General features: G+C 45.4%; 4 protein-coding genes, 1 non-coding gene and 1 pseudogene across 5 annotated transcripts; 3 read left to right on the top strand and 3 right to left on the bottom strand.

The window, feature by feature from the left end:
• The first annotated feature begins 19,213 nt into the window (after positions 1-19,213).
• Positions 19,214-26,890, top strand: LOC135536765 (transcription initiation factor TFIID subunit 5-like). The gene is made up of 12 exons (XM_064963008.1): positions 19,214-19,619; positions 20,896-21,136; positions 21,396-21,543; positions 21,667-21,834; positions 22,081-22,244; positions 22,561-22,696; positions 22,952-23,072; positions 23,276-23,405; positions 23,936-24,100; positions 24,306-24,483; positions 25,851-26,028; positions 26,242-26,890. The coding sequence occupies exons 1-12, from the start codon at positions 19,214-19,216 to the stop codon at positions 26,454-26,456; spliced, it is 2,250 nt and encodes a 749-aa protein (XP_064819080.1). The 3' UTR covers positions 26,457-26,890.
• Positions 26,891-26,899: 9 nt separating this feature from the next.
• LOC135536778 (ATP synthase membrane subunit K, mitochondrial-like) lies at positions 26,900-28,244 on the bottom strand. Its single transcript, XM_064963012.1, has 4 exons — positions 28,154-28,244; positions 27,405-27,503; positions 27,226-27,316; positions 26,900-27,025 (listed from the first exon to the last, which is right to left on the bottom strand). The coding sequence occupies exons 2-3, from the start codon at positions 27,489-27,491 to the stop codon at positions 27,227-27,229; spliced, it is 177 nt and encodes a 58-aa protein (XP_064819084.1). The 5' UTR covers positions 27,492-27,503; positions 28,154-28,244; the 3' UTR covers positions 26,900-27,025; position 27,226.
• Positions 28,245-28,419: 175 nt separating this feature from the next.
• On the top strand, positions 28,420-54,291 carry LOC135536752 (protein RRP5 homolog). The gene is made up of 35 exons (XM_064963001.1): positions 28,420-28,499; positions 29,478-29,607; positions 30,183-30,320; positions 30,497-30,661; positions 31,458-31,619; positions 32,333-32,453; positions 32,773-32,948; positions 33,241-33,348; positions 33,533-33,739; positions 34,173-34,297; positions 34,532-34,595; positions 34,852-34,998; positions 41,377-41,628; positions 42,082-42,207; positions 42,414-42,608; positions 42,865-43,038; positions 43,351-43,564; positions 43,766-43,918; positions 44,156-44,265; positions 44,568-45,061; positions 45,213-45,275; positions 45,367-45,463; positions 45,562-45,651; positions 45,830-45,935; positions 46,222-46,399; positions 46,721-46,777; positions 46,955-47,077; positions 47,396-47,518; positions 47,787-47,955; positions 48,403-48,669; positions 48,961-49,211; positions 50,830-50,998; positions 51,245-51,398; positions 51,729-51,894; positions 53,724-54,291. Exons 2-35 carry the CDS (start codon positions 29,500-29,502, stop codon positions 53,893-53,895), a joined length of 5,424 nt encoding a protein of 1,807 aa, XP_064819073.1. The 5' UTR covers positions 28,420-28,499; positions 29,478-29,499; the 3' UTR covers positions 53,896-54,291.
• On the top strand, positions 49,260-49,501 carry LOC135540555 (small nucleolar RNA SNORA53). The gene has a single exon (XR_010455844.1). It is a non-coding gene; the product is annotated as a small nucleolar RNA SNORA53 (small nucleolar RNA).
• A 46-nt stretch (positions 54,292-54,337) lies between the features above and the next one.
• Positions 54,338-60,715, bottom strand: LOC135536742 (RING finger protein 122-like). The gene is made up of 7 exons (XM_064962996.1): positions 60,516-60,715; positions 59,476-59,890; positions 57,604-57,761; positions 56,782-56,824; positions 56,509-56,550; positions 56,181-56,263; positions 54,338-55,887 (listed from the first exon to the last, which is right to left on the bottom strand). The coding sequence occupies exons 3-7, from the start codon at positions 57,705-57,707 to the stop codon at positions 55,767-55,769; spliced, it is 393 nt and encodes a 130-aa protein (XP_064819068.1). The 5' UTR covers positions 57,708-57,761; positions 59,476-59,890; positions 60,516-60,715; the 3' UTR covers positions 54,338-55,766.
• Positions 60,716-67,532: 6,817 nt separating this feature from the next.
• On the bottom strand, positions 67,533-68,887 carry LOC135526372 (calcium homeostasis modulator protein 1-like; annotated as a pseudogene).
• Between the last annotated feature and the right edge of the window lie 1,284 nt (positions 68,888-70,171).

Raw genomic sequence — 70,171 nt, 5'->3', positions numbered from 1 at the left:
TCTTACTATTCTCCATGGTTGGCCCTCTTGCCTATTCTTTGAAGGTGGAAGGAGCCACAATTATACACCTGAGCCTGCTTATTGCACAACACAATCCATCAATCAGATTGATACATGAGTGTGTAGGTGTGGGTTATAGGGTGTCTAATTGTTCTACATTTTTCAATATGAGTGATTTAAATAGCCTGTTTGGTTTTTGAACGGACATCACACCCTTACCTAAACAGCACCCTCACCTGAGAAGTAGAAATCAAAGGGAGAGAAACTAGGAATTGAATAACTGCCGTTGCTAAGTAAATGGAAGAATACTCATATTGCAATGTGAATGGCTCTAAAAAGAGCCTCTGGTGGTGCATAGTGTAGTCTATGGTGTTGCCAGGGAACAGCGCCCTCTTCCAAGAAGTAGGAGGTGAAGATCTCCTGCACACTGACAAGCTCTACTGCTGCGTTGTTGGACCCCATCCTTGAAACGTCCTGCAGAGTAACAGACTTCTCCTCGTGGCGGCGAGATGCAGATCCCCTCCTGGTCCTACTGTCCACCCTCATGAAGTTATGCAGGACAGAGGTAGCCTCCACACACCTGAATACCTCCAGGATGCAGTCCCACATGGCCATGGTCACCCAACCTTGCAGTGCCCTACAAGTTAACTGTAGGCAATTGTTTTGAAGGAGTCTCCAGTTACAAGGTATCTGTAGGAATATGGAAGACAATGTAAATATTAGACATACACATCACCAGGTCATTGTGGATTACTAAAGTATAATATCCCTGATAACAAATCATGATAACATTGGATTGATAGATGCACGGGCACACATACAGTTGAAGTCAGAAGTTTACATACACTTAGGTTGGAGTCATTAACCTCTCTGGTACAAGTGGGACGCCTCGACAACAGCCAGTGAAATTGCAGGGCGCCAAATTTAAAACAACAGAAATCCCATAATTAAAATTCCTCAAACATACAAGTATCATACACCATTTTTAAGATAAACTTCTTGTAAATCCAACCACAGTATCCGATTTCAAAAAGGCTTTACTGTGAAAGCACACCATGTGATTATGTTAGGTCAGCACCTAGTCACAGAAAACCATACAGGCATTTTCCAGCCAAGGAGAGGGCTCACAAAAGTCAGAAATAGCGATTCTGTTATGTACTTGAGTGAAGACCCAAAAGCGGTTTTAACAGAAAACAGAGTTCTTTAATGAAAAACAGGAATGGCATAAATCCTCTTCCAACGTAGTCAATGGAACAAAAAGAACGTTAGTATAATGCAGGATGCACCTGCCAGGCGGACTCCGACAGGATAGGACAAGGTGGAAGCAAACGGGACGACAGCTTGCTTCTGGCATCAAAAACACAAACAAGAATCAGACACTGAAAGTAGCAGGAACAGAGAGAGAAATAGAGACCTAATCAGAGGGGGAAGAGAGAACAGGTGGGAAGGAGTGAATGAGCTAGTTAGGGGAGATGTAGAACAGCTGAAGAATGAGAGACAGAGAAGGTAACCTAAAAAGACCAGCAGAGAGAGACAGAGTGAAGAGAAAGGACAGGAACAGACATAACAAGACATGACAGTACCCCCCCACTCACCGAGCGCCTCCTGGCGCACTCGAGGAGGAAACCTGGCGGCAACGGAGGAAATCATCGATCAGCGAACGGTCCAGCACGTCCCGAGAGGGAACCCAACTCCTCTCCTCAGGACCGTACCCCTCCCAATCCACTAGGTACTGATGACCACGACCCCGAGGGCGCATGTCCAAAATCTTACGAACCCTGTAGATGGGTGCGCCCTCGACAAGGATGGGGGGAGGGACGAGCGGGGCGCGAAGAACGGGCTTAACACAGGAGACATGGAAGACCGGGTGAACGCGACGAAGATAGCGCGGGAGAAGAAGTCGCACTGCGACAGGATTAATGACCTGAGAAATACGGAACGGACCAATGAACCGCGGGGCCAACTTGCGAGAAGCTGTCTTAAGGGGAAGGTTCTGAGTGGAGAGCCATACTCTCTGACCGCAACAATATCTAGGACTCTTGGTCCTACGCTTATTAGCGGCCCTCACAGTCTGCGCCCTATTACGGCAAAGTGCCGACCTGACCCCCTTCCAGGTGCGCTCGCAACGCTGGACAAAAGCCTGAGCGGAGGGGACGCAGGACTCGGCGAGCTGAGATGAGAACAGCGGAGGCTGGTACCCGAGGCTACTCTGAAAAGGGGATAGACCGGTAGCAGACGAGGGAAGCGAGTTGTGGGCGTACTCTGCCCAGGGGAGCTGTTCTGACCAAGACGCAGGGTTACGAAAAGAAAGACTGCGTAAAATGCGACCAACAGTCTGATTGGCCCGTTCGGCTTGACCGTTAGACTGGGGATGAAAGCCGGACGAGAGACTGACGGAAGCCCCAATCAAACGGCAAAACTCCCTCCAAAATTGAGACGTGAACTGCGGGCCTCTGTCGGAAACGACGTCAGACGGAAGGCCATGAATTCGGAAAACATTCTCGATAATGATCTGAGCCGTCTCCTTAGCAGAAGGGAGCTTATCGAGAGGAATGAAATGAGCCGCCTTAGAGAATCTATCGACAACCGTAAGAATAACTGTCTTCCCCGCTGATGAAGGCAGTCCGGTGATAAAATCTAAAGCGATGTGAGACCACGGTCGAGAGGGAATGGGAAGCGGTCTGAGACGGCCGGCAGGAGGAGAGTTCCCAGATTTAGTCTGCGCGCAGACCGAACAAGCGGCGACAAATCGACGCGCGTCACGTTCCCGAGTGGGCCACCAGAAACGCTGGCGAATGGAAGCGAGCGTACCCCGAACGCCGGGGTGGCCGGCTAACTTGGCAGAGTGGGCCCACTGAAGAACGGCCGGAGGAGTAGGAACGGGAACGAACAGAAGGTTCCTAGGACAAGCTCGCGGCGACGGAGTGTGAGCGAGTGCTTGCTTTACCTGCCTCTCAATTCCCCAGACAGTCAACCCGACAACACGCCCCTCAGGGAGAATCCCCTCGGGGTCGGTGGAGACCTCAGAAGAACTGAAGAGACGAGATAAAGCATCAGGCTTGGTGTTCTTTGAGCCCGGACGATAAGAAATAACAAACTCGAAACGAGCGAAAAACAGAGCCCAACGAGCCTGACGCGCATTAAGTCGTTTGGCTGAACGGATGTACTCAAGGTTCCTATGGTCAGTCCAAACGACAAAAGGAACGGTCGCCCCCTCCAACCACTGTCACCATTCGCCTAGGGCTAAGCGGATGGCGAGCAGTTCGCGATTACCAACATCATAGTTACGTTCTGACGGCGATAAGCGATGAGAGAAAAACGCGCAAGGATGGACCTTGCCGTCAGAGAGAGAGCGCTGAGAAAGAATGGCTCCCACGCCCACCTCTGACGCGTCAACCTCAACAACAAACTGACTAGAGATGTCAGGTGTAACAAGAATAGGTGCGGATGTAAAACGATTCTTAAGAAGATCAAAAGCTCCCTGGGCGGAAACGGACCACTTAAAGCACGTCTTAACAGAAGTAAGGGCTGTGAGGGGAGCTGCCACCTGACCGAAATTACGGATGAAACGACGATAGAAATTAGCGAAGCCCAGAAAGCGCTGCAGCTCGACGCGTGACTTAGGAACGGGCCAATCAATGACAGCCTGGACCTTAGCGGGATCCATCTTAATGCCCTCAGCGGAAATAACGGAACCGAGAAAAGGGACAGAGGCGGCATGAAAAGTGCACTTCTCAGCTTTCACATAAAGACAGTTCTCCAAAAGGCGCTGGAGGACGCGTCGCACGTGCTGAACATGAATCGAGAGAGACGGTGAAAAAATCAGGATATCGTCCATGTAAACGAAAACAAAAATGTTCAGCATGTCTCTCAGGACGTCGTTAACTAGTGCCTGAAAGACAGCTGGAGCGTTAACGAGGCCGAAAGGAAGAACCCGGTATTCAAAGTGCCCTAACGGAGTGTTAAACGCCGTCTTCCACTCGTCCCCCTCCCTGATGCGCACGAGATGGTAGGCGTTACGAAGGTCCAATTTGGTGAAAAACCTGGCTCCCTGCAGGATCTCGAAGGCTGAAGACATAAGAGGAAGCGGATAACGATTCTTAACTGTTATGTCATTCAGCCCTCGATAATCCACGCATGGGCGCAGGGACCCGTCCTTCTTCTGAACAAAAAAAACCCCGCTCCGGCGGGAGAGGAGGAGGAGACTATGGTACCGGCGTCGAGCGAAACCGACAAATAATCCTCGAGAGCCTTACGTTCGGGAGCCGACAGAGAGTATAATCTACCCCGGGGGAGTAGTTCCCGGAAGGAGATCAATACTACAGTCATACGACCGGTGTGGAGGGAGAGAAGTGGCCTTGGAACGACTGAACACCGTGCGCAGATCGTGATACTCCTCCGGCACCCCTGTCAAATCGCCAGGCTCCTCCTGTGAAGAAGAGACAGAGGAAACAGGAGGGATAGCAGACATTAAACAGGTCACATGACAAGAAACATTCCAGGATAGGATAGTATTACTAGACCAATTAATAGAAGGGTTATGGCGCACTAGCCAGGGATGACCCAAAACAACAGGTGTAAAAGGTGAACGAAAAATTAAAAAAGAAATGGTTTCGCTATGATTACCAGAGACAGTGAGGGTTAAAGGCAGCGTCTCACGCTGAATCTTGGGGAGAGAACTACCATCTAAAGCGAACAAGGCCGTGGGCTCCCCTAACTGTCTGAGAGGAATGTCATGTTCCCGAGCCCAGGTCTCGTCCATAAAACAGCCCTCCGCCCCAGAGTCTATCAAGGCACTGCAGGAAGCAGATGAACCGGGCCAGCGGAGATGGACCGGAAAGGTAGTGCGTGATCCAGAAGGAGAGGCCTGAGTAGTTGCGCTCACCAGTAGCCCTCCTCTTACTGATGAGCTCTGGCTTTTACTGGACATGAGGTGACAAAATGACCAGCGGAGCCGCAGTAGAGACAGAGGCGATTGGTGATTCTCCGTTCCTTCTCCTTGGCCGAGATGCGGATACCCCCCAGCTGCATAGGCTCAGCATCCGAGCCGGCGGAGGAGGGTGGCAGTGATGCGGCAGGTGGCAGTGATGTGGAGAGGGGAGCAACGGAGAACGCGAGCTCCTTTCCACGAGCTCGGCGACGAAGATCAAACCGTCGCTCTATGCGAATAGCGAGAGCTATTAAGGAGTCCAGACTGGAAGGAACCTCCCGGGAGAGGATCTCATCCTTAACCTCGACGAGGAGACCCTCCAGAAAACGAGCGAGCAAAGCCGGCTCGTTCCAGTCACTAGAGGCAGCGAGAGTGCGAAACTCAATAGAATAATCCGTTATGGATCGATTCCCCTGACATAGGGAAGACAGGGCCCTGGAAGCCTCCTCCCCAAAAACAGAACGGTCAAAAACCCGTATCATCTCCTCCTTAAAGTCCTGATACTGGTTAATACACTCAGCCCTCGCCTCCCAGATTGCCGTGCCCCACTCACGCGCCCGTCCGGTAAGGAGAGAAATGACGTAGGCGATGCGGGCTGCGCTCCTGGAGTAAGTGTTGGGCTGGAGAGAGAACACCACATCACACTGAGTGAGGAATGAGCGGCACTCAGTGGGCTCCCCAGAGTAACACGGCGGGTTGTTGATCCTGGGCTCCGGAGACTCGGAAACCCTGGAAGTGGGCGGTGGATCGAGGTGGAGTTGGTGAACCTGTCTTGTGAGGTCGGAGACTTGGACGGCCAGGGTTTCAACGGCATGTCGAGCAGCAGACAATTCCTCCTCGTGTCTGCCTAGCATCGCTCCCTGGATCTCGACGGCGGAGTGAAAAGGGTCCGGAGCCGCTGGGTCCATTCTTGGTCTGATTCTTCTGTTATGTACTTGAGTGAAGACCCAAAAGCGGTTTTAACAGAAAACAGAGTTCTTTAATGAAAAACAGGAATGGCATAAATCCTCTTCCAACGTAGTCAATGGAACAAAAAGAACGTTAGTATAATGCAGGATGCACCTGCCAGGCGGACTCCGACAGGATAGGACAAGGTGGAAGCAAACGGGACGACAGCTTGCTTCTGGCATCAAAAACACAAACAAGAATCAGACACTGAAAGTAGCAGGAACAGAGAGAGAAATAGAGACCTAATCAGAGGGGGAAGAGAGAACAGGTGGGAAGGAGTGAATGAGCTAGTTAGGGGAGATGTAGAACAGCTGAAGAATGAGAGACAGAGAAGGTAACCTAAAAAGACCAGCAGAGAGAGACAGAGTGAAGAGAAAGGACAGGAACAGACATAACAAGACATGACAGATTCAATTAATCACTAACCTTTGATGATCTTCATCAGATAGCACTCCCAGGACTCCATGTTAGACAATAAATGTGTGTTTTGTTCGATAAAGTTCATCTTTATGTCTAAAAACCTCATTTGAAATTGGCGCGTTATGATCAGAAATGCATTGTCTCAAAGAATGTTTTCTATTCAAATTTACTAATTATATGCAGTTTAATTTGGGCATGCTTTTCATCCAAATTTCCAAATCCTGCCCCCTACCCTAGCGAAGTTTTAAAACTCATTTTTCAACCAGTCCACACATTTCTTGTTAACATAACATAACTAGGATAGGAGAGGGGAGAGAGGAGAAGCAGAGGAGAAGAGAGAGAAGAGAGGAGAGAAGAGTGGGGGAGGTCAGACCGGAGCCACACAGAGAGATGAGGGAGTGTTTTTATCAGACCTGAATTCAACAGCATTTGTTTTCTTTCAGCATTCTTTGAGTGTTTGATTGAGACTGCCTGGTGTGCCAGGTGGGAGTGTTTTGCACTTTTGGGACTAATCCATTAACTCCATTGCGCCAGGCAAGCCCAATCAAGCCCAATCAAAACGGATACTATTTGAACCTAGGTATGGTGAGAGCCCAGGCTTTACAAGGGAGACGAGGGAGTGTCCTTGAACTTACCCTCTTCACCATCAGATCTGTCTTTGAGGTTGGCAATGAAACAACGTGGGGGTTGGATGGAACAGTAATTGGATGTGGGGGGATATGGAGTTGGTTGCCAGATTGACAGATGAAAAGGTTCATATGATGACTGGTCTGCTGGTGCCTCAGCTTGCCAGGTGGGGGATATGGAGTGGGTTGCCAGATTGACAGATGAAGGGAAAATAAAACTATCCCACTAGGTCACCTGTGTGACTCTGTGATGTGAGGCAGCTAGGTGGAAGCATCTGTTGGTGCATGCCCGTTAGGCATTCAGGGGTTGCCCTGGTAGCCATAGGCGAGGGATTATTTTCTCTCCATTAGGTTTTGATTAGGGAGGATGGGGGCTGAAAGAGGGAAGGTCTCCTGGATTCGCTCTCTCTACCTCCTTCCCTCTTTTCTACATCTCTCCCCCTCTCTCTTTTCTACTACATCCCCACGTGCCATATTCATCTCCACCTCCTCCCATTCTACCTCTCACTCTCTCCTCTCACCTCTCTCTCTCTACCTCCCTCTCTTCGACACATAGCCCATTTCCACTTTTCATCCCCATCACTCTTTCTACCTCTCACTCAATTTCTCTCTCTCTCCTGCACTCTCCTCTCTGCTACATCCTCCACCTCTCTACATTCTCCAGCCTCCAACTCTCTACGTCCTCCAACTCTACATCCTCCACCTCTACATCCTCCACCTCTCTACATCCTCCACCTCTCTACATCCTCCACCTCTCTACATCCTCCACCTCTCTACGTCCTCCACCTCTCTACATCCTCCACCTCTCTACATCCTCCACCTCTCTACGTCCTCCACCTCTCTACGTCCTCCACCTCTCTACATCCTCCACCTCTCTACATCCTCCACCTCTACGTCCTCCACCTCTCTACGTCCTCCACCTCTCTACGTCCTCCAACTCTCTACATCCTCCACCTCTCTACGTCCTCCACCTCTCTACGTCCTCCACCTCTCTACGTCCTCCACCTCTACATCCTCCACCTCTACATCCTCCACCTCTCTACGTCCTCCACCTCTCTACATCCTCCACCTCTACATCCTCCACCTCTCTACATCCTCCACCTCTACATCCTCCACCTCTCTACATCCTCCACTTCTCTACATCCTCCACCTCTCTACATCCTCCACCTCTCTATGTCCTCCACCTCTACATCTTCCACCTCTCTACATCCTCCACATCTTCCACCTCTCTACATCCCTCCCCTCTCTACATCCCTGACCTCCATTTCCCTTTACCCCTTTGTCCTCCCTCCTTCCTTCCTACCCACCCTCCCCCCCCCCCCTCTCTCTCTCTCTCTCTCTCTCACTCTCTCTGGGTGTTTTCTGCTTCATCTGTGAGCCACACCTCATGAATTATTCAATGTGCAACACCGTGGTAGGTGAGGAGCCGCACCCTCACCATTTGCACATACACATACACACACACGCACGCACACAGCTCAAATACACACACCTCAGCAGGGACCTTTCAAACAGCAGATGCATAGATGCTCGCTTGCTAAGGGTAAGCAATGCCTCGAATACTCACGACTTTGGCTAAAAGATGAAAACTTGTGTTCAGTGAGCAGTAAGGACCAATTTTATGATAAACTACAACCCAGCACTGAGGAAGGGCAGCGAACACAAGGCAACCAGCATTTTATCTTTCGAGAAACAGCTTGAGGAACTAGTTCACTGACCAGGGGCTTGAGCAATGACAGAACACAGCTATTACAGAGTCTGAAGGCAGTTAAAGACAGCAAAGCAAAGGCCTTCTCTCACAGACTGAACGGATAGGGAGGGGACCAACGACTGACAATATTGCATGGCTATTATTTTACACACACACACACGCAACAAAAATAATTTTGGCAGTGTGTATTATCCTCTAACAGAAGACCTAATAAATGATAAATGTTTTGTTAAAAAGTATAACATGCAACTTGTTATCAAGATTCACTGTATCTTTTTGCATTTCTTTGTCAGTTCCTTGTTCTCTGTGCCATGTGCTTTCACTGAAACACAGACACACACACCGAACAAGAGGGGTAGTGAAAAGGGGGAAGGGAAGTGTGGATGTACCACGCCCTATCTCAGTCCTCCTCTGTCATAGAATGGTGTTACATTGCTCTCCTCTGCCAAGTGGAAAACACACACACACACAGACACAGACACACACACACACACAAACAGACACACACACACACACACACACACCCACACACACACACACACACACACACACACACACACACACACACACACACACACACACACACACACACACACACACACACATTTCAATCTAATAAGAAAGAAGACTATTCACCAGACTGGGCATTGAAGGGAATTACATGATTTTTCAACTCAATGACTGCAGATTGATATCAGACTAATTTGAAAACCCCAGCAGGGAAGAGGGCTCTAGAGAGTTCTGCCATCAGAGTACCTAGCGAGCACCTGAGTGTGACAAACGAGATCTCTATGGCTACAGTCACCAATGCTGCAGACTGCAGTGCACTTCACAGACAGTCAATGGCTGTAAAACTACCAAACGATCTCATCATCAAGGCAGCATTTTACAAACAGGTTAAACAAGACAGCTTTAAAGGGTCATTCATCAGATCTTTTAATAATGTTCAGTTTGGCATGTGGTTTAGATTTACGCAGTGCTACTGCACTGTAGATAAAATAGTCCTTCTTGTTTCTTGGAGTGCTGGCGTGAGTGTATGCGTAGTTGCGTTTGTTTGTTGTGCATCGTTGGTAGTGTTTTTGTCATGCGGTGCGACGGTGGTAGTGCCACACCCTGTTGTGTTTCCACACAGTCAACGTAAGAGGATGTGTTGTAAATGCAGGAGGGAGGGAGTGAGGGAGGGAGGGGGAGAGAAAAGAGGAGAGAGAATGGGTTTGTTCTGACACCCAGCGTGTGACTAGGGGAGTTGTCACCCCCTCACACACAACCAGCGGGCAGACACACACAGACGCTGGTAAGAATATGATGGAGTGCACTGTACATGTATAATATGGAACAGCACGCAACCCGATGGTATTAAAGCACACCAGAATACACACACACACACACACAAATACACGCTCACAGCGCACCCCATGAATATTCAAAGGATACTAAATCCAACAGCACTGCAAGTATGGGCACAGAACACATAACCGTATAACATTACACATCAACATACATCCACTTCCTCTCAAAGTATCCCACAGAGAAAGAGTAGCAAACTGTAAAACAATAGTATCGGAAAAACAATAGGAAAAATACAGGAAAAAACACATTGGCATGGTTACCTCTTTAATCAGTTGGATGCTTTCACAAGATTTATTGGCGTCCAGGGTGTGTTCATTTCACAAATCAATCTGGCACTGAATGTCTTGACTAAAAATCAAATTACTACGTTTTATTTCAAATCACTGGCAACCGCAGTGCCAACTGCCAAGATACTTTCAAGCTCTTAGACACGCATCTGGGTCATTGCCATCCAGAACATCCTTCATTTGTTTCCACCAAGCAACATTTCTGTTTCATTTCCTACGACAAACAAACTACTACTACATCCATTCTGTCTGTTGAATTTTGTAAAGGCAGGAGCAGATGAAACAACTAAGGAGAAACAGACAGAATAGCAGCTGTGATCTACATATTGATAGCTAAAGGATGGGCACGTTTGAGACGGACGACCTTGTGCTGCACATGATCACTGATCTACAAATCACCTTGTGCACACACACATCACATCACACACACACACACATCACACACACGCACGCACACACACACATCACACGCACGCACGCACGCACACACACACATCACACACGCACGCACACACACACACGCAAGCACGCACACACACACGCACGCACACACACACCGCACACAACGTCATGGCGACACAAAGATCCAACGACCACATGGACACTGGGGAAGAGAGAAGCTGCTGTCTGTACGTTGATGCTACAGGAGGTCTGCAGCATGTCTATGTGGCATTTCAGGAGGCAGGGGGCAGAGTGCGCATTAATTAAGACGACACGCTGCAGGTCCAGTCTCTGGTAATTGCTTTTGGAGGGGAGGAGCCAAACAGCCATTGATCTTAAATCAATAACCTTAGGCCTTTTTACGTGTGCTTCAGCCCTGAGCCAGCATTAGTAGGGGGCAGATATACAGTTCTATAAATTATAGATCTATCTGGGGGGGGGGGGGGTTATTAGCAACAAACATTAAGATTTTGTTTTTAAGTGATGAAGAAAGCATTAATATTGCTATTAACAGACACAGTAACCCATCTAGGAAAGTTTTGCTTATTTCTAGGGAGTTGTCTGCGTGACAGGTTCCTCCTCATCTCCAGCAAACTACTGATGTTCAGATTCTCTGTAGACCGCTGCTTCCTCCTACCTACAGGGTGTCATTACACTGACATTCCAGCACCAGGTTTTACATGGACCAGGGTCCTTTTACAGGGGAGGAGGAGGTGTAGCTGGAGCACTGCGTTTGTTGCATAACAGCTGCAGCAGTCTAGGGCGGTGTGGGGGCGAGGAGGGGGGAACGCACAGACGTTAGCATTACCCAGCCCAGGGTGTTGTCCATCAGTGCTTGACTTGGCCAGGAGCTGAGTAGCGGCACCTCAAATGTTCTGCTGCTTGAGCTCCTGTTCCTCATATAGAATATTAGCTCAAAAGTACCGGCACCTATTTCAGTCCATGTCGAGCATTGGTGGCCATGCGTGTGGACTCACAGGGCTTTAGCACTGTAGACACATACACACATGCTGTTCCTCCTCCACATAACTTGTGATCTTTTTATGTGGTTTCTCACCTATCAAATACACTCATGCAGGAGCAGATGTGGGACTGAAAGTCCGTTCTAGTACTCTCATCTTCATCCCCCAGACAATCTCTCTGTTGTGTGATCCAGAAGCAGACAGTCTAAATGTTAAACGCTCGTGTTTCACTAACTGCTTATTCTAATAATAATAGATGCAGGGGTTAAGAGGTTGGTCCAGTACCCGAAAGGTTGCTGGTTCAAATCCCCAAGCTGACTAGGTGAATAATCTGCTGTTGTGTCCTTGAGCAAGGCACTCCACCCTACTTTCTCCAGTAAGTTGCTCTGGATAAGAGTGTCTGCTTAATGACTAAAATGTCAAATGGATGGACCGGTCCCCACAGAGTATAACTTTCAACAGAAACCTATTGAATTTCCAACTTTATGCTGACAAGACTTCCCGCTATGATATTGTATACGAAACATACTAGTTTGCCTTTCAACTGAAATTGTGCATAGTCTTTCTGTACTTTGTCTATGTAATTGATAATGAGGTCTGGTGTACAGCCCATACTGAGGTGTCTGGGGGATTATGTACGAAGAACTGCAGTGCAAGCTCAGCAGGTGTGCTGCAGAAGGGGATCTGATAACCCCCTCTTCTCTTCTCTCCTCCCTGTAACACCAATCACATTGAACAACAGAGGTCCCCCAACTCACAAGGTGCATCCAAAATCACATTTGAACAACAGAGGTCCACCAACTCACAAGGTGCATCCAAAATGGTATCGTATATTGTCACACCCTGACCTGTCTAGTGCTTCTCACCCCCCCCCCCCACACACACACACCAGGTGTCTCCCATTTGTCCCCATTATCTGTGTATTTATACCTGCGTTTTCTGTTTGTCTGTTGCCAGTTCATCCCAGCGGGTTCCAGTGTTTCCTGTGCGCTAGTTTTTGGTTTTCCTAGTTGTCACAGTCCTGACCTTTCTGCCTGTCCTGATCCTGCCTGCTGTCCTATACCTGCCTGACTCTGAATTGGATTACGAATCTTTGCCTGCCTTGACTTCCCTTTTGCTGAGCGGATGATCTCTGCATGTGTGGTTCCCACCGTGAAGCATGGAGGAGGTGTGATGGTGTGGGGGTGCTTTGCTGGTGACACTATGGGTGATTTATTTAGAATTCAAGGCACACTTAACCAGCATGGCTACCACAGCATTCTGCAGCGATACGCCATCCCATCTGGTTTGCACATAGTAGGACTATCATTTGTTTTTCAATAGGACAATGACTGAACACACCTCCAGGCTGTGTAAGGGCTATTTGACCAAGAAGGAGAGTGATGGAGTGCTGCATCAGATGACCTGGCCTCCACAATCACCCGACCTCAACCCAATTGAGATGGTTTGGGATGAGTTAGACTTCAGAGTGAAGGAAAAGCAGCCAACAAGTGCTCAGAATATGTGGGAACTTCTTCAAGACTGTTGGGAAAGCATACCAAGAGTGCAAAGCTATCATCAAGGCAAAGGGTGGCTACTTTGAAGAATCTAAAATATATTTTGATTTGTTTAACACTGTTTTGGTTACTACATGATTCCAAATGTGTTGTTTCATAGGTTTGATGTATTCACTATTATTCTACAATGTAGAAAATAGTCAAAATAAAGAAAAACAGTGAAATAAGTAGGTGTGTCCAAACTTTTGACTGGTACTGTATCGACATTAAAATACAAAAATAGTCATGGGAAGCGCAAATATAACATCACAAATCACTCAGAAAAAAAACATTCCTCAACTAAGTCCCCAATCAATGTTTTAAATTGACCGACTGGCATTAGAACATCAAGATGAAATGTACACTACCGTTCAAAGGTTTTGGGTAACTTAGAAATGTCCTTATTTTTGAAAGAAAAGCACATTTTGTGTCCATTAAAATAACATCAAATTGATCAGAAATACAGTGTAGACATTGTAAAAGAAGGGCCGCATCCCAGAGTCGCCGCTTCACTGTTAACGTTGTAAAAGAAGGGCCGCATCCCAGAGTGGCCACTTCACTGTTGACGTTGTAAAAGAAGGGCCGCATCCCAGAGTCGTCGCTTCACTGTTAACGTTGTAAAAGAAGGGCCGCATCCCAGAGTCGCCGCTTCACTGTTAACGTTGTAAAAGAAGGGCCGCATCCCAGAGTCATCGCTTCACTGTTAACGTTGTAAAAGAAGGGCCGCATCCCAGAGTGGCCGCTTCACTGTTAACGTTGTAAAAGAAGGGCCGCATCCCGGAGTGGCCGCTTCACTGTTAACGTTGTAAAAGAAGGGCCGCATCCCAGAGTCATCGCTTCACTGTTAACGTTGTAAAAGAAGGGCCGCATCCCAGAGTCATCGCTTCACTGTTAACGTTGTAAAAGAAGGGCCGCATCCCAGAGTCGTCGCTTCACTGTTAACGTTGTAAAAGAAGGGCCGCATCCCAGAGTCATCGCTTCACTGTTAACGTTGTAAAAGAAGGGCCGCATCCCAGAGTCATCGCTTCACTGTTAACGTTGTAAAAGAAGGGCCGCATCCCAGAGTCATCGCTTCACTGTTAACGTTGTAAAAGAAGGCCCGCATCCCAGAGTCGTCGTCGCTTCACTGTTGACGTTGTAAAAGAAGGGCCGCATCCCAGAGTCGCCAGCTTCACTGTTAACGTTGTAAAAGAAGGGCCGCATCCCAGAGTGGCCGCTTCACTGTTAACGTTGTAAAAGAAGGGCCGCATCCCAGAGTGGCCGCTTCACTGTTAACATTGTAAAAGAAGGGCCGCATCCCAGAGTGGCCGCTTCACTGTTGACGTTGTAAAAGAAGGGCCGCATCCCAGAGTCGCCGCTTCACTGTTAACGTTGTAAAAGAAGGGCCGCATCCCAGAGTGGCCGCTTCACTGTTAACGTTGTAAAAGAAGGGCCGCATCCCAGAGTGGCCGCTTCACTGTTAACATTGTAAAAGAAGGGCCGCATCCCAGAGTCATCGCTTCACTGTTAACGTTGTAAAAGAAGGGCCGCATCCCAGAGTCGCCGCTTCATTGTTAACGTTGTAAAAGAAGGGTCGCATCCCAGAGTCGTCGTTTCACTGTTAACGTTGTAAAAGAAGGGCCGCATCCCAGAGTCATCGCTTCACTGTTAACGTTGTAAAAGAAGGGTCGCATCCCAGAGTCGCCGCTTCACTGTTAACGTTGTAAAAGAAGGGTCGCATCCCAGAGTGGCCGCTTCACTGTTGACGTTGTAAAAGAAGGGCCGCATCCCAGAGTCGTCGCTTCACTGTTAACGTTGTAAAAGAAGGGCCGCATCCCAGAGTCGCCGCTTCACTGTTAACGTTGTAAAAGAAGGGCCGCATCCCAGAGTCACCGCTTCACTGTTAACGTTGTAAAAGAAGGGCCGCATCCCAGAGTCGTCGTCGCTTCACTGTTGACGTTGTAAAAGAAGGGCCGCATCCCAGAGTCGTCGCTTCACTGTTGACGTTGTAAAAGAAGGGCCGCATCCCAGAGTCGTCGTCGCTTCACTGTTGACGTTGTAAAAGAAGGGCCGCATCCCAGAGTCGTCGTCGCTTCACTGTTGACGTTGTAAAAGAAGGGCCGCATCCCAGAGTCGTCGCTTCACTGTTAACGTTGTAAAAGAAGGGCCGCATCCCAGAGTCGTCGCTTCACTGTTAACGTTGTAAAAGAAGGGCCACATCCCAGAGTCGCCGCTTCACTGTTAACGTTGTAAAAGAAGGGCCGCATCCCAGAGTCGCCGCTTCACTGTTAACGTTGTAAAAGAAGGGCCGCATCCCAGAGTCATCGCTTCACTGTTAACGTTGTAAAAGAAGGGCCGCATCCCAGAGTGGCCGCTTCACTGTTAACGTTGTAAAAGAAGGGCCGCATCCCAGAGTCATCGCTTCACTGTTAACGTTGTAAAAGAAGGGCCGCATCCCAGAGTCATCGCTTCACTGTTAACGTTGTAAAAGAAGGGCCGCATCCCAGAGTCGCCGCTTCACTGTTGACGTTGTAAAAGAAGGGCCGCATCCCAGAGTCGCCGCTTCACTGTTAACGTTGTAAAAGAAGGGCCGCATCCCAGAGTCGCCGCTTCACTGTTAACGTTGTAAAAGAAGGGCCGCATCCCAGAGTCATCGCTTCACTGTTAACGTTGTAAAAGAAGGGTCGCATCCCAGAGTGGCCGCTTCACTGTTAACGTTGTAAAAGAAGGGTCGCATCCCAGAGTCGTCGCTTCACTGTTAACGTTGTAAAAGAAGGGCCGCATCCCAGAGTCGCCGCTTCACTGTTGACGTTGTAAAAGAAGGGCCGCATCCCAGAGTCGCCGCTTCACTGTTAACGTTGTAAAAGAAGGGCCGCATCCCAGAGTCATCGCTTCACTGTTAACGTTGTAAAAGAAGGGCCGCATCCCAGAGTCATCGCTTCACTGTTAACGTTGTAAAAGAAGGGCCGCATCCCAGAGTCATCGCTTCACTGTTAACGTTGTAAAAGAAGGGCTGCATCCCAGAGTCGCCGCTTCACTGTTAACGTTGTAAAAGAAGGGCCGCATCCCAGAGTCGCCGCTTCACTGTTAACGTTGTAAAAGAAGGGCCGCATCCCAGAGTCATCACTTCACTGTTAACGTTGTAAAAGAAGGGTCGCATCCCAGAGTGGCCGCTTCACTGTTAACGTTGTAAAAGAAGGGCCGCATCCCAGAGTCGCCGCTTCACTGTTAACGTTGTAAAAGAAGGGCTGCATCCCAGAGTCGTCGTCGCTTCACTGTTGACATTGTAAAAGAAGGGCCGCATCCCAGAGTCGCCGCTTCACTGTTAACGTTGTAAAAGAAGGGCTGCATCCCAGAGTCGTCGTCGCTTCACTGTTGACATTGTAAAAGAGGGGCCGCATCCCAGAGTCGCCGCTTCACTGTTAACGTTGTAAAAGAAGGGCTGCATCCCAGAGTCGTCGTCGCTTCACTGTTGACATTGTAAAAGAAGGGCCGCATCCCAGAGTCATTGCTTCACTGTTAACGTTGTAAAAGAAGGCCCGCATCCCAGAGTCGTCGTCGCTTCACTGTTGACGTTGTAAAAGAAGGGCCGCATCCCAGAGTCGTCGCTTCACTGTTAACGTTGTAAAAGAAGGGCCGCATCCCAGAGTTGCCGCTTACATTTACATTTACATTTAAGTCATTTAGCAGACGCTCTTATCCAGAGCAACTTACAAATTGGTGAATTCACCTTCTGACATCAGTGGAACAGCCACTTTACAATAGTGCATCTAAATCATTTACGGGGGGGGGTGAGAAGGATTGCTTCATCCTATCCTAGGTATTCCTTGAAGAGGTGGGGTTTCAGGTGTCTCCGGAAGGTGGTGATTGACTCCGCTGTCCTGGCGTCGTGAGGGAGTTTGTTCCACCATTGGGGGGCCAGAGCAGCGAACAGTTTTGACTGGGCTGAGCGGGAACTGTACTTCCTCAGTGGTAGGGAGGCGAGCAGGCCAGAGGTGGATGAACGCAGTGCCCTTGTTTGGGTGTAGGGCCTGATCAGAGCCTGGAGGTACTGCGGTGCCGTTCCCCTCACAGCTCCGTAGGCAAGCACCATGGTCTTGTAGCGGATGCGAGCTTCAACTGGAAGCCAGTGGAGAGAGCGGAGGAGCGGGGTGACGTGAGAGAACTTGGGAAGGTTGAACACCAGACGGGCTGCGGCGTTCTGGATGAGTTGTAGGGGTTTAATGGCACAGGCAGGGAGCCCAGCCAACAGCGAGTTGCAGTAATCCAGACGGGAGATGACAAGTGCCTGGATTAGGACCTGCGCCGCTTCCTGTGTGAGGCAGGGTCGTACTCTGCGGATGTTGTAGAGCATGAACCTACAGGAACGGGCCACCGCCATGTTGTTAGTTGAGAACGACAGGGTGTTGTCCAGGATCACGCCAAGGTTCTTAGCGCTCTGGGAGGAGGACACAATGGAGTTGTCAACCGTGATGGCGAGATCATGGAACGGGCAGTCCTTCCCCGGGAGGAAGAGCAGCTCCGTCTTGCCGAGGTTCAGCTTGAGGTGGTGATCCGTCATCCACACTGATATGTCTGCCAGACATGCAGAGATGCGATTCGCCACCTGGTCATCAGAAGGGGGAAAGGAGAAGATTAATTGTGTGTCGTCTGCATAGCAATGATAGGAGAGACCATGTGAGGTTATGACAAAGCCAAGTGACTTGGTGTATAGCGAGAATAGGAGAGGGCCTAGAACAGAGCCCTGGGGGACACCAGTGGTGAGAGCGCGTGGCGAGTGTGAGAGCACTGTTGACGTTGTAAAAGAAGGGCCGCATCCCAGAGTCGTCGTCGCTTCACTGTTAACGTTGTAAAATATATATATATATTTTTTTTTTCATATATAGTGAATTCATGATTCAGAAATCTGTGAAATGTTGTTTTATTGAAAGCCTCTGGCAGAATTAGCTATTTTGGTCAAAAGTACTATAGGTTTGAGTCAGGAAATGTTTACTTATTCACCTAAATTTCTCCTTATTGTCCGATCAGGTAGCCTGATTTCAGATGTGTCCATGTCAACTGGATTATTAGGAAAATCGTTCTTCTTGCAAAGCATGTAAACAGTTTAAACAAACTATTATATTAATCTGACTATGCCCAGTAATAAAATCAAAATTGCATTATTGTATTATTGTGTGCATGTAACCGTACTCAACATGTCTTTCTCGTAGAATAGATTGACAGCACAGCATTGCTGAAGGAGCAGCAGGTAGCTTAGCGATTAAGAGCATTGGGCCAGTAACCGAAAGGTTGCTTGGTCGAATCCCCGAGCCAACTATGTGAAAAATTGGTCGATGTGCCCTTGAGCAAGGCACTTAGCCCTAATTGCTCCTGTAAGTCACTCTGGATAAGAGTGTCTGCTAAAATGACTAGAATATAAAAATGTATTGCTTTTCTGTCTTTTTTTACACAATTTAATTGAAAACATCAGCAATAACAAATATACTGGTATTGCCGAATCCCTTTAAGGAGATTTGATCTCTCAAACGTCAGGGAAAGTGAGTGGGCACAAAGCGCCACCTACTGGTACAACTGACACATGACTGGCACAAATAGATCACAGATCCCCAGTCAAGGATAATCATTTTTTGTATATTTTTGTCAGCAGGTGAAAAATATATACTAACTAAAACTAAAAGCAATACAAGTAATGCAAAAAATATTTACCTCTAAGCTATTAGCTGTACTCTTCAATAATGTTAAATTACAAATACAAGATTTTCATATAATACAAAAATGTAAACATCATAGCACAATATTTCTACATGCAAGAAATATGATTTGGCCATAATAAATCGTTTCTAAAATATAAACTCGAATTTTGATTGGCTGCTGTACAGGAATGACGGTCCTCTAAGAATTCGCCTACACCACTGAGAACCAACGAAACTACAATTTCTTCTTTGGGAGGACCAATCAGAATTTTAGATATTGAGCGGTCCACGTTTTTTTTTTTTACCCGTACATGCGCACTTCATTTCGAAAATGGCGGCTGTGCAAGATGGTCAGCTCAATATGGAGGTCGAAAAAGACATAAAAACAGAAATAACAAACGATGGGTCTGGAAACATCAATGCAAACTCTTCGTCACCCGGTTCTACGTCTTCAGGCGGTAAATCGAAATCTCCAGCGGGATCGGGTGAAGATCAACAGACACTACTCGCGGTGTTGCAATTTCTCAAGAGGAATAAATTGACCGAGTCGGTCGACATTTTGCGGCGAGAAGCGGGCTTATCTGCAGATGCAGATGATTCCCCTGTATCCGATTCGGCGGGAGCTGGATCGGGTGGCGTCCTAAATGTCAGTGCTGATGGGGGGGATGCCAACTCTCTCCTCAGCCGAGTGTCAATCGCCACCCCCGTCGCACCCCCGGCCACCGCACCCCCAAAAGGTCTCGTGCGATCACATTCAAAAGTCATGCGTATATTGTTTTGATTTGCCTTGTTAGCTAGCTACCCACCTAAGATACCAAAATGCATGATATTATGCATATTCACAAGAGCATGCAATGCAATTGATTTGTTATTGCCAGTTGGCTTACTGTTGAATGAATGAGACACGAGGGAGCCTGACAGCCAATCCTGAAACTGCTGTTTTTGTACCTCATACTGTTGCTGGTAGATGTATGAAAACAGTTCTTGCGATAAGACCATAGCCGCGTGAAGTATGGGTGCTGAGTTTGTGCAGCACCGCCTGAAAAAAAACATAATAAAACATTTAAAAAATAGTAATGCAAAATAGTAATATTTTTGGAAAAAATATTTTCCCAAAAGTAGTGCGCTCGGCCTTTATTAGTATAAGCGGACTGATATAGTGGTATGTTACCGCGAAGCACTTTTTTCCCTCCAGCTTCTCTGCTTTGGCAAAAAAAAAAAAAAGGTAGTTGTATTATTGCAGGATTCAATAGTTGGAGTTGTAAGAGTTGTTGCCCTGTCCCTTTCTCTGAGATTGTCATTCTAATGGAATCCACAAAGAACAAAACCCTGTCCTCAATCATTTACATCAAAAGGTAGAAAGTTATGGGCAAAGACAAAACATCCAGTTCAAATTAAATATTTTGACCAAATAAAATTGAAAAACCACAATTTACCATCCTTACAAACCACTTAATGTAAATGTACATTTACTGTATTGTACATAGGCTGGTCATCTAGGTTTGTACCTGTAGACTTTCCATCACCATGAAGAACAACATTGCACAATATAGTAATTGAGAGCATTGAGACATCAAGTGGTTTCTGATGTGGCTCAGTTGGTAGAGCATGTCGCTTGCAGTGCTAGGATTGTGGGTTGGATTCCCACGGGGGGCCAGTATGAAAATGTATGCACTCACTACTGTAAGTTGCTCTGGATAAAGAACGTCTACTAAAATGGAAAAGGAAATAACAGACTATTTCAGTTTTCACAAAGAAATATGTTGCATTTTTTTAGTATTTCAAGAAACTGGAAAACATATATCAAGCAAGTATTTTTATGTTCCACAAGTTAACGGTTTTGTATCAGACTCGGGTTACAAACGCAGGTAAACACTCAACATAGATTTAGCTTCTGTTTTCACAAAAGTAGTGCACTGGGCCTTTACTAGTTGCAGCACCCCAACCCCAAAACTATTAGTTAGCTACTCTAATATATTCATTTTTCTAACAACTAGTACTGTGCTTGTACAGTGGTGGCAGCATCAGGTGGTGAAGACCAACCAGATGTCAACGTTGTCTTGTCGGCCTATAGCCAGCAGGGGGACCCTGTCCTCTACCCACTCTACTATAACGGCCTGAAGAAGTTTATAGAGTCTGTCCTGGACTGCCACAGAGCTGAACTCTCCCAGGTCTTCTACCCACTGTTTGTCCACATGTACCTGGAGCTGGTCTACAACAACCACGAGAATGAGGCTAAGCAGTTTTTTGAAAAGTAAGTGTTGTGGACTGGTAGTGCTGTTGCTCCCTTGTAGCGTCTCCAAAGTTCCTGCCTGTCAAATACATGTCTTTTATTGATTTTAGGTCCAACTGGTGTATTGATTTGTCAGGGACTTTTAGGGAGTTCCACAATGAAATGGGTAACAACCTGTTCTATTTGTAGCTGCCTAACTCAGTGTAATGTGACACTATGCGTGCGTTATGTAGACGTTAGATCCACGGACTCTGCTCCCTGCTGTCTCTCCCTACCTCAGGTTCAGCGGTGACCAGGAGTGTTACTACGAGGAGGACCTCCGCATCCTCTCCAGCATGTCCAAGAAGGAACACATGAAGGGAAACGAGACCATGCTGGACTTCAGGACCAGCAAGTTTGTCCTCCGCATCTCCCGAGACTCCTACCAGGTAAGTAGCCTTGGTGGGCCAGCAACTTCAAATCCCAGCACTGACTGAGGGGGGGAGGAGAAACCAGAAATGTCAAGGTCTCTGTGGCAGTTGACAATAATGTATCGTATGTTATCTTACCAGCTACTGAAGAGGCACCTGCAGGAACGTCAGAACAACCAGATCTGGAATATTATACAAGAACATCTCTATATTGATATCTTTGACGGGATGCCTCGGAGTAAAAGTCAGATTGATGCCATGTCGGGCAGTCTGGCTGGGGAGGGCAAGAGAGATGCCAACAAAGCCAAGGTGGGTGTGTGTGTGTGTGTGTGCGTGTGTGTGGGGGGGGGGGAGGTTGTCGATGTGAGTGATGCAGAAGCAAAAATCTGTTATAGCTGGTTTGTTTTAAAGTGATAGTGTTATCAATGTATGTGTGAGCAAGCCAGTGAGCAATACTTTTTCATTTTAGATATGCATTACTGTATTTTCTGATTTGAGAGATTAAAACTATCTGTACTGCCTACGGTTATTGTACCACTCATGGCTGTTGTGCAGGTGTTCTATGGTCTTCTGAAGGAGCCAGAGATCGAGGTACCTCTGGACGATGAGGATGAGGAGGCAGAGAACGAGGAGGGCAAACCCAAGAAGAAGAAACCGAAGAAGGACAGCATGGGCTCCAAGAGCAAGAAACAGGACCCCAACGCACCCCAACAAACTAGGTACGTCACCACTGTGTTGTTTTCCTTAGTGCACACGCCCTAGCGAACCGTTTTGCTAGGGAAATGTTTTATTTTTTATTGGACCAGTCCAGGAAGTCCCTGTTTCAGTCCGTTTTCATTTGGTGCCTAATGAACACAGCCCAGATTTCCTTGCGTTTCAGAGACCACAAACAACATTTGTACTCTATTCTCGCACTAGAGTTAGCCACGAACCTTGTTAGCATTTGCAGTCCCTCCCCATTGAAACAACTGTTACTGCCTGACTATGACTTATGAATGATGTATAAATTGACCGTGTTAATTTTTAATATCCAAGAATCCCCCTCCCCGAGCTGAAGGACTCTGACAAGCTGGACAAGATCATGAACATGAAGGAGGCCACTAAGAAGATCCGTCTGGGCCCAGACAACCTACCCTCCATCTGTTTCTACTCCTTCCTCAACGCTTACCAGGTCAGCCATGCTTGGATATGGATTTTGAATATTTGAATGATAACTTTATTAGTATTTATTTATCAAGTATTAGTACTTGATTTCAATGTTGACAAAACCTTATTCATATTTTTGTGATGAGCTCAGTGTTATCAACATGAAGCTTCTAAAGCATCATTTTTTTAATATTGTGAATAAAACTTTTATTCACAGTATTACCACAAAACAATGCGGTAACATACAGTATTCTGTCTTGTCTTGACCTTTGACCTGTAGGGTCTGACAGCGGTGGACTTCACAGATGACTCCAGTCTGATCGCGGGGGGCTTCGCTGACTCCACCGTTAGGGTGTGGAGCGTCACACCCAAGAAACTACGCCGGGTCAAATCTGCAGCAGGTAAATGACAATGGTGACCACAGAGATAATATACAATACATCATGCACACATCCAAACACATGTTAGGACAAAGGCTGAAAGCAGCATTCCACAAGCCATCTATAACCATTGTTGAACTTGAGATCATAAGCTTGCACATAAATTGATAGTAACCATGACTTTAAATCTGCTCCCTCTCTCTCTCTCTCTCGTCTCCCTGTAGACCTGAGTAATATTGATAAAGAGTCTGATGACGTGTTGGAGAGGATCATGGATGAGAAGACGGCCAGTGAGTCTAAGATCCTGTACGGACACAGTGGACCAGTATACGGCATCAGCTTCAGCCCTGACAGGTAAGATGTTATAAAGTGATCATTGGGGTGGCACTTTTCCAAACTCAGATTAAACCTGGTCCTGGACTATGAAGAATGCCTAAGGTAGGGGTGTCGAATTGATTTTGCCCCGGGGCCGCATTCGATCTTCAATGAGGTCTGGAAGGCCGCACTGAAACTGTCTTATTTCCTTATCGTCAAATTTTTCTAAAAAGGAGTCCACTATACATCGTTAATGGAATTTTTTATGCTCCCTGACTGTCTAGTGGTTAATTAGCGAGCTGGACAGTCAAGAAACAGGTTTTATTTTTTATTTGACACCCCTGGTCTAAGGGCTTTTTAGTCCAGGACGATGTTTAATCTGTGTGTGGAGAACTGGTCCTGGGTGTATCATGTAGTGTGGCGTATTGGACTAATGTTAAAGAGGAGGCAAGGATGCATAGTTTGAATTAATGAACCTCATAGAGATTTGAAACACTAGAGTTACTGTCTTGTCTAGTGTTCTTATTTCTACGGTTAACTTCAATTCTCCTCGAATCATGTATTTTTAGGAACTACCTGTTGTCCAGTTCTGAGGACGGTACGGTCAGACTGTGGAGTCTGCAGACGTTCACCTGTCTGGTGGGGTATAAAGGACACAACTACCCTGTCTGGGACACTCAGTTCTCACCCTATGGTTACTACTTTATCTCTGGGGGACATGACCGAGTCGCTCGGTAAGAACCCTCATTAACACCTAATGTTCCATTTGTTTCAATGCAATTGATGAATGGCATTCTTTGGGCCTGTTTCCTGGACAGGACTTTCAAGGCTTAATTTATGTCTAGAGAAAAAGCCTGACTGTAATTTGGTTTTGTTTACCTGATGGGTCGCAAGAAAACAGCCACTGGTCTTGAGGTTTTGTGTCGTCTTCTTCCGCAGTCTGTGGGCGACTGACCACTACCAGCCCCTGCGTATGTTTGCTGGTCACCTGGCTGACATCACGTGCACCCTCTTCCACCCTAACTCCAACTACGTGGCCACGGGTTCAGCTGACCGTACCATCCGCCTCTGGGATGTCCTGACTGGAAACTGTGTCCGCATCCTCACGGGTCACAAGGTACGAAGAGTTCAAGGTCGTAGGGCACCTGGTGGTCTGTTCTCTCCCAATAGAATGTGTATGTGTATAGGATCATGTGTATAGGATCACTCTAGTGGTAGCATGAGACGGAGTCTACAACCCACACAAGTGGCTCAGGTAGTGCAGCTCATCCAGGATGGCACATCAATAAGAGCTGTGGCAAGAAGGTTTGCTGTGTCTGTCAGCGTAGTGTCCAGAGCATGGAGGCGCTACCAGGAGACAGGCCAGTACATCAGGAGACGTGGAGGAGGCCGTAGGAGGGCAACAACCCAGCAGCGGGACCGCTACCTCTGCCTTTGTGCAAGGAGGAGCACTGCCAGAGCCCTGCAAAATGAACCCCAGCAGGCCACAAATGTGCATGTGTCTGCTCTTACAGCCCAACAACGTGCAGGACGTTTGGCATTTGCCAGAGAATACCAAGATTGGCAAATTCGCCACTCGCACCCTGTGCTCTTCACAGATGAAAGCAGGTTCACACTGAGCACATGTGACAGACGTGACAGAGTCTGGAGACGCCATGGAGAACGTTCTGCTGCCTGCAACATCCTCCAGCATGACCGGTTTGGCAGTGGGTCAGTCATGGTGTGGGGTGGCATTTATTTGGGGAGCCGCCCAGCCCTCCATGTGCTCACCAGAGGTAGCCTGACTGCCATTAGGTACCGAGATGAGATCCTCAGACCCCTTGTGAGACCATATGCTGGTGCGGTTGGCCCTGGGTTCCTCCTAATGCAAGACAATGCTAGACCTCATGTGGCTGGAGTGTGTCAGCAGTTCCTGCAAGAGGAAGGCATTGATGCTATGGACTGGCCTGCCCGTTCCCCAGACCTGAATCCAATTGAGCACATCTGGGACATCATGTCTCGCTCCATCCACAGACTGTCCAGGAGTTGGCGGATGCTTTAGTCCAGGTCTGGGAGGAGATCCCTCAGGAGACCATCCGCCACCTCATCAGGAGCATGCCCAGGCGTTGTAGGGAGGTCATACACACTACTGAGCCTAGTTTTGACTTGTTTTAAGGACATTACATCAAAGTTGGATCAGCCTGTAGTGTGGTTTTCCACTTTCATTTTGAGTGACTCCAACTCCAAACCTCCATGGGTTGATACATTTGATTTCCATCGATAATTTGTGATTTTGTTGTCAGCACATTCAACTATGTAAAGAAAAGTATTCAATAAGAATATTTCATTCATTCAGATCTAGGATGTTATTTTAGTGTTCCCTTTATTTTTTTGAGCAGTGTATATTGTATGTATGATTTAAAGTAGCTTGTTGCATACTGTACACATCAATAGCGTGTGTGATGTTACTGAACCTCCATCTCAATAAACCGGTTTGGTTCCCAGGGTCCCATTCATTCCCTGGCCTTCTCCCCCAATGGGAAGTTCATGGCCTCGGGAGCAACTGACGGCAGGGTTCTACTGTGGGATGTTGGTCACGGCCTGATGGTCGGAGAGCTGAAGGGACATACTGACACCATCTACGCCCTCAAGTTCAGCAGGGACGGAGAGATACTAGCCTCAGGTTGGTGCCCCTTTAGTCTAACTGGCATGTAATAGCCTTTTCACACTACTGAGCCCTTTGTGCTGGCCTGGTCATGCACCCCCCATACTTGAAAGGACAATGCGAAAAGAAAATATCTGAGCAAGCACAGTATGGTTTAGGGGGATATTGGGTCTACAAGAAATGTATGCTTGTAGTTTTCCACCACTCCACTTATTATATAATATTTTCCAGGCTCAATGGATAACACTGTTAAACTGTGGGATACACTGAAGGCCTTTGATGACGTGGAGCTGGATGACTTCACCGCAGCAACAGGTCACATCCATCTACCAGAGAACTCCCAGGAGCTGTTGCTAGGCACCTACATGACCAAGTCCACCCCTGTCATTCACCTGCACTTCACCCGCAGGAACCTACTGCTGGCTGCAGGGGCCTACAACCCATGAGGACATTCAAAGAAGCCCCTGCTAAAAAAAAAGACTAGGGTTGTGTGAGATGAGAAATTACAAAAGTCTTATCCAACCACAGTTACACAGTGGATCAAAGCAAAATGCCCAACCAGTTGAATTGGCTAACTGAAGTTTATCAACTGTGATGCAGACCTAAGGACCTTGCTTGTTCCAAAAGCTGATCTAGGATCTGATTGAGCCCACCCAGCCTAAAATTAATCTGGGGTGAAATTGCCCCTAGATACAGATCCAGGATAAGCTTGTCCTCACAAAACTGACCCAGGACCAGTGTCAACTTGCTCACCTAAAGAGTGCCATTACTAGCCTATTAAAGAGACTTTTTTTTCACTGCCACAAACACAGTTTGTGGCTGTCATGCTATAGTCTTTTATAACGGTGCATATTGTGTAAATAAAACACTTTTTTATTGACTTGGTGGGTTAAAATTTACATTTGTTTTTATTGTTAATAACACGGCGATGCCAAGTAATATGGCCTTAATTCTTGCAAGCACATCCAGCTGCCGTCAAGCTTCCAACCACTATACTACAGAACAGTCAGGACACCTGTGGGGAAACGAGAACACATAGGATATATACAGTTAGCTTTCCACCAGAAACATGTATTGTCCATACAAAGACTCCTGATTATAGTCAAATACACATTTCTGAATAAAACAGTGCAGTCTTAACACAATTATAAAATGGTAAGTTTGCTAGACAAAATGGGTACGAGAAACTGACGGTATCCTATGCAATACACTCACATCACTTTGCCGTGACAGCCGCCTGTTTCTTGGGCTTCAACTTGAAGAAGAGGGCAATGGTGGCTATGCTTGCATATGTGAGCAAGACACACTGTGGACAGAATAACACACGTGTGACCTTTCTGAGAATGTGAACTGGTTGTACACCATCTTGCACAGTAATTCATGCATGAACTTACATTCCTCCTGCCTGTGATTGTGTATGCATTGAAGTACTTGGCAAAACCAGTAAACTGGTGACTGGTTCCTGCGTCGTGTCCGCCCATGTTGGATAGTAGCTGGTCCAGAGAGAAATAGATTACTCAGTCAATTACAATGCATTGAGGATGACAGAGGGCAAGTAAAAAGTAATGCCAACCACAAATGATGGATAGGCCTATTTCTAAACACCCACGAGCAAGTAGTTATCAGTACTCATTGTGTACTTATTGTATTGGGGGGAAAAATTATTACTCAAGACAACTTGCCTGTCAAACATTGACGCTCAGTAGCCCTAGTTGACGTAGCCCTAGCCCTGACGGCCTGCAAGCCAGACAGCTTCATCCCACAACAGTGGAAACAAATGGGCTAACAACGTTAGCTAGTTACAGTAATTGTATAATGTAATTGTGTGGTACCATTCAACCCAAAGCGGAATGCTATATTCGTGTGGGTATTGTTTGTTAGCTGGTTCACTTTCATTCAAAAACAGTAGCTGGCAAGGCAGTAGCTAGCTAGCTACCGCTAGAGGTTAACGTTAGAAAACAATCTGGCTTGTCTTGAGCTACCTCGCTAACGTTAGCAATATTGGCTAGCAAGATTAGTTGGTACTGACAAACTAAACGGGCATTTTAGAGACACCACAAGCAACAGCGTCCTGGACAAGGCTGTTATAAAACGTGGGAAAATTAATAAAGCTAGATGTTATATTGATTGTCACTATTCTTACCTTGTGCACGGAATTGTACAAGTGTCCTTCAACGAGAGAGGCCGAAATGCTAAAAGTATCAGGAAATCCCGCCTACTCTCTACAGCGCATGTTCAGTGGTTAGTATTTAGTGAACCAATGTTTGTGGACGAAGCTAACGTCAATCAATTAATAACCCCGCCTTTTTCAAGTAGAATTGAACAGTGACAGGTTTGTTGAAACGTCAATCACTTGAAAGATGGACGTGAATGGACACTTAGGGGAACACCTACTCAAGACCGTTTCCTGTTTGAAAACATTGTGTGCTTCTGATCCACACATGTGAGTTTGCATACCAACTTATGAACTGGATATTTAAAAGAAAAAGGTAGAGTTTGCTAGTGGATGTTACATTTTATAAACATGTACAATCGAGGAAAATGGTGGCACGTATTGATTGTTGTATTTTTGTGTTTTAACCGATTGTCTGGTACGTATAGCTTGCATGCTAATGGACTGTAGCTTACTAGCTAACGTTAGCAATGTTGCTGATGTGTTTGGGATGTGCTAGTGGGGATTTAGCTAGCTAACAAGCCATCGAGATTCTAGTTAAATATTTTGTGAAGCAGAAGGTAAATAATACACTCAATACGCATATAGCAATGCCAAAGTGTACACAATCAAAAGCTTTATTATAGTTGTATTAGAAATAGTAGATATATGAAACTGTGCAATCATACATTGCTTGACATGTGCAGTGGTGTAAAAATACTTTTAAGTAGTACTTTAAGTCGTTTTTTTGGGTATCTGTACTTTACGTTAGTATTCATATTTTTGACTACTTTTCTAACGAAAACAATGTACGTTTTACTCCATACATTTCCCTGACACCCAAAAGTACAAATTACATTTTGAATGCATAGCAAGACAGGACAATTGTCCAATTCGCGCAGTTATCAAGAGAACATTCCTGGTCACCCCTACTGCCTCAGATCTGGCAGACTCACTAAACACAAATGCTTCGTTTGTAAATTATGCCAGTGTTGAACTGTGCCCATGGCTATCCTAATAAAAACAAGAACACTGTCGTCTGATTTGCTTAATATAAGCTATTTTAAATGATTTATACTTCTAATTTTGATACCTAAGTACATTTAACACCCAATACTTTTAGACTTTTACTCAAGTCGTATTTTACAGGGTGACTAACTTTTACTTGAGTCAATGTCTTTAAAGGTATCTTTACTTTTACTCAAGTACGAAAATGGGGTGCTTTTTCCACCACTGGCATGTGTTCTAAAAGAGCCCTTATCACCCCCTTTTCTCTCTGATTGATAACATTCACTGTGTTTTTTTGTCTCTGTAGACCTTTAATTCAGTAAACAACCATGGCAGCAACGGAGGAGGACTTCCCTCGTGGAGGTAAAACCAAGCAGACCACTGAAAGTAAAGCAGAACCTGTGAGAAGGCATACAGAAGTGGACAATCTGTTCGAGGTAAAAACACGAGTCTTGTCAATCATCAAGGTGATATACGAACCTTATTGCTGTTTTAACTCAAATTAGCTCTGGTCCAGGGATTAGTTTGCGACAGTGCAGCCGACTGACACTCTGGCGGCAGTGCAGCCGACTGACACTCTGGCGACGGTGCAGCCGGCTGGCACTCTGGCGACGGTGCAGCCGGCTGGCACTCTGGCGGCGGTGCAGCCGGCTGGCACTCTGGCGACGGTGCAGCCGGCTGGCACTCTGGCGACGGTGCAGCCGGCTGGCACTCTGGCGGCGGTGCAGCCGGCTGGCACTCTGGCGGCGGTGCAGCCGGCTGGCACTCTGGCGGCGGTGCAGCCGGCTGGCACTCTGGCGGCGGTGCAGCCGGCTGGCACTCTGGCGGCGGTGCAGCCGGCTGGCACTCTGGCGGCGGTGCAGCCGGCTGGCACTCTGGCGGCGGTGCAGCCGGCTGGCACTCTGGCGGCGGTGCAGCCGGCTGGCACTCTGGACCAGAGCTAAGCTCAAAAGTGCATCTCAAACAGTATTCTGTCTGTCAGTAAAGATACTATTGTGGTTGACTCTTTCAGACACATACAGCAGAGGAATCCAAGAAAAGGAAGGGACAGAAAGAGGGTGCCTTGAAGAAAGCTAAGAGGCAAAGGATGAGCAAAGAGGAGGCTCTGAAGCTCAATACAACAACTTCTGTAGATATCCTACAGTTAAAAGTAAGTTCAATCAGCAACATACTTTATAACGTTGCAATTTTTTTTAGAGGTTGGGTAACAGGGAAAGGGGTAAAAAGGCGTTTCTTATTGGACAAGTCCAGGGAGTCCGTCAGTTTCAGTACATTTACTTCTGTTTGATTACTAATGAACACAATCCTGTTTTTTTTTACCCCCAGAGCCTGAAGGTGGGTACCCTACTGCTGGGCTGTGTGAAGGAGGTGGCCGATTTTGAGGTGACGATTAACCTGCCCAGCGGCCTTTTGGGATACCTGAACATTTCCAATATCTCGGACTCGTACACCAAGATACTGAGTGGCCACCTGGACTCTGCTTCTTCAGAGGTAACACATTTAATGTAACTCCTACCTAGGGGATTGTTCTGTCTTATCTAGGTAAAAGGCTATGCACTAGTTTCTGAGATGTCTAATAAGGCAGTTCTAAGGGCATGTCTACACTTGACACATAGATGCTACTTCTGCTATCCGAATACGATAATCACTGAAAAGACAGTTCTAGGCGCACAAAAGTCGCACTGGGTTCATATAAGGCTGATCACCTCAGGGACGCATTGTGAGGATCGTGTTTGCTGGCTTCATAAATGCAACCCAGCTGGCTAATATTTTGAAAAACACAACTGTTTTTGGCTAGAGTGCTAGAGATGGTTATGCTAACCCCTTTAGCGTTCCGAGCTTGCTGGCTAGCTACAGGGGCTAGTTGACTAGTTACAGTGTTTTGCTACTGCCATCAAGTTCTTGTGCTATTATCATCTTTTGCCTATGCCACCGTTTTGCAGAATGCTTACTGACATTTGAATATGGTGCGGGGAAGGGAATCCGGACACGGTAGACCATGTTTAAATGTGGCGTAGTTGCATGATCAAAACTCCTCGATCAGAATACAAAAACTTAATTAACTGTAGTCTATACACGGCCTGTGAGGTCTTATCCTCGTATTATACAATATTTAGAAGAACTTTGCTCTGAGTTCAAAAAACCGTATCCAGCTTTAATTATTTTTTTTTTGCTAGTGCACCGTGGGGCTCCTGACCTCACAGAGCTCAGGAGACAATTCCTGATACTGTACGAATGAGGTGTGAACAACACATCCTAACGGATCCACTTTGCTCTTTCTCTCCAGGAGATCTTCTCTCTCCACAGTCTCTTCTCCCCGGGCATGTTGGTCAGGTGTTTGGTAGCCAGGTTGGACACTGCCAAAGGAGGATCGGTCAGCATTCAGCTGTCAATCAACCCCAAAGAGGTCAACAAGGGCTTGAGTACTGGCTCTCTGAAGGCTGGCTTGGTGAGTCAACACCTACAGTATATGTGATTGTTGAATGAATTTAATTTCTCTGTTTTAAATCCCAATTAAAATTAAACACTCTGTCAATTCATAAGGATTTGTAAGACCCTTATTTTATAGGAATGGACAGAGCCCGGTCTTAAAGTCAAGTAACAGCCTTTATTCAAGAGAGTACTGCCACAATACAGGTTACCACAGGTTATAAACTGAAAATGACGTCATTAGTTCTAACACTATCCCGTGCCATCTCCGTTCCAGTACAAAGGCTGTGTCTCAAGCCTTCCCACATCAGTCTCCCTACCAATTTAATATAATTACGAGTCAAGGTTTTCTTGTGTAGATAAGCATTCTAGCCAGTCTGATTCATTTGTACCAAGGAACAGACAGTCATTGTTACGAAACTCTTGACCACATTCACACACATTATTTTCAGTACTGTGATCAGATAAGAAAATTCATACATAAAATATACAGTAACATTTAGTATTCTGATTAGTACATATACAGTAACATAATAGTATTCTGATTAGTACATATACAGAGTCATGTTTTGTGTCTCTGGGTTCAGTTCCCCAGAGCAGTGTCTCTTCAGTTGAAGACATAGAGGCATTTGTCTAAGAAGAGCTAGAAAAATAAAGAAAAGTTGTGATATCCTGTTTATGATTTGAGGTCATGTTTTAGGCTAAGACGGACGTGTCACGTTTTTGTTTCAGATCCTGAGTGGTTGTGTGGAGAGTATTGAGGATCACGGCTACCTGGTTGACCTCGGCATCAAGGGAACCAAGGCCTTCCTACCCAAGCAGGCAGCCAAAGACAAAACGAATAGTCCGAAAGGTATCTAAAGAGTCCCCTTTCACATCAAATATAGTACGCTTTCCATTCAATGTCACGCTGTTAGGTTCTCCAGAAGTCTGATACATTTCTTCAATGTACTCTGTAGACGTCAAAATGACTAATGTGTTATTAACTGTGTTGAATGTGACTTTTCTGGGTCATGTTCATTGTGGCTCGCAATTGAAAAAGTTTAAAATGTTTTGCAACGGAAAATATGAATGAGTATTTCTTGTGGGACAAGTCCCGGTAGCCCCTTCCCGTTTCAGTCTGTTTTCTTCCATTTGATGCCTAACGAACACAACCACCCTGGTGTTTGCAGAGCTGAAGGTGGGCCAGTATGTGACTTCTCTGTTGGAGGAGGTGAAGAACGATGGGCGTGTGGTCCGTCTGTCCATGAGCCCCACGGCGGTGGCCCAGGCCGTTGCAGACACAGCGCACGGCTGGACCCTTACCAGCCTGCTGCCTGGTCTACTGGTCAAGGCCCAGATCAAAAAGGTACATTGACTGAATACTCTTGTATTCTAATAACAATCTTCTACATATTAGTAGTCTAAGTCTAAGCACAGAGAAGTGTTGGCTTACACCTATGATTATAAATGAACAATTACACCGTTTTGTGGTTTAGTATTGTTGGCAAATGTCTCTTGTTGCTTGACGTATAAACTTTTTGTAATATTGATAGCAACGAGAGAACTTGCAATTTTGTATATCCTGAGAGGTCTCTTTTTTTATAAAGTCAATAATATGTTGATGTCCTGTTTCATTGTGGTTGACCCTGTGGTTCTAGGTGACCCCACGTGGTCTGATTCTGGAGTTCCTCTCCTCCTTCACCGGCCTGGTGGACTTTATGCACCTGGAACCAGAACAGGCCTCCACATTCAACGAGGGAGACAGCGTAAGAATTTACAGTCTATTGGGCTCGATGCAAGAGTTGTACTTATTTCTACCTCAAATAACAAAACAAAAAACAAGATATTCACGAGAATTTCAAATTGGCCAATTATGACTGTAATCTAGTTTAGACATTACATTCAGTTGACCTTCATTGACCTTTGACCTCTTACCCCTTTCTCTTCCAGGTGAAGGCCTGCATCCTTTATGTGGAGCCGTCCACCCGGCTGGTGGGCCTGTCCCTGCGCAGCCACCTGCTGCAGCCAGGGGGCGTCGTGGACCTGGTGGCCACTGAGAGGATAGGGGAGGTGGCGCATGGCTGCAAGATGACCGCTCTCCATCACCTGTCTGGAGCCATGCTGGAGCTGCCTGACCAGACTGTGGTGTTTGTACATGTAAGTCCGTGTTGTTAGACCATACTTGCGTTGCGTCTTGTGAGTACCAACTCGGGTCTTCGTACATGTTAGTTCCTATTGTTGGTAGACCATATTGTTGGTGTACCATACTAACTACAGCCAAGGCCCTCTTTGTAGACCTGGTGGAGCACCTTACTACTGCCAAAATGCTAAGGATCAGCCACTCTAGGACAAAGACAGTGTTGTAGAGAATATTGTGATGGGTTTTGAATGAGGAAGTTCTTCGGCTATGGTGAGAACATAATGGTGAGCCCATGCCCCTTGGATCATGTGACGAGCCAACATTAAAAACAATACAAAACCTCAAACCCATGGTTGTTTTGACCTGGCCCAGTGAAAGTGGACTAATGTGGTCTGTGACTGGCCTAGTGGCAGTGGTTTGATTTGATCTGTCCGTTTCTCCCGTCTCCAGAGGAACCACATGAAGGAGCCCATGGAGGCGTTCAACCTGAACCGTGTCATGGCCAAGCCTGAACACACCTGTAGGATCATGGACTTCATCCCCATGGAGCAGGTGCACCTGGTCAGCCTGCGTCAGTAAGTGTGGTGTGTGTGTGGATGGGGATCCTGTAGTGCAGTGGTATTCAAATGTTTTAATTTTCTTGGCCAGATTTCTCGGATGTATGTTTGTTCCAGCTTGGAAAGGACGTATGTTTGTTCCAGCTTGGAAAGGACGTATGTTTGTTCCAGCTTGGAAAGGACGTATGTTTGTTCCAGCTTGGAAAGGACGTATGTTTGTTCCAGCTTGTAACCTTGCTGTCTCTCCTATAGGAGCATTGTTGATGCCCCGTTCTTCAGAAGATACCATGACATCCAACCTGGACAGATTGTTCAGGTAAGATATTTTATATTTTTAGTTTGTCACTCTCTCGCACAGCACCTGAAAGGTCTTCAAAAAAAGATACCACATTAGCCCATTAAAGCGTCATTGTGATTGTGTGCGCAGGGTGGCAAAAATCCGCTAACGTTTTCTAGAAATCCAGGTTGGGGGATTCTGGATGATTTGCTCCTGATTCCAGGAACCTTCCAACAGGAAATTGTGCATTGCTAGTGGCATGTGTTTAACCCAGTTTGTCCTCCCTCTCTCCCAGGGCATGGTGACGTCCCTCCAGAGCCATGGCATGATGGTGAAGGTGACCGACTACATCAGAGGCCTGGTTCCATGGACACACCTCTCTGACATCATCCTCAAGAACCCAGAGAAGAAGTACACAGTGGGCATGCCCATCAAGTGCCGGGTCAGTAGTACTATGTAACCGCTCACCTTTAGAAAGGGTCAACTGTGGTGACCTTTAACCTTGGGGAACCAATCATTGATGAAACACCTACTCATAATTCTCTTTAGCAAATATTAGGTGTAGGTTAATCTACCTAATAAGTGTCTTGTAAGGATCTGACCCTTTTTTTTTTTTTTTTTGCCTAAAATGACATACCCAAATCTAACTACCTGTAGCTCAAGACCTGAAGCAAGAATATACATATTATTCATACCATTTGAAAGGGAACACGTTGAAGTTTGTGAAAATGTTAAATTAATGTAGGAGAGTATAATACATTAGATCTGGTAAAAGATAATACAAAGAAAAAAACATGCGTTTTGTACCGTCGTCTTTGAAGTGTGAGAGAGAGGTCATAATGTATTATTCCAGCCCAGGCGCAATTAAAATTTTGGCCACTAGGTAGCAGCAGTGAATGTGCAAAGTTTTAGATTGATCCAATGAAACATTGTATTTCTGTTCAAAATTGTCAATACTGCCCAAATGTGCCTAATTGGTTGATTAAAACCTCTTGAAACTCCCCATTCCGGATCCGGGATCGTGACTAAAGCCTCAGGCTCATTAGCATAACGCAATGTTAACGATTTCTGAAAATCGCAAATAAAATGAAAATAATGCGCCTGCTCTCAAGCTTAGCCTTTTCTTAACAACACTGTCATCTCAGATTTTCAAAATATGCTTTTGAACCATAGCAATTGACTAATTTGTGTAAGAGTATTTTGAGTAGCATTTAGCACGCAACATTTTCACAAAAACCAGATAACCAAATAAATAAAATCATTTACCTTTGAAGAGCTTCGGATGTTTTCAATGAGGAGACTCTCAGTTACATACCAAATGCGCAGTTTTTCCTGAAAGCGTCTGTGTGTAGGAGAAATCGCTCCGTTTTGTACATCACATTTGGCTACGGAAACGAACCGAAAATTCAGTCACCTACAACGTCAAACTTTTTCCGAATTAACTCCATAATATCGACCGAAACATGGCAAACGTTGTTTGGAATCAATCCTCAAGGTGTTTTTTCACATATCTCTTCATTGATATATCGTTCGTGGAAGCCTGCATTCTTCTCTGAATTCTGTGGAAAAATACTTGCAGCTGACTTTTGCGCACCAATTTCGGCGCAGGACACCGGGCGGACACCTGGTAAATGTGGTCTCTTATGGTCAATCTTCCAATGATATGCCTACAAATACGTCACAATGCTGCAGACACCTTGGGGAAACGACAGAAAGGGCAGACTTACTCCTCTCGCATTCACAGCCATATAACGAGACAATGGAAAACAGAGCCTCAAAAATCCTGCTCATTTCCTGGATGCCGTCTCATCTTGGTTTTGCCTGAAGCTCACGTTCTAGGGCACGCACAGAAAATATCTTTGCAGTTCTGGAAACGTCAGAGTGTTTTCTTTCCAAAGCTACCAATTATATGCATAGTCGAGCATCTTTTTGTGACAACATATCTTGTTTAAAACGGGAACGTTTTTCATCCAAAAATGAAATTGCGCCCCTAGAGTTTCAAGAGGTTAATAACTTTTCAAGTTCATAACTGTGCACGCTCCTCAAATGATAGTATGGTATCTTTCACTGTAACAGCTACTGTAAATTGGACAGTGCAGTTAGAGTAACAAGAATTTAAGCTTTCTGCCAATATCAGATATGTCTATGTTCTGGGAAATGGTCTTGTTACTTACAACCTCATGCTAATCGCATTAGCGCACATTAGCTCAACCGTCCCGCGGGTGGAACACCGATCTGTAGAGATCCTTAACTTCTCTGGGATATGTGGGACTGTAGCGTCCCACCTCGCCAACAGCCAGTGAAATTGCAGGACGCCAAATTCAAAACAAAAGAAATCCCAAATTAAAATTCCTCAAACATACAAGTATTTTAAACCATTTTAAAGATAAACGTCTTGTAAATCCAGCCACAGTGTCCGATTTCAAATAGGCTTTACGGCGAAAGCACACCAAACGATTATGTTAGGTCAGCGCTAGTCACAGAAAAACATCCAGCCATTTTCCAAAGAAGGCGAGGTGTCAGAAATAGAGCTATAAATATTAACTTACCTTTGATGATCTTGATCGGAATGCACTCCCAGGAATCCCAGTTCCACAATAAATGTTTTTTTTGTTCGATCAAGTCCATCATTTATGTCCAAATACTGTTTGCGTGTTTAGCCCAGTAATCCAAATGCACAATCACTTGTTCCGACGAAATGTTAAGAAAGTTATATTACAGTTCGTAGAAACATGTCAAAGAATGTATATAATCAATCTTTAGGATGTTTTTAACATAAATCTTCAATAATGTTCCAACCGGAGAATTCCTTTGTCTTTAGAAATGCTATGGAACGCAGCTACCTCTCACAGGTGCACGTGATCAGCTTGTGGCACTCTGACAGACACCTGGTTGAAATCGCTCTCTTTCTCTCCCCCTCACAGTAGAATCCTCAAACAAGGTTCTAAAGACTGTTGACATCTAGTGGAAGCCTAAGGAAGTGCAATATGACCCCATAGACACTGTATATTCGATTGGCTATGACTTGAAAAACTACAAACGTCAGATTTCCCACTCCCTGGTTGGATTTTTTTCTCTGGTTTTTGCCTGCAATATTAGTTCTGTTATACTCAGACATCAGTCGAACAGTTTTAGAAACTTCAGTGTTTTCTTTCCAAATCTACTAATTATATGCATATTCTAGCTTTTGGGCCTGAGTAGCAGGCAGTTTACTCTGGGCACCTTTTTAATCCAAGCTACTCAAATCAAATCAAATTTATTTGTCACATACACATGGTTAGCAGATGTTAATGCGAGTGTAGCGAAATGCTTGTGCTTCTAGTTCCGACAATGCAGTAATAACCAACAAGTAATCTAACTAACAATTCCTAAACTACTGTCTTATACACAGTCTAAGGGGATAAAGAATATGTACATAAGGATATATGAATGAGTGATGGTACAGAGCAGCATAGGCAAGATACAGTAGATGGTATCGAGTACAGTATATACATATGAGATGAGTATGTAAACAGAGTGGCATAGTTAAAGTGGCTAGTGATACATGTATTACATAAGGATGCAGTAGGTGATATAGAGTACAGTATATACGTATACATATGAGATGAATAATGTAGGGTAAGTAACATTATATAAGGTAGCATTGTTTAAAGAGGCTAGTGATATATTTACATCATTTCCCATCAATTCCCATTATTAAAGTGGCTGGAGTTGAGTCAGTGTCAGTGTGTTGGCAGCAGCCACTCAATGTTAGTGGTGGCTGTTTAACAGTCTGATGGCCTTGAGATTGAAAAACAGCTTCTGTCTCTCGGTCCCAGCTTTGATGCCCCTGTACTAACCTCGCCTTCTGGATGATAGCGGGGTGAACAGGCATTGGCTCGGGTGGTTGATGTCCTTGATGATCTTTATGGCCTTCCTGTAACATCGGGTGGTGTAGGTGTCCTGGAGGGCAGGTAGTTTGCCCCGGTGATGCGTTGTGCAGACCTCACTACCCTCTGGAGAGCCTTACGGTTGAGGGCGGAGCAGTTGCCGTACCAGGCGGTGATACAGCCCGCCAGGATGCTCTCGATTGTGCATCTGTAGAAGTTTGTGAGTGCTTTTGGTGACAAGCCGAATTTCTTCAGCCTCCTGAGGTTGAAGAGGCGCTGCTGCGCCTTCTTCACGATGCTGTCTGTGTGAGTGGACCAATTCAGTTTGTCTGTGATGTGTATGCCGAGGAACTTAAAACTTGCTACTCTCTCCACTACTGTTCCATCGATGTGGATAGGGGGGTGTTCCCTCTGCTGTTTCCTGAAGTCCACAATCATCACCTTAGTTTTGTTGACGTTGAGTGTGAGGTTATTTTCCTGACACCACACTCCGAGGGCCCTCACCTCCTCCCTGTAGGCCGTCTCGTCGTTGTTGGTAATCAAGCCTACCACTGTTATGTCGTCCGCAAACTTGATGATTGAGTTGGAGGCGTGCGTGGCCACGCAGTCGTGGGTGAACAGGGAGCACAGGAGAGGGCTCAGAAAGCACCCTTGTGGGGCCCCAGTGTTGAGGATCAGCGGGGAGGAGATGTTGTTACCTACCCTCACCACCTGGGGGCGGCCCGTCAGGAAGTCCAGTACCCAGTTGCACAGGGCGGGGTCGAGACCCAGGGTCTCGATCTTGATGACGAGCTTGGAGGGTACTATGGTGTTGAATGCCGAGTAGTCGATGAACAGCATTCTCACATAGGTATTCCTCTTGTCCAGATGGGTTAGGGCAGTGTGGTTGAGATTGCATCGTCTGTGGACCTATTTGGGCGGTAAGCAAATTGGAGTGGGTCTAGGGTGTCAGGTAGGGTGGAGGTGATATGGTCCTTGACTAGTCTCTCAAAGCACTTCATGATGACGGAAGTGAGTGCTACAGGGCGGTAGTCGTTTAGCTCAGTTACCTTAGCTTTCTTGGGAACAGGAACAATGGTGGCCCTCTTGAAGCATGTGGGAACAGCAGACTGGTATAGGGATTGATTGAATATGTCCGTAAACACACCAGCCAGCTGGTCTGCGCATGCTCTGAGGGCGCGGCTGGGGATGCTGTCTGGGCCTGCAGCCTTGCGAGGGTTAACACGTTTAAATGTTTTACTCACCTCGGCTACAGTGAAGGAGAGACCGCATGTTTCCGTTGCAGGCCGTGTCAGTGGCACTGTATTGTCCTCAAAGCGGGCAAAAAAGTTATTTAGTCTGCCTGGGAGCAAGACATCCTGGTCCGTGACTGGGCTGGATTTCTTCCTGTAGTCCGTGATTGACTGTAGACCCTGCCACATGCCTCTTGTGTCTGAGCCGTTGAATTGAGATTCTACTTTGTCTCTGTACTGACGCTTAGCTTGTTTGATAGCCTTGCGGAGGGAATAGCTGCACTGTTTGTACTCGGTCATGTTACCAGACACCTTGCCCTGATTAAAAGCAGTGGTTCGCGCTTTCAGTTTCACGCGAATGCTGCCATCAATCCACGGTTTCTGGTTAGGGAATGTTTTAATCGTTGCTATGGGAAGGACATCTTCAACGCACGTTCTAATGAACTCGCACACCGAATCAGCGTATTCGTCAATGTTGTTATCTGACGCAATACGAAACATGTCCCAGTCCACGTGATGGAAGCAGTCTTGGAGTGTGGAGTCAGCTTGGTCGGACCAGCGTTGGACAGACCTCAGCGTGGGAGCTTCTTGTTTTAGTTTTTGTCTGTAGGCAGGTATCAGCAAAATGGAGTCGTGGTCAGCTTTTCCGAAAGGGGGGCGGGGCAGGGCCTTATATGCGTCGCGGAAGTTAGAGTAACAGTGATCCAAGGTTTTTCCGCCCCTGGTTGCGCAATCGATATGCTGATAAAATTTAGGGAGTCTTGTTTTCAGATTAGCCTTGTTAAAATCCACAGCAACAATGAATGCAGCCTCCGGATAAATGGTTTCCAGTTTGCAAAGAGTTAAATAAAGTTCATTCAGAGCCATCGATGTGTCTGCTTGGGGGGGGATATATACGGCTGTGATTATAATCGAAGAGAATTCTCTTGGTAGATAATGCGGTCTACATTTGATTGTGAGGAATTCTAAATCAGGTGAATAGAAGGATTTGAGTTCCTGTATGTTTCTTTCATCGCACCATGTCTCGTTAGCCATAAGGCATACGCCCCCACCCCTCTTCTTACCAGAAAGTTGTTTGTTTCTGTCGGCGCGATGCGTGGAGAAACCCGTTGGCTGCACCGCTTCGGATAGCGTCTCTCCAGTGAGCCATGTTTCCGTGAAGCACAGAACGTTACAGTCTCTGATGTCCCTCTGGAATGCTACCCTTGCTCGGATTTCATCAACCTTGTTGTCAAGAGACTGGACATTGGCAAGAAGAATGCTAGGGATTGGTGCACGGTGTGCCCGTCTCCGGAGTCTGACCAGAAGACTGCCTCGTTTCCCTCTTTCGGAGTCGTTTTTTGGGTCGCTGCATGCGATCCCTTCCGTTGTCCTGTTTGTAAGGCAGAACACAGGATCCGCGTCGCGAAAAACATATTCTTGGTCGTACTGATGGTGAGTTGACGCTGATCTTAAATACAGTAGTTCTTCTCGACTGTATGTAATGAAACCTAAGATGACCTGGGGTACTAATGTAAGAAATAACACGTAAAAAAACAAAAAACTGCATAGTTTCCTAGGAACGCGAAGCGAGGCGGCCATCTCTGTCGGCGCCGGAAGTCAATACTGCCCCCCAGTCCCAAAGAAGTTAAGAGGTTTTAACATACTCTGTGCTTGCTTGTCTGGTTTGCTGTTTAATCTCTTAGTTTAAAACTGTTTCCCTCCATCCCTCTGTCTCAGGTGTTGTCAGTGGACCCACAGGAGAAGAAGCTGATCCTAACCAGGAAAAGGGCCCTGATAGATTCCTCCCTACCCCCATTCCTGACCTACGAAGATGCCCGCCGCGGTCGCGTCTCCCACGGGTTCATCGTCTGTGTCAAGGACTTTGGCTGCATCGTCCGTTTCTACGGCGAAGTCAAGGGGCTGGTGCCCCCCAACGAGCTCAGCACGGAGCCAGTGGTAGTTCCTGAGAACATGTTCTACGTTGGACAGGTGAGGGGAAACAAAATGGCTGCCTGGAACTTTTCTGTATCTTGATAATTCTTATGCGTTGTATTTTTCCGTTGTTTTTCTGTGTTCTTGCGATATAGGCTAATTGTCCTCTTGAATAACTTTGAAGTAGCCTACTGATAGTTATTGAACTTTGACACATAAGAGTCACTTTAACTGAAGTTCTTCCACCAGTTTGTCTTGCCGGTGTCAGAAAAGGTTATTTTTGTAAACTTCTGTATCAAAACAGGGAAGTCTTAGTTTAGACAGACAGCCCAATTTGGATTTATTTTTCATTAATTGGTCTTTTGACCAATCACATCTGGAAAAGATCTGATGTGAAAAGGTCTGATGTTAATTGTCAAAATACCAATTATTGTAAAATAAATATATCAGAATTGGGCTGCCTTTCTAACCGCAGTCTTAACGGCTACCTTGGTTCTCTGTTCTGTTCAGGTGGTGAAGGCTAAAGTGCTGAACTGTGACGTGGAGAAGGAGAAGCTCCTTCTTTCCTTCAAGGCAGTGGCAGGAGGAGACACTGAGGGACCGCCTAAACCCAAGTTTGACTTTGAGGTTGGGAAGGTAAGAAAATTGCAGCACATCCTTTCATATTGTTAACACATATAATAATTTCTGAATTTGTAAAAAAAAAAAAAAAAAAAAGATGGTGTCTCTTTTCTATAGTTGCATGTTCTATGCAGTTATTAAATGTGCTGGGTTAATCTCTGTTGTTGGCTTGGAGTCTAGACTGTTCTTTGCTTTCTGTTTTGTCTTTTTTATTGTTTTAGAAAGTGGAGGTTAAGGTGGTGAGTAAAGTCCTTACCGGTCTGGAGGTGTCCATTCTCCCAGAGGAGACCACGGCCTTTCTACCCGTGATGCACCTCTCCGACCACGTGTCCAACTGTCTACTGCTGTGGGAGGGGCTGGAAGAGGGTGACATCATCTCCAACATTGTCTGCCTCAGCGAGAAGAAACCGAATATTGTATCCTTTTCATACTTTTGAACTTCAGATGGCTCACTTACCTCCACACATCGATTTCAGACACATAACAGAACGCTCATCGGTGTGGCTGAATGCTGTGTTCGTCTCACCATTGCGGTTGGCTGTCGTGGTTGTGTTTTAGAATGTAGTGGCTATACCAAGGAAACGACTACCTCTTACTAAAGGACATCGTAACCACTTTTTACTGTAGTACGACTACACAGTACCTCTTTCCCTTAACCCTGCCTGTCTCAAGACCCTGACTAAAAAGCCCACTCTGAAGTCATTCCTGGAGGAGGGGGGCGTGGTGGCTAAGGAGTTCTCTGACATCACAGTTGGGGTGCAGCTGATTGGCTGGGTCAAGAACATTATGCCCTACGGAGTGTTTGTGGAGTTCCCCTATGGTCTGGTTGGCCTGGCCCCTAAAGCGGTGAGTTGGTAGGGAAGGAGTTACTAGTGACCCCTACTAACTCTTAGTAAATTCCAATTTACTCCCACTAACTCCAATTGAGTTAGTGGGAGTAAATTGGAATTTACTAAGAGTTAGTAGGGGTCAATGGGAGTTAGTAGGGGTCAATGGGAGTTAGTAGGGGTCAATGGGAGTAAGCTAAGAATATATTATGCAGTTTGTTGAAAAGGTGCAGCTCAGCTCACCTCTCCTTTCTCCTTCAAATCATCAATAACATTGTCTAAAAGCCATTACTATAGAATAATTTATATTGACATACTCTTTCCCCTCTAGGCCATGAGTGACAAGTTCGTCAGTGACACGACATCTCACTTCCAGCTGGGCCATACGGTGTTTGCCAAGGTGACCAACTTGGATGAGGAGAAGCGCAGGTTCCTGGTCAGTCTCAAGGTGTCAGAGGTCCCCTCCCCTGAGAGAGAAGGCCAGGCCAGGCTGATCCGAGGCCTGCAGGAGAGGAAGGAGGTGATGGAGATGATGGCCAGCAGAGGTACGTGGGTTGAGTTGTAACGTTGTTGTCCACTGTTCTAGGAAATATGAGTTTTCTTCCGTTTGCTAAGTTCCCTTTTCCTAGTAGGTTCAAAAGTGCTATTCCAATACATTTAAATTGATCAAAATGATTATGGTAAGAGTTACCTTTAACTCCCTCCTTTCTCTTGTTCCTCCTCTCTCCTCCCTCTGTCTCTGACAGGTGACTCTGACCTACTCAAGCAGCTGTCTGCGGTGACCATAGGCCAGAGGATGAAGATGAGCGTAGACGAGGTGAGGGAGGATGGAAGTGTCACCTTCAAGTCAGACGAACTCAGCGCAGCCACCGTACTGGCCACCAAGGACCATGCGCCGGGTGAATATTCACTATATGTCCAATCAGGGTTGTGCTCAATCCTCTTTCAATTCAGGAAGTGAATTGAAATTACAATTGTAACTCCTGCATTGACTGAATTTACATGGAATTGACTGTGTACCCAGTGGAACTTCTACCAGACACAACACACGGAATCTTTTGAGTGTGACACTTGGGGAATGTTTTGATTCGCTACGTCATAGTTATAATGTAAACTAAATGTGTGTAATGTTTCAGGTAAGTTGGCGACTGGACAGGAGTGCATGCCGGTAATCCTCCACGTTGACCTCGTGACCTCTGAAGTCTACGTGTCCCTCTTGGCTAAACTGACCGGCAAGAGGAAAGCGGTGAGTACAAGGCTGCATCTCAAGTGGCACCCTAGTTCCTATATAGTGTGTTTGGAACACTGCCCTACTATAGCTAGCATCGTTTGTGACTACGTGAAGCTTCTTTATGAGTGGTTGGGTGGCTGAGAAGTCAATAGTGGTTAATTTGGTTTAAAAATTTTAATTAAATGAGCAACTATTCAATGCAATAGATCTGTATTATCCCTCAAGTTGAAACTCCCTGCACCCTTATGGACGAAACCATTTTTTCCCACTTTGAAAAGCCTTCAAATCTTGATAGTTCATAACCTGTGTCCTTATAGGTAGAGGCAGGGTCCACACACACTGCCACTGTGCAACACGCCGACCGCGACTTTGCCGTCATCTCATTGGGCGACACGGCCCAACTGACGGTCATCCAAACCACCAATCACCTCAACGAAACGTTCCGCTTTGACTCTGAGAAACTGACCGCTGGTAAAACCCTGACGATCACCGTCACCAAATCCAGCTGCGAGGAACTAGAAGGGCTCCCCCTAGTGTCCTGGAAACTCGCACCGCCCATGAGCAAAAGATTAATCTCCGTCTCCAAGGGGTCAAAGGGCACGTATCGCTACGGCGACGTGGTAAAGGGGAAGGTGAAGACAGTGAAGCCTACGTGTGTGCTGGTGAAGCTAGAGGACGGGAGCACGGGGTGCGTGCACGTGTCCGAGATACAGGAAGTGGTGTGCGTGGGAACGTTCCCCACGTCCCTCCTCAAGATAGGAAGTGAGGTCACAGCCCGGGTCATCGGAGGACGGGAGGGCAACAGTCACAGGTAAGGATAACAATATAGTAACAGATTTAAGTAGCCACATTTTGTTATATAGTTTGATAATTTGAAGGATATTTCTGAATTACAGGTATTCTGTTTGTAATATCTGCGTTATTTTAGAGTTGCTAATATATATTGTCTTTTTTCTTTTTAGGTTCTTGCCGTTCTCCCATCCCAACTTCACGTACTCCATGCCTGAACTCTCACTTCTTCCCAGGTAAATGTTCTGAACATTTAGAAGAACGTATTCTGTTATTATAGTGCCTTTTTGGTTTCTTGTTAGATAATCTTTCCCTCTCTGGTCACAGGAACCTGAAAGAAGACGCAGATGTTAAGCCTGTCAAGACCAAAGAGAAGCTGAAGCGTTATCAGGTTGGCGACGACGTCATTTGCTTTGTGTCAAAGGTGAGTTTGAACAAATGTTAAGTGACTTGTTATACAGAATGTGTGAAACATGTTTAGTAGTAGTACTAAGTTGTGTTAAATGTGTATTTCTTCCTCAGTACTTTCCAAAGAGGAAGTGTCTAGAAGTGACTACTGGTCCCTCAGTAACTGGAACTGTTGAACAACTGGCCATGACGTCTGACCCTGAAGTATGTTTTATATACACTTAAATCAATGTTTTTCCCATTAATTCTATGGGGAATTCCCTCAAAGACCTCGACATTTTTGTAATACGGTCAAATGAAGATAGTGATATCCCTTATACTGTATGGATCTGTGTTCACCCTAATAGGTTCACGAAAATCATTTGTAATTGTACTTATTCAGGGTGCCAAACACCCAGAGAAGCTGTTCAAGCTGGGCCAGGCGGTCAGTGCTAAGGTGGTGACAGTCAACTCCTCCAAGCCCTCACGCCTCTCATTGTCCCTCAATGGTAAGGACACAAAATAAACACAAGAAACACAACCCTCTTCTGACCATCAATACAGTGAATATAAGACCCAACCATCAATAGTACATTGAATATTACATAGAACCTTCTAAACATCAGTACATTGAAAATAGGCCCTTCTAACCACCAGTACAGAACTATCAACGCATAACCAACTTTTAACCTTTGAACCATCATACAGACATGTCGACTCACCATATAATGGTCTGTCTCGCTATGTTGTGGTTGCATTTACTCACTCGTAGTGTTGGTTGTCAATCGCTGTCAGGTGTACACAAGTTGGAGAAGGGCCATGTAATCATGGGGTTGGTGCAGAAGCTCGATCCAAACCTGGGTCTGCTGGTGAAGCTGCCATTCAACGCCATGGGAACGGTTGCCATGGAGGACCTAGCCGACAAATATAAGCCAAAACCTCTGGAGCGGTACAGCAAGGACCAGCTGGTCAGGTCAGTGGCACACTTTAAACCTGGGTTAAAGGCTAACTGAACCAGCTGGTCAGGTCAGTGGCACACTTTAAACCTGGGTTAAAGGCTAACTGGACCAGCTGGTCAGGTCAGTGGCACACTTTAAACCTGGGTTAAAGGCTAACTGGACCAGCTGGTCAGGTCAGTGGCACACTTTAAACCTGGGTTAAAGGCTAACTGGACCAGTCTAAAAGTTAGTCAAGTTAAAATGGTTAACTCTCTAAAGCTGGTCTTATTTATGTAATTCAAGTTATTTCAAGATTATACTAAGTAATGTGTTAATGTTTTGTGCTCTCTTTCTAGGTGCTGCATTGTAGGAGAGGCGACGAGCAATTGGCAGTTGTCCCTCCGCTCTTCGAGGTACGATTCCCCAAAATGAATTAAAGAGTTCAAGAGTATTAGGAAATGACTCCCAAAGCAATAACGACACCCTATTCAACCCTATACATGTCACTCTCTCCGTTCTAACTGTCATATATCTATGTTAGGCACTGGAAAAGGGCATATTCTAAGTGAATCATTTGAATGATCTTTCAGGACGAACCCAGAGAAGGCCTTGGTAGTACAGGACCCAGAGATTGTGTCTCTCGAAGACCTGTCAGAGGGGCAGATCGTCAGAGGCTATGTGAGGACTGTCAATGCACATGGAGTCTTTGTTAGGTAACTCAGTCCATTATCCCTTTATAGAAACCAACCCTTTTATTTAAAAACAATGGCATACCTTTACAATGTCTTGGAAAGATATGAAACTATGAATCGAAAATACATGTACGGTATTCATTACTACTGTTTTATACTTAGACAATATATCTCAGATTCACCGTCCCTTTAGTATACATGTACAATGGTCTGGGAAGATATGGAATTATCATGCAGCTTTTTCCTGAAGAACGATTGTGATTTTGAAAACCCAATGTAGAAAAGCTGTTGCTATGGTAATATAGCTAATTGAAAATGTTGCCTTTTTGTTTTTGACAGTTTGTCTAGATCCATACAGGGCAGAGCCCAGTTCCAGAAGGCCACTAAGTACTTTGTGGCGAGCCACCAAGACTATGCCAAGAAAGTACCGCAGGCCAAACTGCTCACCACCAAGATCCTCAGGTAAGGCCCCCCCCTCCTACAATAATTTGGTACAACCCCACCATCACTGCTAGGGGAATAGGTCGGCCCTTCCTGACCATCTCATTCTAGAATAGGGGTGTTCCATAAAACAAGGAGGAAGTTAGTCATATTTTTGGGTAATAACCTAGATTTATTTGTTATATTGAACATGTCTGTGACCCACAGGGTTATTATGGAGCAAACCAATGTGTAGGAGTTTTTAGGTTTCTAAATTATTATTTTTTTATCACTGTGTTGTTCCTCGCAGCGTCGACAAAGAAAGCGGGCTGGTGGATCTGTCTCTGCTCCAAGAGGACACTGGGAGACCAGACGTGCTCCCAGAATCCCTGGGGCTGAACCTGCGCCTGACGGGAGAGGCCAAGGAGAAGCGTGACGCCACCAAGAAGAGGAAACGCACGGAGTCGGAGAGCAAGCAGGTGTCTATTTGTCCCCCTTTTGTTAATACAAGGTCATCTAACGTAGCAGGCGTCTGAGCGGGGTCATCACATCCAGTTTTCAGAGGTAAAGGAAGCTACGTTGGAGATGCTGTATCCCTGAAAACCAGATGTTTCTGGTGACCCCACTGAGGGTGAAATACAAGCTAATCGTTTTTAGTTTGAATAAACAAAGTGACAAGACACCTGCAACAATATAACTGAGATGTGAGTGCTTTTTATTAAGAAAAATGTATACATGTAATACAATTTCAAATAATTAGCTATTTTAAAAGAAAACCTGTCCTCTTCCATGATGTCACTGATACTAATACTACTACATAGAATAGAGGAAGCACTGATCACTGTATAACTTGGGTTGCCCTAGCAGTTTGACCGGGGACTGGAATGTCTAATCCATATAATCACTTATCTTCTGTCTTAACGCAGGGAACTGCAGAAAATATTTTGAGGAAGAAGACGAAGGGGAAAGGAGAGGACAGCGACAGCGGAGTGGAGGTGTACTTCAGAGAAGAAGAGGAGGAAAATAAGTGTGAGCCTGCGGAGGTAGAGAAGCCCGTCCCAGTGCAGCCGGCCAGACTGCAGGTGACAGGAGGGTTCCCCTGGGATGCAGCGCTGAGCGCCCTGAAACCAGCGCCCGCTGCCCTGGGGGGAGAGGACTCCAGCGACGGGGAGGACGGCGAGGTGAACACTAAGGTAACGAGTAATGCTGGGGTTGTACTATGAGTGGCACCTACTAAAGGAAATCACTTAGTAAAGGAATGTTTGCTTTGCATTTGCTATGAGGGTTAGAATGGCTGTACAGCCTCAAATGTTCATGGAGGTGTATGTTTGACCTCTCCCTTGGATTATTTATAGTACTGGTATTGTTTTCATGACCTTGCATGACCTTTATCTAGCTATCTTTCGCTGCCACTCTCCTAAATCCTTTCGTTCATTCCTTTTTTCTTTTCTTCTTTCCTTCTTTCATCCCCCTCGTCCACCCAGCCCCAGAAGAAGTCTCACCATGAGCAGGAGGTGGAGAAGCGGGAGGCTGAGAAGGCCCTGACCAAGCTGGAGACGGAGCTGATGGACCCAGGCCTGCGACCCCAGACGGCGGCTAGCTTTGAGCGCCTGCTACTCGGCTCGCCTGACAGCTCTCTGCTCTGGCTGCAATTCATGGCCTTCCACCTGCAGGCCACACAGATAGAACAGGCTCGAGGGGTGGCTGAGAGGGCTCTGAAGACCATCTCCTTCAGGTTAGTGGTGTGGTGGGGACAGGTGTGTGTGTGTGTGTGTGTGTTCATAACACGCTCCTTAGATCCACTTCTGGAGGGTTCTCCTGTGCTGGTGCTGTCGTCGCTCTCTGAGTGCTGCAACTCCAGCCTGGAGGCCCTCAGCAGCTTTCTGGCTGTACAGTTGGAGGTGCTTGAGTCATTGGTGTGTGAGAGCAGTCTACCTGCCCCGCCCAGCCCCACTGTTGCTCTGGCAACCCTCAGTCCTACTGGGGGGGATTCTACCAGCGCAGCTAGGCTGGGGGGCGGACAACACGAAGAGGAAAGCGGGTCCTGTGGGTAGGTTGGCGTGGGGGGATATGAATGTGTTGATTAGGGCTGGGCAGTGTACTGTATTTTATGATGTACCGGTATTGATGCACGGACCGTTTTTAATTTTTTTAACTTGACCTTCTAAAACGGTATTTGAATGTTTGGTTTGTTAAATGTGATACCCTGTATGTAACATCCATTTTTATAGTTTACTTCGCTACTTGGGTCATCTCTCTGCTCTCTCTCTCTCACTTCATGCCTGTTTCCACACACACCGAGCCCCGCCCCCCGTCACTCAAGGAGCGCATTTGTTGTTCCTCGACCGCGAGACACTTGAGTTCAGTCTGCATGGTTGAAATGCAACAATGTTGATGACAATGATGCCGTTTTCACTTTGCTTCTTAATATAAATCCACTAGTGTTCTACAATTACACTTAATTTTTGTTTCCTACATCTGCTAACAGCTAATTAGTATTTTCTTAGAAAAATTGGGCCTTAAACTTATTTGCCGCTAATCCCTAGTTAGCTGGCTAGCTAGCTAATAAATGTACTGAGTCAGAGCAAACGTAATCAGCTATACAGCCTGATAATACGTGTATCTTCTAAATCAGACGAATACGCAAAGCATGAATATGTTAGCTAAATGAAGTAGCTTAAAGAAAACATTCAACGTAGCCAAAGATTATAGGGTCCCCAAGGAAACACTTGTCAACCCTTTGGTTGCTACTCTGTCTCAATAACTCCTCCCTGGCATTTTCATTCATTGTCATGTCAAACAACACTATTCAAAGTGCCCACTATTACATTCCAACTATAGAATTAGAATAATCATTCTATTTCCATGGTTCCAACAGTTCACCCAAGTGTTTTGCTCTGAATTGCAAGTCAAATCGCAGTTGCAACATTTGGTTAAAAATAAGGCCTAGATTGTTTGCCTGTATCGTGCAGCCCAGTATGGAAATTATCTCAAATTTGAGCAGGAAATACAGAGATTTATAAAAAATGTAGAAAAATATTTTTGGTTGAATTGAACAGTATTAAACAATCAGAATGCAGAAAGACCCAGTTGAAATCACGTAGGATGTATGTGTTGCCACTCTAGGGTCACGCACTACTCATAAAGCACATTTACAACTTTTATTATTCAAATTTAAAAATTATTTTTATTTTTTAATATTTATTTATATCTATCAAAAATAATGTTGATTGTGTGTCATGTCTGTATCCTGTCTGTCATCAAATAATTCTTACAAAAATGTATCACAAAAAAAAAAGAGGGAAAGGGTGCATAACGTATGTATTCTATAACATGTGTGTATTCTCCCTCAGAGAAGAGCAGGAGAAGCTGAATGTGTGGGTGGCTCTGTTGAACCTGGAGAACCTGTATGGGACAGAGGAGAGTCTTCAGAAGGTGTTTGAGCGAGCCGTGCAGTATTGTGAACCCATGCCCGTCTACCAGCAGCTGGCTGACATCTACGCCAAGTGTCAGAAGACTAAGGTAGCTTACTGCCAGGGCTCACAAACATTCATTACAACGGCTAACATTCCTCAATGAACAAAAGGTGATATACTTCGCGTATTTATACTTTGTCGTATTAAAGCACGTTAGATGTTGTATTGGGAACTTTTTTTTTTTTTCTGAGCTTCTTGTACGTTTTCTTCTGTTGAATGGTCCTGCTAGCTCGCTGTTTTTACTGGTGCGGTTTGGAGTAGGTTCTCATCAATTGTGTGTGTGTGTGTGTAGGAGGCGGAAGGTCTGTACAAGACCATGGTGAAGCGGTTCCGTCAGGAGAAGGCTGTGTGGCTGAGCTACGGGACCTTCCTGCTTCAGCAGGGTCAGAGTGACGCGGCCAGCGCCCTGCTACAGAGGGCCATCAAGAGCCTGCCGAACAAAGACAGTAAGGCCCCTGTTATCGCCTTTAGGACTCGTACACACCTTTTGGGAGCCCCATACCTCAACACATTCCCTATTCGACCTCTAGCTCCTATTGGACACTGGGTTGGATTGATATAAACAAGATGGCAAATAGCACTATCTTGTGGAATTTTGGCTGTATTGCTTACGCCAATCTTTCCTGTCCTGATTCTACTCAGTCCGTTTATCTTTCAACAGATCTCCTCACCAAGTCATTTGTCCAGGTTGACGGCTCTTAGTTAGTACCTTTTTGTCATAGAGTCAAAAAGGTACTAACACCATAACCATCCACCTTCTCCGTTGTCCTCTTCAGATGTGGATCTGATAGCGAAGTTTGCCCAGCTGGAGTTCCGCTACGGAGACGTAGAGCGAGGAAAGGCCATGTTGGACAGGATCCTGACCAGCTACCCCAAACGCACCGATCTGTGGTCCGTCTTCATAGACCTCATGGTCAAACACGGCTCCCAGAAGGAAGTCCGGTGAGTGGGCCCGACGGCGCCTCGCTGGTTTGGTTTTGTTTTGTTTACGAAATGACGTTGGAATAGCCTGATCCCAGGTCTGTTTGGCATGACAATGACCATAGGAGTTGGCAATAAAGCACCAACACATCTGGGACCAGGCTGACCCAGTAATATTTCATTTATGAAAACATGTCATATTTGAATATGAAATATGATCAACTTTAGTCTAGGAAAGTATGTACATGTAAGTTCTTCACCACCTCAACTAACAAACTTGTATTCATTAATTTGGGGGCGGCAGGGTAGCCTAGCGGTTAGAGTGTTGGACTAGTAACCGAAAGGTTGCAATATCGAGTCCCCGACCTGACAAGGTACAAATCTGTCGTTCTGCCCCTGAACAAGGCCGTCCTAGGCCGTCATTAAAAATAAGAATTTGTTCTTAACTGACTTGCCTAGTTAAAAAAAGGTAAAATAAATTACAAATAAATTTGACTTTTGTAACTAGTCATGAATTTAGGTGTTATTAGGGGCATATGCTAACTACCATATACAGTGCATTTGGAAGGTATTCAGATCACTTGACTTTTCCCACATTTTGTTACAGCCTTATTCTAAAATGGATTTAAAAAATGTAAATCCTCGATCTGCACACAATACCCCATAATGACAAAGCGAAAACAGGGTTTTGGAATTTATTTTGCACATTTATTCAAACTAAAAAACAGATACCTTATTTACATAAGTATTCGGACCCTTTGCTATGTAACTTGAAATTGAGCTCAGGTGCATCCTGTTTCCATTGATCATCCGTGAGATGTTTCTACAACTTGATTGGAGTCCACCTGTGGTCAATTCAATTGATTGGACATGATTTGGAAAGGCACATACCTGTCTATATAAGGTCCCACACTTGGCAGTGTATGTCAGAGCAAAAACCAAGCCATTAGGTCAAAGGCATTGTCCGTAGAACTCCGATACAGGATTGTGTCGAGGCACAGATATGGAGAAGGGAACCAAAACATTTCTGCAGCATTGAAGGTAAAAGGCACAAGATTCCCTGGTCTGATGAAACCAAGACTGAACTCTTTGGCCTGAATGCCAAGCGGAATGTCTGGAGGAAACCTGGCACCATCCCTACGGTGAAACACGGTGGTGGCAGCATCATGCTGTGGGGATGTTTTTCAGCGGCAGGGACTGGGAGACTAGTCAGGATCGAGGGAAAGATGAAGGGAGCAAAGTACAGAGAAATCCTTGATGAAAACCTGCTCCAGAGCACTCAGGACCTTAGACTGGGGAGAAGGTTCACCTTCCAACAGGACAGCGACCCTAAGCTCAGGGCCAAGACAACGCAGGATTGGCTTTGGGACAAGTCTCTGAATGTCCTTGAGTGGCCCAGCCAGAGTCCGGACTTGGGCCTGATCGAACATCTCTGGAGAGACCTGAAAATAGCTTTGCCTTGACGCTCCACATCTAACCTGACAGAGCTTGAGAGGATCTTCAGAGAAGAATGGGAGAAACTCCCCAAATACAGGTGGGCCAAGCTTGTAGCGACATACCCAAGAAGATTCAAGGATGTTTCAACAAAGTACTGAGTAAAGAGTCTGAATACTTATGTAAATGTGATTTAAAAAAAAATAATAATAATTTTTAAATAAATTTGCAAACATTGTCATTATGGGGTATTGTGTGTAGATTGAGGGATTTTTATTTCACTTTAGAATGAGGCTGTAACGTAACAAAATGTGAAAATAGTCAAGGGGTCTGAATAATTTCCGAATGCACCGTCATTGGTAGCAAGGTGTTTCCTGTTATGTGACCTGGTCTAATATCCTGTTTGCTGTGTTCAGGGCTGTGTTTGACCGTGTGATCCACCTGAGTGTGGCGGTGAAGCGGATCAAGTTCTTCTTCAAGCGTTACCTGGAGTATGAGAAGAAGAGCGGCACGCCAGAGAGCATCCAGGCTGTCAAGGGCAAGGCTCTGGAGTACGTGGAGTCTAAAGGGACAGAGGCCGCCAGATAGAGACACACACACACGTCATGTTTTGGGTATTTTCCAACAGCTGTTGTGCAACTGTGGGAAAAGAAGCAAACTGGCAAAGAGCTCAGGGGGGAAGCCTGACCTGAGTGTCGTAACAGCCTCGACACACACAGATGTAGCCACACAGATACACACCCTGCTGTTGGATATTCAGAGGAGAGATTTTGTTAATTGCGTGAAAGCTTTCAAATGGTGACACATGATATGGACTTTGAAATGTGGGAGGTCATTCTACCTGGTCGTTTTAACCCATTTTGTATAAATAGCATAATTTAAAATGTACTTTTTGTGTGTATGTAAGGATGAAAAATCACACTGTCCTGACTGAGTAGAATGACAATCATTTTGTAATCAAATAAATTATACTAAATAACCTGATTGTCTTATATACCATCTACTAATCATCCACAGAAGATGCACCACAGAGAGGATACATATTTTATTTAAAAGCGACAAACGATACAAAATTACAAGATGGGGGGTCACAACGTTACTTACATACATACATACATACATACATACATACATACATACAGGCAAGACTAGCTGTCTATCAGTCTTCGAGGTTATGGACCTGGTTTGTGTCAGAAATGGCACCCTATTCCCCATATAGTACACTACTTTTGACCAGGGCCTGCATAGGGTTTTGGTCAAAGGTAGTGCACTGTGTAAGGAATAGGGTGCCATTTCAGACAATCCTGGATATATAGTTCTGTACATCAGAGAGCTGCTGTGATGTTGGTATTGGGACTGGTTTTGTGATTCCAGCATTTGGCTGCGTTCCAGACCGACATTGCAGTCGCTTGCCAGATCTCAATGGCTGCGTTCCAGACTGACGACATTGCAGTCGCTTGCCAGATCTCCACGCCTGGATAAGTGTTTCACATATCAGCTAACCGCATACGACTGCGCAGTCTATGATGTGGCGCAGAACCATTTGCTACGTGTGGCACGACTGCAATGTCGTCGGCCTGGAACGTGACAAATGTTTTGACGACCTCAGTATCGTGTTGACCTCGGTTGGAGTTGGCAGTATTGGACATGTTCTGTGTGTGGCACATGGTATTGAATGGCATGTTTGTGCTGGCTTGTATTGTAACACCCCTGAGGTATGAGAGGTATCCATTTACATCCATCCTGATACTCGACCAATGACCTTCTCAGAATGCCTGACGTGTCGTTTGTGATTGGCTGTTTCTGGCAGTGTTGTACCAGGCATCGTCCAATGATGGGGAGAACTCTATTCTAAAGTGGCTCCCGTTCCTATGTCACTTTCCTCTCATTCTCACTGGAGATACCATTAGTACCCTGCTAAAAAATGAATATTTGGGTCAGGAGTGTCCGTATAGCCTTTACTCATTCTCACTGATCTAAAGGGGGAGGCTAGACAGCAGCTTTATGAAGCTCCACTGCTAAGCTAGGAGGGCCCAATCCCAAACTGACCTGCTGCACCCGATCCCCCACCCTATACTTCATTTCTTGTGTGAAGCCCCATTGGCATGCTAGTATGGCCAAATTCCAAACGCCACATCCCTCAAGGTTAGAGTTATCATTTTGTTTTCAGGTTCCATTGCTAAACTAGTAGGGCCCGATCCTGAAACACACTCTTGCGCCCTGCCCCCTCGGTCATCGTTGACTTTCTTGATGATCTGAAAGGCCTGGACGGGTGTAATCAACATCCATATACAGTACCCAAACCCCAGCCATATTGATTAATGCTCAGTCAAAGACTAACACCATGGAAGCCACTTTAAGAATACAATCGACTCTGTGTGATGTCCATAAAATGACCATCAATTCCATGTAAATGCGTACAGGTGCGTATGGCGGTCGTGGTGGCCCCTGAGGGTCCTTCACACCTCCTCTGGGTCCTGGGGCCCCTCAGTTCCCTGTGTGGGGTCTGGGTGAAGCCTGAGGATGGGCTTATTACACATGGGGCACACGCTACGGATCTCCAGCCACTTCAGCAGGCACCTGGATGGGACACACAAAATAGACCGATTTTCCTCAAAGTGCATAACCTGTTCAAATATTATAGAGATGCATCCTTCATTTATTCTGTCTGTTCTTCATTTCTTTTTCTTTTCCTTTTTTCCAAGAGCTAATCATTGATCTGACAAGGATGTTAACTTCAAGGAAAGGGGGGACCAGAAGGATTTAGGATGTAATCATGTTAGTTTCAGCTGCCTCTTGAACGTCATTATGACCACAGACGTGTTGACATTTTGTAAGCTCTGTCTACAAGGTGAGCCTGACGGTTAACTCACTTCTTGTGAAATGCGTGTGAACACGGACACACGGCGAGCTCATCTCTGGTCCGAAACTCTTCCAAACATACTGCACACGTTTGCTTTAAGGGCAAGAAGAAAAAATTGTGTTAGTGTGTGTGTGGTCACATTTACAAGAACAATGATCGAGTCAACCCGCCCTTAGCACGAAGTTAAATACATCATCTGAGTTCAAACACTCAACACCAGGTTAAATGAAAGGCATCGCCAACACGAACCACACGGAAATGGGTCAGAAAATGTTACATTATTTTCCAAACGATCTGCATATTGAAATAAAAACGTCACACAGAATAACACGACTTACTCCTAGAAGGCTCAGCTTCTTGCCTGCCCCTTTAAGAACCACCTATTGAGAACAAAAGAGCAGTTTGTACATATGTTAGAGGGAGCTATAAGCTACTTGACACACACACAGGTATTGGTACAAATCCAAGGTTGACGTAATGGAAGGTTAACTATAAAGAGTAGTGGGCGTTGTTTCAACGCACGCTGACGACAACAGTGTGAAATACTGTAGTAGTAGTTGAACCCTGGTCAGACCCTTGTGCTACATGTGCTCGTGTAGAGATAGGCCTACCTCGTTGTAGCTGAACTGCTCCCTCGTCCCTTGCTGTTTCAACCTACAAAGAGACCAATACAAAAGGGCCGTGTTTAAAGATGGAGTCCGGGAAGCACTTAAGTTGACAAATAAACTTTGATTTGATTTACAAATTTGAAACATATTGTGTGAATTGGAATTCATAACATTTCTTATTTGGGTGGGGGATAACGTACATGAAATGGATGACGTAGTACACAATTTGGCATCACTTTAAAATGTCTGTCATCAACGCAAAGGGTGGCTACTTTGACGAATCTCACATATAAAATATATTTTGGTTTGTTTAACACTTTCTTGGTTACATGGAATCATGTAATGTGTTATTTCATAGTTTTGATGTCTTCACTATTATTCTACAATGTAGAAAATAGTAAAAATAAAGAAAAACCCTGGAACGAGTAGGTGTGTCCTAACTTTTGACTGATACTGTATATAAATAATATCATAGGCCTATGATATAATACATAATTCATAATAATTATGCTCTTGAAGCATAGTAAGTGAAGCCTCCATGTGGATAAGTCTACATGTTAATATCCTGATTGCAATGGCAACCAGCCAGCAGCCATCTTTGTTTGGGTCCTTCCCCCTATGGTTTCCAAGCCACAAAGTCAAAATTCACTATATCGTAAAAATTATTGAGCACAAAAAGGAGCTGTTCGGTCTTAATTTAAGGTTAGGGTTAGGCATAAGTTTAGCAGTATGGTTAATGTTAGGTTTAAATTCAGATGTTAAATTGTAGAAATAGGCAGGGTTCATCACTTTGTGGTTGTTCCAGCTAGTGATAACCCTACATACCTGAAGAGGTAGCAGCAGAAGATGAGGCTGAGCATGAAAACGAACAGGCCGATGCCCAGCACTATCACGTAGACATTGAGTGGCAGGTGGTAAGTGGTATCCATCTTGCTAAGTCCACAGTACTTCTCAAAGTGCTGGAGACCTAAACCACAGGCATCCTGAGAAGAAAAATATATATTTGCACACAGCTTGTTGTCATGAAAGAGGTTGTCAAAACAATAGAGGGACATGAACGAAAACATGTCCCAGCTTACCTCACTTACCACATAATGAAAGTGTTGTAAATACTAATATGTTTTCCCCTCTCAAAACAGAGGAGCCGGGGACATATCCCCCACATTCAAACGGCTCACAGCTTCTTGTTTACACACCTTTTAAAACAGGAGAGACACTAAAATGGAACGCAGAATCTCTCGCTGGTTCACTTCTCACGTAGGTGTTATAACTAGAGACATATTTAGATATGGACTAATATATTTCAGTCTAAATATAGGGCTCTCGTTATAACTGCGTTGCTTATTGTATGGTATTCCTCCCTTAGACATCTCCATTATACCCTCCATGTAGGACACAAGAGCCACCGACATGTGTTTTACTATCTAGGGCTTCATGTTAGAAAGCCTAGTAAACCTTGTATTGACAATCCAAATGACAAGGTCAATATTTGGTGGGGAGGGAGGGGGAAGTGACTGCCTGGTATTTGGCTCCCATCCCACCCGTACTGCTCTGTATTGCTCTGCTCTGACTGGAGCCGAGGCACGTAATTGGCAGTGAACTAAACCAACATGGAGTACGGTGGCTCCATTTCCGTCGGTGGGCCATCTGTTCCACAGACTCCCCTTCACAGACTAGGTGGCTGGCCTGTGGGTTGTGTGTGTGTGTCATGGGTGGGGGTTGGTTGGGGGCTTTAGCTAGCCTTTTCATGAACAGACACAAAACACTCTAGGGACTAAGGCACCATTTGGCAAGACAATGGTAACCAGGAAGCATCACTTCCACCCATATGCCCCATGTGTTCTGTTCTTGTGAATTTGCCTCACCACGGACGAGATGCCCCCTCACCCCCCTCTCTTTGCCAGTCTGTTTTAACGGCCATGACCGTGTCACTTAATTTGGAGTGATAGAACGGGTACAGCTTGAGCCCAGTGGGGGGGTGGGGTCATTCATTTGACATTGGGGTAAAGGGAATGGGAGTAGGGGGTCTTAGAATTGAAACATGGTTACATAGACAGTTTATTTTCTCAGATGTAGAATGGACCATATGCAGAGACCGGCTAGGTATTGAATAGCTAAACAACCTCGAGTCGTACCGTTAGTTACAGTTACATGATGGTTGCTATGTAGCCTATATACAGTGGGGCAAAAAAAGTATTTAGTCAGAAGTTACAGGTCTGTGAGAGCCAGAAATCTTGCTTGTTTGTAGTTGACCAAATACCTATTTTCCACCATAATTTGGAAATAAATTCATTAAAAATCCTACAATGTGATTTTCTGGATTTTTTTTCTCATTTTGTCTGTCATAGTTGAAGTGTACCTATGATGAAAATTACAGGCCTCTCATATTTTTGTGGGAGTGGGAGAACTTGCACAATTGGTGGCTGACTAAATACTTTTTTGCCCCACGGTATATATAACTAACTTAACATCACCCTGGAAAATTTAATTATTTTGAGTGCCGTTTCACCCTTTCGACAAAACCCAACTGAACCCACATTCAATTTCGTCATTTCTCAAGCATATCAATTACAGAAGCCCTGTTAGCAGTAAGTAAAGAGCTGAAGAGAGGGGGAGAGTTATAGTGGAACACACAGGCTGTGTAAGCTACAGACTGCGTTACATTGACTTGGCAGAAGGTTGGGGGAAAACACTCACCGTTACACCATTGGAATGGTTGCATGAAATCTGACTCCCAGGACTGCAGCAGTAAATCCAGGCCCTGTCAGGAGAAGGCTGGACCTGTGTGAGGGCCAAACTACCAGGTTACCCCGACGCCCGGAAGCCCAAAATCAGTCTCTAAACTGGGGCTAAAAGAAGACAAACGAGTCGATGGGGTAGTTTGAGGTCGTGGTGGATCGTCAAAAAACAAAACCATGAAGATGATCAGAATTCCGAGAAGAAGATTGTGCAGAATCTGGCTGTGCGGTTTTGTCCACTCAGCAATCCATGCGTGACATTCCCAAATCTGGATTAGCTCCCGAGGGTTAGGATTGGGAGATGTGGGATTGGGAGTGCTGCAGTCCTCGTGTGTGCTCCTTCTCCTCTCTCGACATTGACGTCCAAGTGATGACTGTCAGAGAGAGACGAAGAAATCAGTTTAGTCACATGGCTCTTACCTCATGTCAATGTCCACTGTTGAAGTGGTGAAATCTGCTCTCGACACTGAGCAAAACAACACACATTTCCTTTCCTCCCAATCAACACAACACACATTTCCTTTCCTCCCAATCAAAACAACTTGCATTCAGGAGAAAAACAGCCCCATAAATTGCAATCCGGTTAACAACTATCCAGTTCATCACAGTGACAGAAAACCATTCCAAACGACAGAGTCCCTGCTCTTATTCCAGTGTGGGAGGTATTAGTCCCTGCTTTGTCCCCCTCCAAATCTTTCTGAACAGAGGGATTTTCACAAGCCTTATCCCCTCTGTCTGCCCTCTCTTCTCCTCCTCTTCCTCTACTCCTTCAGGGCTCTGATCTACTAGGGGGGTAGAGCGTACTCTTCACAGCAGGAAAAACATGATTCCCCCAAAACACAAAGAACAGTCTTCTAGCTGGGGTATTTTGCTCGTGTGTACGTGTCTGTGTGTGTGTACGTGTCTGTGTGTGTATTTAGGAGGGGGAAGTTCCTACTCGCCCTCTAACCATCTGCTGCTTCGATAGGGGAAAATGTTGAGATAAAGACAGTCTCCCACCTCCAGCTGGCCTGGTCATGGTGGCAGGGTTCCCTCTTCGTCTCAATCCATAATGGTGGTCTAGAAATCTCCCTCGATCCTCCTCTGCTGCTTCTGCTATTGCTGCTGCTGTTCCTATATTTCTGCCTCTGCCTCTGCCTCTCTCAATTCAATACAAGGGTCTCTCTCTCTCTCGCTCTCTTTGGTTTGTAAACAGAGCTCTGGCTGTTGGTCATGTGACCAGTCCTTTGCCTCGCAACTCTCGTTTCCCTCCCCCCCTCCCTCTCCTTTGGACCCTCCCCCTCTCCCTCCGTCCTCCAATCCCTGTCTCTCTCTCTCTCCCTGGGAGAGATGAAAACAGGCATAGGCAGGAGGGTAGGCAGAGGGGTTTAGACATAGACGAATGAGACGACTGGATATGGTGTGAGGGTTGTGAGTTTCTCCCTCTGTGTGTGTTGGAGTCTTGCAGGAAAGACAGGGAGGGCCCAGTCAGTGACATGTGCACTGCTGCTGTTCAGACAACCAAACAACATCCCATATGTACGTTGCAACCCAGCAATGCAAAGCCAGGCAGGGTGAGGGAAAGGCCAGCAGCCAGCCCTTTTACTCAAAACAACAAAACTATCATTGGGCAACAAAACCAACATGGCTACCACAGCCAACCCATATAGGGGGATTGGGAAGCTAGCTCTATCAGTCAAAGCCCTGATTATTTTCCAGTTTTGTTTCTCTTGATCTATAGTCTATATATAAACATGTTGCTATCATGTTGGTAGAGAGACAGGAGCAGGGAGGGAGAGAGGGAAATACAGAGAAAGGGAGATCAAGAGAAAGCAGAAAGAAAGACAAATACTAGAGAGTGAAAGATGGCCAGAGACATCCATCCTTCCACCCCCACACGTCAGTCCTGCCAGACCAGCAGGCCAGCAGGCCTCGGAGACGACAGCTGCAGGTTTTGGGCTGTAGGGTCGGGAGCTAGGAAGGAGGATATATGCTTTCCTGGCACCCTGGTTCCCTGGGCCATGTTCATTAGGCACCAAACAGAAGAAAACAGACTAAAACAGCCCTTATGGGGGAAGAAAACAAATTAATTTCACATGTGAAGGTTCCTGGGCCATGTTCATTTGGCACCAAACGGAAGAAAATAGACTAAAACAGCCCTTATGGGGGAAAAAACAGATTCATTTCACATGTGAGGTATTCCAAAAACACGTTTTCATGTTATCATGTGATCTTATGTGAAGTTAATGTGTTAACATATGACAACATGAAACTACACGTGAAAACGTGATCACATGCAGTGTTCCAAAAACATGTGTTTTTCTGTCATATTTTTTTACTAGAAAACCATTCTTACATCAGCAGATGTCACAAAGTGATTTTACAGAAACTCAGCTTAAAACCCCAAAGAGCAAGCAATGCAGCTGTAGAAGCCCGGTGGCTAGGAAAAACTCACTAGAAAGGCAGGAACCTTGAGGGAAACCAGGTTCTGAGTGGTGACCACTCTTCTTCTGGCTGTGCCAGGTGGAGATTATAAGAGTACATGGCCATTATAGCCAGATTGTTCTTCAAGATGATGTAAAAGTTTAATAGATGACCAGCATCGTCAAATTATATTCACAATGGTTATAGAGGGTGCAACAGGTCAACATCTCAAGAGTAAATGTCAGTTGGCTCTTCATATCTGAGCATTCAGAGGTCGAGATAGCAGGTGCAGTATAGAGAGAGAGAGGGGGTCAAAACAGAAGATCCAAGATAAGGTATCATGTCCGCTGAACAGGTCAGAGTTCCATAGCCTCAGGCAGAACAGCAGAAAATGGATCAGCAACATGACCAGGTGGACTAGGGAGGGGACAGCCAAGATCCTCAGGCCAAGTAGTGCTGAGGCATGGTCTGGTCCTAGGGCTCAGGTCCTCTGGGAAGGGTGAGGAAGAGAGAGAGAGAGAGAGAGAGAGAGAGAGAGAGAGAGAGAGAAGGAGAGAGAGAGAAAGATGGGAGAATTCAAGGAAGCATACTTAAGATCACACAGGACACCAGATAAGACAGGAGAAATACACCAGATAGGACAGACTGACCCTAACTCCCCCGTACATCGGGGAACACTGTGGCCCTGTCTGACGATACCCTGCTCTCCCATAGCATACCAGGGAGGGAGTGACTCCCTGAACCTATCTAATGAGAAACTGTTGTTTTCTTACTAATGAAAATGACCAGTGTGTGGGAGGATACCCTGTTCCCAGATCTGCTCTATAGCTAAGCCCTATGGTCATACCAGTTGGCTATACAGCCCAAACTGATCTGGGACGAGCTGCTATCATGAGGAAGTAGAGGCTTCCGCGGGATCCGGGGGATTCATTACATTCTCATCATCCTATAATTATGACATCATCATTATCCAGCACAGCTGTATTGTCTGTCGGTCCAAGATGAATCTCTGCTCCCAGAACCAAATCAGCTACTCTGTTCAACGCTTCCACGAGAGTGTAGTACAAAACAAGATGAAGATGTTCAGTCGATATGGACATTTTTGATTTATAAGGATGTCCAAGGCTCCATTAACATCCTCAAATCAAATTTCATTGGTCAACTACACGTGTTTAGCAGATGTTATTGTAGGTGCAGCAAAATGCTTGTATCTGGTGTCCTGTGATTTAAAAATGAGCAGGGTGTTGACCATTCTTTTGTACCTCAATGGTGTTGACAAGCAGCTTTGGGTGGTTAGATTTGGTATTTGTAGTTTTTCTACCCTCTAGTGGTATGCTATAGGAGAGCAGTATTATGTCAAACCGTCAACAACTCACTGATATATGAGGATAAATGTCATCTATTGCCATGCATATGTAATTAAATAAATGGCATTTTAAGAAATGTTATTTTACAAGCTTTGTGACAGTTAAAGTGAAGTAAACATTGATTGACAAAAGTGTGTGTGTGTGTGTGTGTGTGTGTGTGTGTGTGTGTGTGTGTGTGTGTGTGTGTGTGTGTGTGTGTGTGTGTGTGTGTGTGTGTGTGTGTGTGTGTGTGTGTGTGTGTGTGTGTGTGTGTGTGTGTGTGTGTGTGTGTGTGTGTGTGTGTGTGTGTATGTGTGTGTGTATGTGTGTCCCGTTTACATGCAATGACTGAGTGAGATGGATAATCATGTCATGAGGACACTTGTCATGGTTGAGAGATGGATTGGAATTCTTAATTGAGTCACAACTGTAAATACCATATGGAATTACACACAGTATGCTGATGTTTTAGTATCTGGGTTACAGTTGACAGATGTTCTTCAATTTGTAAATTCTGTTTTTTACAGAATTGTGACAATCAATAAAAGTTAATTTTGAGTGTGTCAAAGAACATTCCAGAACAACAATCTAACACTATGGGTCAGCATTAGAGTATGAAAGGAAGTTTAAATCATTGATTGTTTGCAAAATGCCACTAATACAAACCGTACTACTCATGGTAGCTTTTAAGCCAGCATTCAGGGCATTCTGATCAAAATCAAATCAAATCAAATGTATTTATATAGCCCTTCTTACATCAGCTGATATCTCAAAGTGCTGTACAGAAACCCAGCCTAAAACCCCAAACAGCAAGCAATGCAGGTGCAGAAGCAGGGTGGCTAGGAAAAACTCCCTAGAAAAGCCAAAACCTAGGAAGAAACCTAGAGAGGAACCAGGCTATGAGGGGTGGCCAGTCCTCTTCTGGCTGTGTCGGGTGGAGATTATAACAGAACATGGCCAAGATGTTCAAATGTTCATAAATGACCAGCATGGTCAAATAATAATAATCACAGTAGTTGTCGAGGGTGCAGCAAGTCAGCACCTCAGGAGTAAATGTCAGTAGGCTTTTCATAGCCGATCATTAAGAGTATCTCTACCGCTCCTGCTGTCTCCAGAGAGTTGAAAACAGCAGGTCTGGGACAGGTAGCACGTCCGGTGAATAGGTCAGGGTTCCATAGCTGCAGGCAGAACAGTTGAAACTGGAGCAACAGCACGGCCAGGTGGACTGGTAGTCCTGAGGCATGGTCCTAGGGCTCAGGTCCTCCGAGAGAGAGAAAGAAAGAGAGAAAGAGAGAATTAGAGAGAGCATACTTAAATTCACACAGGACACCGGATAAGACAGGAGAAGTACTCCAGATATAACAAACTGACCCTATCCCCCCGACACATAAACTACTGCAGCATAAATACTGGAGGCTGAGACAGGAGGGGTCAGGAGACACTGTGGCCCCATCCGATGATACCCCCGGACAGGGCCAAACAGGAAGGATATAACCCCACCCACTTTTCCAAAGCACAGCCCCCACACCACTAGAGGGATATCTTCTACCACCAACTTGCCATTTTGAGACAAGGCCGAGTATAGCCCACAAAGATCTCCGCCACGGCACAACCCAACCCAGACAGGAAGATCACGTCAGTGACTCAACCCACTCAAGTGACGCACCCCTCCTAGGGACGGCATAAAAGAGCACCAGTAAGCCAGTGACTCAGCCCCTGTAATAGGGTTAGAGGCAGAGAATCCCAGTGGAGAGAGGGGAACCAGCCAGGTAGAGACAGCAAGGGCGGTTCGTTGCTCCAGAGCCTTTCCGTTCACCTTCACACTCTTTGTTTGGTATTCTACAAAGGGTTTAGCAAAGAAACAACAATGCTTTTAAGGAAGACAAAAGTTGATTCCACAAGCATGAGACGCACCCAACAGGATAATTCTGGCTCGACGTCTCATTGGATTTGGAATTACAATATCTTTGTCGTGGAACCTCTCATAGCCAAGTTGATCACACCAATGTTGCATTCATACAATTGAAGTCAGAAGTTAACATACACTTATGTTGGAGTCATTAAAACTCGTTTTTCAACCACTCCACAAATGTCTTGTTAGCAAACTATAGTTTTGTCAAGTCGGTTAGGACATCTACTTTGTGCATGACACAAGTCATTTTTCCAACTATTGTTACAGACAAACTATTTCACTTACAATTCACTGTATCACAATTCCAGTGGGTCATAAGTTTACATACACTAAGTTGACTGTGCCTTTAAACAGCTTGGAAAATTCCAGAAAATGATGTCATAGCTTTAGAAGCTTCTGATAGGCTAATTGTCATCATTTGAGTCAATTGGAGGTGTACCTGTGGATGTATTTCAAGGTCTACCTTCAAACTCAATGCATATTTGCTTGACATCATGGGAAAATCAAAAGAATTCAGCCAAGACCTCAGAAAAGAAATTCTGGACCACCACAAATCTGGTTCATCCTTGGGAGCAATTTCCAAACACCTGAAGGTACCACGTTCATCTGTACAAACAATAGTACGCAAGTATAAACACCATGGGACCACACAGCCGTCATAACGCTCAGGAAGGAGACGCGTTCTGTCTCCTAGAGATGAATGTACTTTGGTGCGAAAAGTGCAAATCAATCCCAGAACAACAGCAAAGGACCTTGTGACGATGCTGGAGGAAACAGGTACAAAAGTATCTATATCCACAGTAAAACGAGTCCTATACCAACATAACCTGAAAGGCCGGTCTGCAAGAAAGAAGCCACTGCTCCAAAACCGCCATCAAAAAGCCAGACTACGGTTTACAACTGCACATGGGGACGAAGATCGTACTTTTTGGAGAAATGTCCTCTGGTCTGATGAAACAAAAATGGAGCTGTTTGGCCATAATGACCATCGTTATGTTTGGAGGAAAAAGGGGAAGGCTTGCAAGCCGAAGAACACCATCCCAACAGTGGCAGCATCATGTTGTGGCGGTGCTTTGCTGCAGGAGGGACTGGTGTACTTCACAAAATGGATGGCATCATGAGGGGGAAAATTATGTGGATATATTGAGGCAACATCTCAAGACATCAGTCAGGGAGTTAAAGCTTGGTCGCAAATGGGTCTTCGAAATGGACATTGATCCGAAGCATACTTCCAAAGTTTTGGCAAAATGGCTTAAGGGTCCTGTGTGGCTCAGTCGGTAGAGCATGGCGCTTGCAGCGCTTGCAACGCCAAGCGTCGTGGGTTCGATTCCCGCTAGGGCCACCCATATGTAAAATTAGTGGCCCCAGCCGACTTGTAAGTCGCTTTGGACAAAAGCGTCTGCTAAATGGGATATATTATTATTATTAACAAAGTCAAGGTATTGGAGTGGCCATCACAAAGCCCTGACCTCAATCCTATAGAAAATTTGTGGGCAGAACTGAAAAAGTGTGTTCGAGCAAGGAGACCTACAAACCTGACTCAGTTACACCAGCTCTGTCAGGAGGAATGGGACAAAATTCACCCAACTTATTGTGGGAAGCTTGTAGAAGGCTACCCAAAACGTTTGACCCAAGTTAAACAATTTAAAGGCAATGCTATCAAATACTAATTGAGTGTATGTAAACTTCTGACCCACTAGGAATGTGATGAAATAAATAAAAGCTGAAATAAATCATTCTCTCTACTATTATTCTGACATGTCACATTCTTAAAATAAAGTGGTGATCATAACTGACCTAAGACAAGGAATCTTTACTCAGATTAAATGTCAGGAATTGTGAAAAACTGAGTTTAAATGTATTTGGCTAAGGTATATGTAAACTTCTGACTTCTACTGTATTTCCTGGTAGGAAAACTAAATTAAATCTTAAACACATTTTTTTTGGGGGGGTTGATCTCAGAATTATGCTTTTTATGTAAGCTAGGATGAATAAAAAAGTTATGAATGTATGTTGATTCTACAAGGAGCCATTTGATGTTTGGTTTAATTGATAAAGATTTTTTCAAAAGTCTACACATAGCAGTAATAACAACACACAGACTGTACATCCTCATGACATATCTGACACATCATGTACAACAACTCAAGTAAGGTTCCCCCTTTGGGTACTCTAACAAATAATACAGTTAACCATCCTGAAACCAAGGAACAACAAAAGTGCCAATGTGGGAGTGTTTGATGATGGATGCCAGGAAACATTTCCAACTAAGCCCTCCATCAAAATATGAATTACGATAAATAATCACACCACAAAAAGGACTTCAATTCTATCTTTAAACCACAGTCTTATCAGTCTAAATAGTCAATCAGTGCTTAATATCCCATGCTACAGTGAATGGTGCTTTTTCCTCTTTTGAAATGTTCAAACTTTGCTGTAGTATACCGCCCATTCCTTCTTAGGCAAATCAGGACCGTGACTTTTAGCATATTTATTTGGTCCTCCACTGACTCCATGGACGTCTCCATTTGGTATGAGCCCTTCATGTGATTCTCCATCCGGATGTTCTTTCCTCAGTGCCAGAGGCGGCTTACACGTGTGCCAATTCCACAGAACTTTATTCATATCGTCCTGGTCGTGGATCCCGAGAAGCTTGTCCTCGTCGTTCTTCTTCTTGTCATCATCATCATCGTCATCGCTCTGGTCTTTGCTTGACCGGTGCTTGTAGAAGCTGCGCATGTCGCCGCTGATGCTCTCGAAGTACTGCTGGATGCAGACCTTAGCGAAGGTCTTGGCGTGCTCCTTGCACGTCTCGTCGAAGAGCTTGCGTTCGATGCCGACGTAGTGAGACCAGTATTTGGTCTTGAGGAAGGGAGCTTGGGTGAAGCAGGGTCGGATGGCTCGTATCATGAAGGCTGCTAAGGTCATCAGCAGCAGGAATACCCAGCCAAACGCCTACAGGGAAACACGTGATGATGATACGTAAACAAAGACCTTGCTTTACCACTACAACTAACTTACTTTGAACCAATGGCCCGGTTTACACTTAGGTTGGACAACTGATGTACAATGGATTTAACACAACAGTTATTTTGAAAGAGATTGTCTGCACCTAAATGTGAACTAGGTGAATATGGAAACTACCAACGACAACTTACCTGGGATATACACTTGACATATCTCGATGCCGCTTCTCTCGATATCACCTCGGGCTGATCGAAGATATTCTTGCATGGAATCTTCGCTAACAATTTAACAATTTCCACTTCCGTCATTCCCTCAATGAGGGTAGAATTCCCAAACTGACGAATGTCCAAGTTGATGCTGAACGCACACAGGAAGCTCTTCCTGTCCATAAGAGTCACAGATATCCACACCATGGGCGCGATCAAGGACCGCTGCGTGATCGAAACAAACATGTAACGAAGGATCGTCGGATCCTTCACCCTCTTCCCTGTCGGTCTTTTCCACTCCTCAGTTAACATCGAAACATTGTTATTCAACACGAACCCTAGTAGGAAGAACCATATCGGTGGGATAACCAGTAGTCCAATCCCGTAGGCATAGTTGTACTCCGGGATACAAGGGCAGCTAAACTCGAAGGCTGAGTAGAGCTGGGCGCTAGTTAGGGCCATGATACCACAGATGCCATTCATAAAGGACTCTTGGTTGGATCGGAGGAACTAGAACATCATACGGAACTTATCCATCCTGAATTGTCTGCTGGTGGCGCCTTTTTTTAAATGTATTGAGATCTATAGAAAAAAGATGGATCCAGTTGTTTGAAAGCAATTTGATAGTGCTGCCTCTGAAGTATTCAAATCGGTGGGAAAACACGGAGGCAAATGTTTGAATTCAACAACAACAAAACATGTGACCGGGCCCAAAATGTGAAAAGCACTCAGTCATTTGATGTAGGAGAAATCTTGTAGCCCTGTGTCTGTGTACATTTGCAACTCATAAAATGTAGACAAAGAAGTAAATGAAGATGTTGTTTACAATTAGTACTGACTAAACAATTGAATCAATCTCCCACTGCTTTATAATGAAACATCAATGGTTTGAGTGCCTGAAAAAGACTTAACAAAATAGACAGTCAGAAATCAATCATCTAAGTAACTGAAAAAAAAGGCCTACTTACGCCACAATAGGCTTTTCTCCTCTTCCAAGTATGCAGGTGGTGAAATCATCTCAAATGATGACAAGGCAACAAATGGACGATCACAAATATTTCTTCAACTTCTCTTGATACACTCCAGCGTTGCCAAACTCTCCTCTTTCTCGTAGGCAGTCTTTGATTAAATCAAGTTTAAGTTCAATGAGCTCAAATGATGATAAGGCTGAAAATGTATGGCAAATAGTTCTCCAGGTACTTTTGGAATATTGTTGATTCTGATGCTCACTCAACCCTTCAAGAACAGTCTATGGGGATGTGGAATGGTAGAACGCAAAGGCAAGGTCACGTCATCTGCCATCAGCTAGGCCCCTCCCTGTGAAGGCACCTGCACTCCTTTCTCTGTTGTACTGATGTAACAGGTTTCCCATTTCCCCCTCGCCATTGTCCCAAGAGCAAGAAGAGGTTTGATATGTCTATTTGCAGTTGTCTGGACAGGATGAGGTGGTTTTCTGTCTCTAACCAGAGTGACACAGCTGAAATTCCCACAGCTGAGATGCAAAAATAGTTTCAGCTCATTCAAATGATCTGAGTTATTCTTTGAAATATTTGTTCATAGATTAATGAGTCACTGTTTCCACTTGGGAATCACAGTGATGTGACTGGCATCTCTGTATTTAACAATATTATTTATAGACCAAATCCATTACTTTATAATGAATTATACCAGTACACATGCTGTCATCTTATATACCCTTAGTCACATGTGACTTTTACCATAGTACATAAGGTTTAGGCATCCTCTGGCCTGCCTTCCTGTGTTGAGTCTTGCCTATACAATAGTAATGGGCTTTACGTGGCATCCAACTGCACCTAGGAG

Source organism: Oncorhynchus masou, chromosome 5 (assembly GCF_036934945.1).
Source record: "Oncorhynchus masou masou isolate Uvic2021 chromosome 5, UVic_Omas_1.1, whole genome shotgun sequence".
Lineage (NCBI taxonomy): Eukaryota > Metazoa > Chordata > Actinopteri > Salmoniformes > Salmonidae > Oncorhynchus > Oncorhynchus masou.
The sequence above is the reverse complement of the archived record's forward strand: the minus strand, read 5'-3'. Positions and strand labels throughout refer to the sequence as shown.

What these genes read in the sequence shown, in the direction of transcription:
- LOC135536778 (XM_064963012.1), bottom strand. Translation starts at nt 27,491, where the DNA reads ATGGGCGGACACGACGCAGGAACCAGTCACCAGTTTACTGGTTTTGCC. An exon ending in CAATCACAGGCAGGAGGAAT is followed by an intron (nt 27,317 to 27,404) that starts GTAAGTTCATGC and finishes TTCTGTCCACAG; the next exon opens with TGTGTCTTGCTCACATATGC.
- LOC135536765 (XM_064963008.1), top strand. Translation starts at nt 19,214, where the DNA reads ATGGCGGCTGTGCAAGATGGTCAGCTCAATATGGAGGTCGAAAAAGAC. An exon ending in AACGCACCCCAACAAACTAG is followed by an intron (nt 22,245 to 22,560) that starts GTACGTCACCAC and finishes TTAATATCCAAG; the next exon opens with AATCCCCCTCCCCGAGCTGA. An exon ending in CCTTCCTCAACGCTTACCAG is followed by an intron (nt 22,697 to 22,951) that starts GTCAGCCATGCT and finishes TTTGACCTGTAG; the next exon opens with GGTCTGACAGCGGTGGACTT.
- LOC135536752 (XM_064963001.1), top strand. Translation starts at nt 29,500, where the DNA reads ATGGCAGCAACGGAGGAGGACTTCCCTCGTGGAGGTAAAACCAAGCAG. An exon ending in TCAAGGCCCAGATCAAAAAG is followed by an intron (nt 32,949 to 33,240) that starts GTACATTGACTG and finishes CTGTGGTTCTAG; the next exon opens with GTGACCCCACGTGGTCTGAT. An exon ending in AGACTGTGGTGTTTGTACAT is followed by an intron (nt 33,740 to 34,172) that starts GTAAGTCCGTGT and finishes TCCCGTCTCCAG; the next exon opens with AGGAACCACATGAAGGAGCC.
- LOC135536742 (XM_064962996.1), bottom strand. Translation starts at nt 57,707, where the DNA reads ATGGATACCACTTACCACCTGCCACTCAATGTCTACGTGATAGTGCTG. An exon ending in AGCAGTTCAGCTACAACGAG is followed by an intron (nt 56,551 to 56,781) that starts GTAGGCCTATCT and finishes TGTTCTCAATAG; the next exon opens with GTGGTTCTTAAAGGGGCAGG. An exon ending in TCACACGCATTTCACAAGAA is followed by an intron (nt 55,888 to 56,180) that starts GTGAGTTAACCG and finishes TGTCCCATCCAG; the next exon opens with GTGCCTGCTGAAGTGGCTGG.